The sequence below is a fragment of the Salarias fasciatus genome, chromosome 22 (assembly GCF_902148845.1).
Source record: "Salarias fasciatus chromosome 22, fSalaFa1.1, whole genome shotgun sequence".
In the NCBI taxonomy this organism is placed as follows: domain Eukaryota; kingdom Metazoa; phylum Chordata; class Actinopteri; order Blenniiformes; family Blenniidae; genus Salarias; species Salarias fasciatus.
In genome coordinates this window covers 21,025,607-21,097,695 of record NC_043765.1, presented here as the reverse complement: position 1 = coordinate 21,097,695, position 72,089 = coordinate 21,025,607, and the positions used below count along the sequence as shown (strand labels likewise).

The window sequence follows — 72,089 nt, the reverse complement described above, 5'->3', positions numbered from 1 at the left end:
AGTGTTTGCTCGTGAAGGGATTATCGGGTTTTTCGCTTTCTGTAATTGGCAATACATAAATAAAACTCAATTGGAAAACGTAATTGGGCCGTTGCTTACATCTTCAGATCAACTCGATGCCGTTTGAGGATCACAGATTCATGTTTTGCATGTGAATCGAGTTCTTTAATAAGTTTCTGCAAAACTTTACAGCGAACAATGGAAACGCACTGCGTCCGTGCATTCGGACTGGCTGTCGACGGCGCCGTGCAATCTGCTCAGTTCGCGGTTCCCCGCGCGCCGGCCAGGCCAGGTGTGGCGGTTGGCAGGGGCGAGCGGAGACAGGTGAGCGAGCTGCTGGCCAGGTGCCCTCCAGAGGCTCGCTAGACTGACCAGATACCAGATGGCTCTGGAGCGCCAGCAGGCCGGCAAGTACACTAATACACACATGTGAGAACACACACACACACACACACACACACACACACACACACAAACACGTACAGTTACTCATGCGAGTGCAACACTCGCCCACATAATATATCCACGCAGAAAACTCAGATGTGTCTAATAAAAATGAGAGCATTAGGAAACACTGAAGTGAGTGTGGAAGCGAAATGCTAGATGTGTGTTTTTTTGCTGTTCTTCTCGCTCAGAGATCGAGGTACGACTGTGAACTATCACCACCTCAGAGCTCACATAAATGTCACTCAGTCTACAGCCGGAGAACGTCAGAGGTCAGCTTTAGAGTTTACGGTCTGTGCTGCTTTAAAGACTCACTATGTGGGTCCGGCTATGAAAACTAGCTCCAATCTAAATGAATGTTCACCTTTTTTTGTTTCACAGCATTACACGAGGTAATAGATACAGCATGTAAAGTCATTCTCATGCCTGATCATCTGATTCATTGCGGCTCCTCAGTTGCTGCATCGCCTTCCACAGCTGTGACGGGCTGTGCTGGACTGAGCGGCTTGTTTGTCTCGAGCTCTGAATGTCAGCCAGACTCGATCGGTCTGGTTTTGTGGGTTTTGGCTCGATTCGGGTCTGATGTGCTCTGGTTCAAATCAGGTCACGTTTGATTTCGTTCATTTCTGACCAATCTGAAGGAAAGCTGTTTGACCCCATTGCTAGCATGGATTCGACGAATCAGCTGATTGAATAGAGGCTTTGAGTCAAAACGCCACAAGCAGCTCTCACAATCCAATAAGTTAATAGTAAATCAGAGTTAAGGTGACATCATATGAAATAAAATTATTTTATTTCTAGTTTCTGAATGAGTCCACTACAGGGTTATTTCAGAGTGGAGTTCTGAAAGTTTAATATATTCCAGCTACACCTGTGCCTTGCTGGTAGGTCCTCCAAACCTGACAAGACCTGAAGGCTTTTGCTGCTAATAACAAAGCAGCCCCTCTATAGGTTAACGCAGTCTTAAGAAACGGTTTAAACTCAGAACAAACGCCATCCGAGCTCTTAGCAGCAGCTACCTTGATGCATTAACGCCAAAGGATCCGAGCTCCTGAATGCAGCTGGTTGTAATATATACATGTGGCACATAGCATTCAGCTTCCATACAGAAACAATGACAGCCGTTTTTTTCCCCGCATTAACCGACGCTTCATAAATCACACTTGTGGGCCCGGCCTGCAGAAGACGGATCGGCCATCTGTAAATATTTATTCAGCATCTCTATAATTAAACAGAGCCAATGCATCATGTTAGGCATACATGTCTGATGATACCGGCTCGCACACAGCGTTGAATAATACAGAGGGGAACAGCTTGGTCAAACATTTGTTGTAGATCCAAGAAAGAGAGTAGTCAGACAGACAGACTGAAAAGAGAGAGTGGGAGAGCGATGGAGTGGCGGAGGACAGATGAGTCCAACATGCCAGACTAGTAAATAGTAGATTGATAAATGCAAGATGTCGTTTCCACGGCGTGATAGTGGAAAAGAAATCAGCAGATGAGATGATAAATCCAAGATGTTACAGGAGAGAACAGCCGAGAGAGAGAGACGAGAGGCCGGAGGAGATGGATCCAGGATGTCAGAGGGAAGACGGAGCGAGCCAGACAGAACGGGAAAAGTTTTCACCACGATGACGATGCAGCCTCCCACTGATACCGATGGAGATTAACCGGGATTCACTCCGCTCTGTGGGGCCGAGGCCAGGAAATGTTTACTGACTTTGCAAAGTCGTTGGGTAAATTTCATTAAATGGAATTTGAAATGAAAAAAAGTTTAGAAATTTAGAAGTGGTTGACAAAAAGAGACGCCAGTTCATTAGATTTCTTCAGTGTTTGGGAATGTTCACTAGTGCTCTCAAAATTTAACGCATTATCAGAAGAAACTGGTGAGAGGATTCATTACAGCAGCATGTAGCATCAGCCTATTTAATGTCCATGAATTAATAAATGCTTAATTTAATTGATAAATTCCACATCACGCAGGCCACATCTCCATCGCTGTTTTATTGATTTTGAAGTATTTAACCTGAGGTGAACATCTTCTGCCTCCATTTGTCGGAGTTTACCGGCGAACGCCTTTCATGTTTCCGTATGCGCGCGGTACATTTATTAGTATGCCGGGTGTGTCTGGATTTGAATTCATGCGGGAGCTGCCATTTCCGTTCTGAGACATTTCGCGCCGATACAGAACAATGCCGCAACCTCTCCCGGTCCCCTGACAACAAACCCCGGACAATCTTCATCCATCTTCCTTCCCCCTCACACCAATCAAATTTGCGTACCAGGGGAGAGCAGAGAGAAGTCCCATGTATATTTCAACGAAATATCTCAGCCAATCTGCAATGCAAAACTCAGAGGAATGTGACATTTAGGATGAAAAATTGATTCCATAAACAAACCGCTCACGAATAAATTGCTTCTAATCAAGGCATCGCTTTGACATGCCTGCAGTGCTTCTTTCACTTTTAAAAGTTTTATTTTTAAATCATTAATACATAGCGTTGGAATAAATTAACTCGATATTGTCTACTGGGAAAACCTCATCAAGAAGTCTGCCATAAATATTCTACTGGCGCGAACTTTGGAGCGATTTTCAGAATAACTGTCAAGTTGATTTGCAGCATATATGGTTTTCTAAAACATAAATCAATGTACAACAAGATTTCATTGCGGTCAGGTTTATAAAATAATAAGTGCCTGAGCTTGAAAGAAAATCCAGACTCGGACAGAGGAATGTAACATGCATTTGTGGGATGAGCAACAGAGCTGAGAATGTGAATTTATCCTGCTCTGCAGATATCAAACAGGTTTTTTTTTTACCTCTCAGTGCAGAGATAATGATCCTATCTCCACAATTTGAATTACTTTCATTTCCTACACACATACTCTTTCTTACATACGCGTAAAAATGTCTTGCCGAACCTTTCACCGAACCACGTTCAAGTCACGACCACAGTTTAACCTTATGACTTCTTCTTACCTATAAATATCATTTATGGTTTGAAGACTTCATTTCCATCCTGCGATGTCTTTATGTGAGTGTGCTAACAGGTTTAGACGCATTTAAGTATCCGCCGTTTAAGTAAAATGCGAGGCACGCACACACGCATGCATGCACACACTCAACCCGGCACACACACACACGCGCACACACACACATTCAACCCACATACACACCATATGCGCCCCCTCAGAGAGATGGATGGCGTGCAATCCCAGCCCTCTCCTGGGCCGGCATCCAGGTGCTCAACAGCTGGGGAAGCCGGGGGAGCGGGGACTGAGTGAGGAGGGACGGGGAGACGCGGGTCCAGGGATGGCTTGATGGAAGTGAGGCCAGCGGATAGAAGGGATGCTCAGGACTAAGCTATAAATTTCCTCAGGGGCGCTCCGGGTGCTTATTTCAGCTCCTTGTCTGTCCAGACAGCAGTGCTAATCTGGGATGTTGCTGTGGTGGTGAGCCCAGTTTCATCACTTACGCTTGGTCACAGTGACTTTTTTTTCTTTTTTTTTTTCACCCCGCTGGGCATAAATTCTGCTCTGTGCCTTCGACTGTCATTCACTACGGACAGGTGGAGTTGAAAGAAAAAAAGCAGTATTGCAATCTGAGCAAGAGAAAGATTTAAAAAAAAAAAGAAAAAGAAGAGGAGACCCCCTAAAGAAACATGTTTCTGCAGATTTACATTCCCGCTTTGATGTGGCAGTGAGGATTGTGAAATATCTATCAGGCGCTCTGAAAAAGATATTCTCATGTTCAATATGGCCAGCAGTTCCTCACTTTCACGTTCTCACATCTCAGACGCCTTGTAGGAAAACAGTCGTGCTGTTTAGACGTAAAACAAATCAACAGTTCAGTCGATCCACAGACGGAAAGTTTCAATATGAAAACACTGCTTAATTTCACAGAATGGAAGAAAACTCATAAATGATCACATATAGCAAAATCACTTAAGGAGGTGAAATAGAAAAACTGATTAGTGATTGTTAATGAGTGGTTTTTGTTATGCAGCCAGCGTTCGCCTCAATTGTTCAGATGTTCTTCCTGGATTCACAGACATTCAAGGTTAAGTTCCATACAGGCCAATCTATCACTGATCAGCCCAACCAGGGGGATAAAACACAATCTCCCGACCATCCATATGTTGCAGGGTTTATACGAGGCTCCACGCTGCGTCTATAGGTGGAGGCTGTGCGATATTTGAATGAGAGCGGATGAATCCAGCGAGTAGGAAGCAGTGGGGCTCGAGATGACGGATGGACTGCGATGCCCCGCTGTGTGTCATGGTAAACTGTTTTTGGATGTGATTTGGCTCAGTGGGTTTGGAGTGGAACAGAATGGAACCGAGGGAGAAAATACTACACGAGGAAACCCTTCCAGACTCGCCGCAAGGATTGCAGCGATATGCAGGAATCGGCTAATGTCAGTGTTTAGCACAGCGAGAGTAAACTTTTCCATTCACAGAAATTCCACACAGAGAGTTTGTATCGATGCGCGAGTTTATCAAATAAAATCTCCAGCGAGTCGGAGCTTGTTTTAACATCCCAAAGTGCTCCTAACTGGACGCACGTGGATCCGCATCTGAAGAGTAATGCTACAAAGTCTAAACGCACCTTTTCAAATGAAATGAACGTCTGACATCAGCTGAGACCACACATGGAAGAAGATCCACACGGACAGGAGGACCATGTGTGTGTGTGTGTGTGTGTGTGTGTGTGTGTGAGAGAGTGTGCTGCATCTCAGTGTGTCATCCATCATGCGGTAAAGCCGCAGTAGGCAGTATACAGTGTGTTTGGCCTCAGCTCCCCGTTCAGCCCTCATTAGCCATCAATCACCTCCCCTCCACCGGCTGCCTGCATGGAAAGAGACCTTCTGACTTCACATCCTGAGCAAGATGTTCAGTTTGGCACTCGAACACCCACACACACACACACGCACACCCACATGCAAGCGGGCGAAAGCACACACTCGCTCGCCCCACGGAGTCAATGTCAAATGCGGCGGTTCAGAGAAACACTTACTCGCTGAGAGGTTCGTCGCTGTCGGAACGCAGAGCCGGTGAAAGGTCTGCCAGTTCTTCAAGTGAAGGAGCTTGTTTATCCTGCACAGTCGAGGAGGTGAGAATGTCACGGCGAGGCTTTATTTACAACTAAAAGGGCAAATATGTCAATTTTTGTGTAACATGAAACTACTTCTAATGCCACCCTCAGATTTTTAACAGGAAGGTGTAACCATGTTCATGGTCCTCTCTCTCTCTCTCTCATAAATTTGTGCATTTGTTAAAACACGACACGTCGTGCACGTTGGGAAAAACACTGCTCTCTCAACAGTGTTGAAATATTGGAGGGATATTAACTCCGCCGTGCTCGGCTCTTCCTGATCGTCGTCTCCACAAGTGGAACGTCTAAACAGCTTTGTTTAGTCTAGTTAAGAAATCCATCATCAGCGCTGGCGAGCTGTTGGTTGGAGACGGACACGGGATCGTGTGTTCACGTTTAAACAACCGACATCAAGGGGCAAGGCATGATGGGATTTATTTGCTGACTGACTCAGATGATATTCTTGGTGCACATAAACTCGCACATCATTCTAATCACTTTATTCAGTCTTCATGTAAACAGGGCAGTCTAATCCCTCGATATAAGATCATCCAGTGGGACTGACAGTAAACTGACAGCGTCAGTGCAGCTGCTGCCGTTTGCCTCTTCGTTTTTATCTTATTAGCTTCAAAATACGCGCTTTAAAAATGTCTCATAACTTCAGAGAAGCTGCGCCTGTCGCCGCATCCCGACATGTCCCCAGTGATTGATATTTGCGGCTTTTCGAGCCGGGCCAATTAGACCGTTTTCATCTGCTCCTCGTGAAGAAAAGTCTGTCTCCAGCAGATTTGTGTTTTGTCTCAAACACAGCATTGCACAAAGTACAAAATAGTTTCCACCAACTGCCACGCAGAACAGAGAGAGCTGTGGTTTCCTCTGTGACATGCGAGAGCGTTTTTCTGAAGCAGCGCGATGATGTTTTGATCGACGCTGCATGCCGGGTGACTCCTCTTTGGTCGTCTCAGTGCATTTATGTGGATTTACAAAAAATCTCAAACCTTTGCAAATGTCACATGGTTTTGTTGAATTTGTGTTAATTTCTGCGACTGCAGCTGAGATTCCCTGAATTGTTGCAGAATCACATCGAACACACGCGCATCATCCACATATGCTGGTATTTGTCTCCACTGAACCAGCATATGTGCATTTCTATTTGTGTGAAACAACTGTGGCTGTTTCAGCGAGAGGACTACTGGATTACAGGATAAGTGTGAGATTGGAGGAGGGAGAATGAGAGTGTAAGAAAAAGGAAAACAGCTTTTTTCCTCTCGTCCGTCAAGTTCTTTTGCTGAGTTTTCACTATCTCCCGGGGGGCATAGGGAAGCATTGTGTATTTTGCTCGCCACTTCGCCTGCTGGGCGGCGTATGGAGGCCATTACTTGACACTGATAGCTGCACAAGGCTTTTGTCCTCGACCTGTATACGCCACAGCTGAAGACGCCGTACTGCAGAGGAGGCATCCCACTACAGCATATCTTCACACAGCGAGACACGGAGCGTTCGCTCTGTAATTGCAAAGCCCGGGTCTGATTTTGTCTGTTATCGAAGTGAAACTCTCCATCCCGTCCCGTCGGACCAACATCTTCGATTGGGTCTGAATCAAAGTCTTCTCCCACCTTACAGGTTTCCAGTAATTTGCCTTCACTGTGTCATAAATCATTTGCAGGGTGTATTTTTAAACAAATACTGCCGATAAAAGAAGTATTTTAGCCTCATATCCTCCCACCCCCCCGCCCCGGTCCTCCTCGCTCCTCCTCTCTCTCTCTTTCCGTTCAGCGGTCCCTCAGCTCCTATCTCCTCCACCAGCTCTGCTCATCCATCTCTCCCCGTCTCTTCTGCTATTTTTCTCTCACTTCTCACTGTTTCCCTGTGTGTGTGTGTCTGAGAGAGGGGAAGAGAGGTAGAAAGATAGAGAGAGAGGGAGAGAGAGAGAGGCCTGACACATGGGCCCAGTTCCTTAATAATGTCATTGGTTGTGAACGCTATTAGCAGATTACCCTTGGCCCAGGGCAGCCCAGCCATGTGCAGGAACTAGATAACCTTGTGTTTGGTAATTTAATATCAACACTTCCCCTCTTTTCTTACCACGCTTTACAACACACAAATACCCTGCTTGTCCCCTCCGGTCCTATTCTTGAAGAGAGAGAGAGAGAGAGAGAGAGAGGGAGAGAGAGAGGGAGAGAGAGAGGATTACAAGATAGTGACTTCTTGAAGATCCCCTTCCTTCACTGAGAAGTGTGGCAAATCGCCCCTTGTCCGCGGATGTGAGAAAATACATAAACAGGCTTATACTGAAAATTCCATCAGATTTAATGCAGTGAATTTAACTCGACGCAACATCAAAGGAGCCGCCCATCTTTTAAAGACCCCTCCAGACGGGCTGGTGTCACTTCCCCCCTCCCTCCGGTTCTTCTCCTCGCGGCCGATCGCAGACCGAACATTCACTACATATCAGCGCGAAGGAAATTTTTCTGTCACACGGTTTGATTCTGTACATGTGGGCAAGAGAGGTAGTGATAGACAGGAATGAGGAGAGAGAGAGAGAGAGAGAGAGAGAGAGAGAGAGAGATCTACCACTTGAAGGAGCCAGCAGTTTATAGAATCAAATCCCACACTCTATCCCCCACAAGCCGAATCACAGTCCTGCATTAGTGGCCATATCACACTCGGTCCTGCGGCTTCTCTTTTCCCCGCCGCCCGTGAGCCAAAGCAGGAGCGAGAGGGGCCAGAGGATGCGGGGCCTATCACTCACCGGCACTCCCTCACGCCGGCATTACCACGCCTTTATCTCATCTCCCGCAGCCCGCCGCGGCCGGCCGCCTCCCGGTCCTCCAGGCTACTTTACTAATAACCTCCTCCTTATCAGTCAGTGTGCACCTCTGCCTGTGATCAAAGAGCCAATTAATGGAGCGGGGAAAGGTGAAGCATTCAAATAATGGAGACAGCTGTTTTTCTCTGTTTGAGAAAATCCATTTTGTATTGTTATCGGCTCCGAGCAGCTCACCCCCCCCCCCCCTCCGCCCCCACCGACCGGCGCTTAATTCAAGTCGCTGTCTGCTTCTGCCTGGCTTGATAAGAGAGAGGAGGGAAAAAGACAGCGAGAGAGAGAGCGAGAGGAAGATTTGGGGGGGAGGAGGGGTGAAGAAAAGAGGCCTGGTCACAATGAACTTTATGTAGAAGAATGTGGCAGGAATATCACGACGGTCCAACTCATCCCCGAGCTTTATCGCTTCCAAAGTGGCTCCGGGCAGAGATAAGGAGCGGCCCGGCTTCCTGAGCCGACGAGCGCTTTTATGGCCTTTGCTGTCAGCCGGTCTGAACGGGAGCAGCTGATTCCTGCTCTTTGAGGGCCAACACAATCTCGCCAGGCAAAAAAAAAAAAAAATCTGAGGTTAGTTAGGGGGTTAATTGTACTGGTGTCAGAGCGGCGCATAAATAGCTCCATCAAAGCCTTGTATCTTAACAGCTTTGTTGTAATGTATCTCTCCTTAATTTTAATGGTTCATTTAGCCCTGTCACTGTGTTTGGTCACATTTTTATGCGTGCGGTAAGGTTCCTGTCAGATGTTTAATCAGTCTGTCAAATGTCTGAGGTGCAGTAACTCACATGCTGGAGTCACTGCGGTAATCGGCCTGATTTATTTCCCATACTGTATTAGTAAAGACAGATATGCCGGAGACGTGTAAATTGAATAGTAATTGCTGCTTATTAGGATACAAATTGGCTACGGCTGGTTTTGATCATAGTTTGACGTCTTTTAAACATTTCAACACTCAGCTGAGGGGATCCGGCACCAAATAAAAAGTCTGTTATGAAGGTTTTCTTCAGCTATCTTTGTTCATTTACTTCATGACGGTGCTTCTTCTAATTATTTTAAAGGTATGATTAAACGCTGATGTGACAGAGAGTGGCTGTGAATGACATTAGGTGGATTACTATGTGGTAGTTGCATTTACAAACAAAAAAGAAATGTCAACAATACAATATTGTAATGGATTTTACTGTAGCTTTAGGCTGACAGAGGAACTTTTCTTTACTCAGGGAAGGGATAATCTATCAGAAAGACGTTGCAATAGTCGAACAATCCCCCTCAGTAAAGGGAGCGGGGGCCGGAGCCTGGAGGCAGGAAGAATAACCGTCACTGTGTTTGTACTTATGAAGAAGCTGTGAATGTACTCAGCAGTCCTTTGTAAGTTTTAGATACATCGGAACAACTGATTTTCCATGTCTTCGCTCTGGATGTCCCCTCTGTGGCACCAACAGCTGGATGAACTGAACAATGTTTGAAAGCGATGTTGGACCGTAACTGAACCTCTGGATCAAACAATCCCAACAGTTATTAAACCGAATATTATTTTCGGTGTGGAGTTTGGTTAATGTTTTCTTTGGGTATTATGTGTCCCAAACAGTCTAAAAATACATGAATGAGAGTACTTGGTGACTCTTAATTTCCTGCAGGAGATAATTTGAGTGTGTGACTGCCTTTCATTGCGACTCCACCCATCGTCGGCTGGGATCAGCTCCATCACCCTGCTGCCGCTCTTATTTGGAGGAAGCGGCCACGTGCGATCGCTGGGATACAAACCGTCGTCCTCTGGGTGATGCACGGCGGTCGTGTTCATTGAGTTACGCCTGGCGAGCTCTCTAATGTTGATTTTAACGTGTTTTATACTCCCTCTTTGAATTTCTCCAGAAGGGTTGGGGATTGCTGGAGGAAAAAAAAACACCCTAAAACGTTGGCACCGCGATGCGTAATGACAACATAACTCCAGCTTCAGCACAGCAAGGAAATTGTTATTCCCACATCGCCATTTAGCACAATGATTTCTCTAGAATGGAAGTCTTAATCCAATCCAATCCTCCGGTTTTAACTCAAGCCATTAGTGCGAAAAGCACCATTACACCCAAACTTTCCCCCCCAAAAAAGATCAGTGAACTGTGCGTGGCTTAATTATTATTGTTTTTCAATACTATTGCTAATCTTTAGTAAAGCAGCAGTAATGAAATAACATAAGTCGGGGCTCTCTGGGCAGGAATTAACATATTTATTACACCGTAAAGAGAACAACAATACCAGAATTATACTGCAAAGTTTCACAGACTGACAGACCATAGTTTACAGCCCAAAAAAAGTGTTAAAATCAAGAAACCAAAAGAAAAGAAAACAAAAACGAAAAAAAAAAAAAAAAATCAACAAGAAACCACAGTTCTGACATAGTAGACTGGAAAGCTCTCTAGAGGACACTGACGCTAAGCGATGCAAAGACCGCCCAGCGTCAGCCTACCACTAACCTGTGGTTTTCATGTCTCAATTAAGTATTGCACAACAACTTCAAATCATTTGAGCTCTTTTTTTTTTCACCATAAATTTTTTTTCTCAAGAGAACCGAAAAAAAACCCCTCCCACCCCCCGAAGTTCAACTCATTCCCCCGGGTTTATAATGCTACGGCCGCTCGCTGTTCACTGTCGGCCCCGACGGCGGTTCCCCAAAGTTTCTCCGTAAGTAGGAAATTCAAATAACATTTCCCCCTATTGTGAAAAAAAAGACAAAAGTAAAAACCAAAACAAAACAGGCATGCCTAAATTCATAGCCTTATTCTTTTTTTTTTTAAGCTTAGTTTTCCACAAGCTTTGCCGTTTGTGTTTTTCCCCCCAGCTGACAAGTTGACAAGCACTTCAGCGTGTCTTCACAACAGAGAAGAAAAGAGCAGAAAAGGGAGGAAGGAACAGGGAAGAAAAAGAGCAAGAGAAACATTTCGTATCTGTGACCGTAACTCGCGTCGCCGAAATAGGAAGCGGCGACACTGTTTCTTTAAAATTAGCACAATTTTTTTTTTTTAAATCTGTTTCAAACAATTCAAACTCTTGATGTACTCTAGAAACGCCACAGGCATAAAGAAACATAACAAAAGTTTTTTTTTTTCTGTTTTTTTTTTTCTCATTTCTATTCATTTATGTTTCTTTTATTCATGAGGTCTGCATTGTTACCAAGAAGTGATATGGTTTTGCAGCTGTATGAGCTTCGACTTTGGGTTTTTATATTTTTCCTGTTCTCTTGTGCCCATTTGGTTTCGACTAGACCAGTATCAGCGCCGCGACTGATGCTCTTATCGTGCTGTAAGAGGTAGAGTGAGACTTGTTTGCCACCGAGGAATTTGTGGCAAAACACACATAGAGGAGGGAAGAAAAGAAAAAAAAAATAGAGCTTTTCAAACTATCATTGAGTGATAATGCGTGTCCTAGTTTTTTTTTGTTTGTTTGTTTTTTAACCCAGATTTTTGCCCTGATAATAATGAACACGTACGTTACTTGTTGTATACCTTTGAACTAGACGAGTGTCAAACAGCTTGGCTGCTTCTTCACAGCTTCTGAGAAGTCGCTTGTAGGGTGTCAGACACCTTTTTGGATTGTTCAACCCTTTAAAGTCAAGAATGCAGGTGTGTGTGTGTGTGTGTGTGTGTGTGACTGCGTGTGTGTGTGTTTTTATTTAGACAAGAAGGGAGCGATGAGGAAGTACGGCCTTTGGGGGCCTCCACTTGTTCCTTGAGGTCAGAATTTGTAACGCGCTTCTGTGTAGCACCAAGGTGTTCGGGGTGAAGAGCCTCTGTGTACGTCAAGGTAAGTGCTCTATTTCTGCAAACGAGAGGTTTGTTTGATTTTCATATAGGTTTACGGCTGACAATTTCATTAAAAAAAAAAAAAAAAAGTAACTGTGAAGCAAATGTAAATGGTACAGTATCGAAAGCCCAGTTTCACATTCACATCTTTGAATCCAAAAAAAAAAACTTAAAGCTGAAATGGACACTTAATCTGACATCTGTGTGTCACCACAAAAAAAAAAAAAATGCACAAAAAAACGAGATCAAAAATCGTCCCCATACTTTAGTTTTGTTGTTCCTGTCACATTAGTTATTATTGCTCCGGTTAGAATGTGATGTTCCGTGAATGGGCTTCGTGTGCCGTCCACGTCCAGGGAGGACGTCAATAAATACGTTTTGTGACGCTAAGATCGGCTCTGCTCGTCAACGTGCGAACAAAACCCGCAGAAATAAATAACCGAATGTTTAAGTGGACAAACCTCTTTTCAAAAATTGTTTAAATCAGGATTTTGGTCCTTGGTGTCAGTCTTTGGCTGTTTTGGTGTTTATTTTTTTTTATTTTTTTTTATCTCTTGTGTTAATACTGTGTGTTACCTGGTGCTTTGCAGTGTTAAAGCTGTCAATCGGAGTCTACACCTCTGCATTTGGAAAGTTAGTTTGTTAGACTTTTTTTTTTTTGTATTTTGTATTTTTTTTTTGGTAGTTTTTCAGTTTTTTCTAAAAAATAACAAATATTTAACAAACGTTCAGTAATGTGCATGCACTGTCTGTAACTATTTAACGGAAAAAAAAAGGCGTTATGGCTGCTTTTTTTTTCGCACATTGAGTAACAAAAAAAAAAGAAAAGAAAAGGAAATGGATTTGGCGATTTTACATTTTTCTAACTCCCTTTATCCAAAATAAATGTAAAAAAAATGTAAAAAAAAAAAAAAAAAAACCCAAACAGATAATGTTAATACTACATAGGAAATGGTTGATGAATTATGGCTCTATACCAACAACACAAGAATGCCGAAAAGAAGCATGCCGAAATAACCTCTGTGACAGTGCAAATACATTTATGTATGTCCCTTGTACAAAACATTTAGGTTAGCATTCCGCGCAACATGCTAGCTCTCAGAAAAGATCTAGTTTGGACTCAAATAGCAGCTCTGAGATATAGCTTGTGTCTTTTCTTGAGGACGAAGGGAAGTCGAACTTAGAGAACTACGAGGAATCTACCACCGACACAGAATAGAAAAAGCAGCTCGGAAAAAAAAAAAAAAAGATAACACTTCTTTCTCTTTTTTTTTTTATCTCTTTTTGCACCAGCTAAGAGAGTTATGAAGGACTTGGAGTTGTGACCGGTTGGAGTACTATGCATTGTCACAATTGTCCAACACATATACAATAAATAACCATCGGTGACACCACAGGACAGAAGTCTTAAACACCATGACACCTACAGAAAGCAAAGAGGAGCGTGAGGAAATGTGAAAATGTCTTTCGGAGTGGAGACCGGATGGGAGCGTCTGGGGCGGGTCTCGGGTTTCCAGCCGCCGCCGCCGCTGCCGCCGTCCTGCCGGTGGGCCCGATGACTTCACTTCCTGTTTTGAGAGCGTCCGTGACCCACCGAGCAATCGCGTTCAGTACATCCCCCACATGTGCAGCGGGCAAAGTTTTGTATCTTATCCAAGAATTCTGCCTTTTTACATCCTTTTCGGGGAGACGGGTTTGTATTTCCCAGCCCACTGACCTGGATATCATTACAAGTGAGAGGGAAACAACACTGGCTGAACAGCTGGCTCCGCTCGCAATCTGCTGCACATCTGCCCATTTCACGGCGGTCTGCGGGCCAGAGATTCGGTCCTCCTCTCCTCTCCGGGCAGAAAACTTGTTTAGTCATCCGTCTGCGTGTCTTTCAGCGCATGTGGACCTAGCAAACGAGCGCTGGTATCGCCGGTCTTCCTGCTAGCTTGTTGTGTTCCTTGGTATGTTGTTTGGTAAAATGTCTGAGGTTGGCTCGTCTCACGTCCCACGCGCAGGAAGGAAATTAGCAATAATTCAAGGATGGAAAAAAAACAAACAAAAAAAGATTCCAAAAGAGGAGGTCAGATATACTTGTCTTGAGTTGACGGAAATCTCTGATCAGTCTTTTCATATTTACAGGAGAAAAATAAGATAAACTACAATGACAACAACGTTAACAACAACAGGTACAACGACAAACGAACAACGAGAATAGCAAGTGTAACAATAAAAGGATGTCAATATTTAAATTCATTCATTCAAAACAAAGAATATCTTTGTGTTTCCTTAAAGTCATGGCAAGTCAATATGACCTGAATATGGACCTCCTCCTCTCTCTATGACTACGCTGCAAGATAGACAGAAGCATTGCCGACTCCTCCCGTCGTCACGGCGTCTCTGCGAGGCAATGTAGACAGTCAGTCGAGTTCCGGCCGCCACGCTCGGGACGCCGTTGCCTGCGACCTCCGCGGGGGGTTGGGGGGGGAGTGTCTTAGCGCTGTGTGCCGTCGAGGGCGGAGGAGGACGGGGTGCTGGGGGTGGACGAGCGCGGCGTGGCGGCGGGCGGGGTGGCGGCCGGACTCCCGGTCCCGCTGCTCGGGGTGCAGGCGGAGGAGCTGATGGGGGCGGGGGTCTCCGACCCCGGGACGCCCCCCTGCTGCTGGCCGGCCTGCTGCTGCTGCTGCTGGGCCTGGAGCGTCTGGCCGCAGACGTGGTGGTGCTTCTCCCAGTCCTTGTGCTGGCAGAAGGAGCCGCAGTAACGCGCCGTGTTGCAGCCGCTGCACGTCTCGCTGGCTTTGCGGCCGCAGTTCCAGCAGCTCTGGAGGACGGACGGAGAGACGGATACAACGTCAGTCACCACGACAACAATGTCCAGACGCAAGCTGACCACTCCGGGTGAGGAAAACCAAACTGCTTATAAAAGCCTGGTTAGGAGCTTTAAACTATCGCTGTGTTTACACACCCAGCAGATCCGCTGCAGATCAAGATTAAGAAAATCGCGCCCCAGACTGCACATCACGGAACAATCCTCTGCTTTCACACTTAGCACTTAAGTTGAAAAACAAACCACAGACAGATCAAAAACCCATCTCTTATTACACTTAGGGCCTCTTATATATCTTGGAAACCGCAGGGAGAGCATGTCAGAGCCGCTGCATATCCACAGGAAACGGGAGAACAAAGTTATAAACAGCCGTTGAAAGTCCTCCTCGGGGGCGCTTCTCTCTCATAAACACTGCTCCTGCAATTAATGTCAGACGTGAGACATATTTCCCTTTCACTTAACTGATTAAACGCTGAGGTCTCCAATGGTGTTTAGGAAATGAAAACCCCTTTTCCGTGTTTGCTCACAGCTCAACTGCTGACTTCCCTCCATATTGTAGCTACTCGGTTGGAAAATAGAAAGGAGGAGCGTGAGGGTTACACGCGCTTGATCGTCGTCGTTTTGCATTTTTATTTTACTTCCTCCTGATGGAACGTTATCGCGAATAATCAGCAAGAAACCCACGACGCAGCGGAAGATAACAGAAACTTCCTTGACGTCGCTCGCGCCGTGCGGAAGCCACCCGAACAGCTGGCGTCAAGAGCATAATGACAGTGGAGGCAGGGAGAAAACGCCGCGGCACGGCCGACAAACACGATAATCACCGCCTTGATGTCTGAAGCCGCTCGCTCCTACCTCGCTGGAGTCCTCCTGCTGGTTGATTATGGAGAGCGCGTCCTCGGCCGCCTGGCGCTTGGCCTCGGCCACCGTGCGCTCCATCTTGGCTCGCTCGCTGCTGATCATTTCGTGAGCCTTGCGCTCGGCCTCCGACACGGCTTTCTGCAGCTCCGACATGGCCTGCCGCTTCACCTCATTCACGGCCTCTTCTGGAAAGAGTGTGGAGACAGAGGAAGTCAAGCCTCCCGAACCTGCAATGCAGCGTGTGTTAAATACCTGATCGGAAGGCAAGTCATCGACATTGAAATTTCAGAACAGGTTTTACATACAGGCAACATTTCTCAAAGAAATGCAAAACATTTATTCAATACAATATGAAGAATCACAGTTTTACAAATTTCTTTATACAAACAGCTCAATTAAAGAGCAATAAGTGATAAGTGTTTAACCCTTTATCGACCTTAAGTGTTAACTTTTTACTAAACTGACTCGATTACAGACAAAAAAAAAAAAAAACAGTTTGTTTTGAGATATGTGCTACTTTGTAGTTTTTCTTATAATAGCTTTTGGCCCTTTTGCTTGAACAAAGCACCTCCCGTGCTGTAAGTACACCTGATTAATGCATTGATCTTATTTAAATGTGCATCAAGTTGTCCAAGGAACAACAGCAATGGACGAATGTGCATAGTTTCAAACATACAATAAGTTGATGGTTTCATGTACTATTTCTGTAAATATTAAATTGTATGTTCCAAATAATGAGCAACTGAGAAATAACCGTTGATCAGCTGATCTTCATTCAGCTATTCAGACTCGTATTTATCAAGCCTGTCTGTACCTGCTTGTAATTGCCACAACCGTGAGTGAAACTGTCACATATTTATTCCGTTAGATCCTCTGACAGGGCGGCGTGTGATGTTTTAATGGAAAGCGATCGCATTTGAAGACGAGCAAATGCACAAAAAAAAAAGAAGAAGAAGAAATCTTTAATTTGAAAAACATATCCTCAAGAAAACCGCATGAGCCAATTAATCCCAGGTAATCACTCATAAATGTGCTTTTGAGCTGAAGCAATGTGTTATTTTATACTTGTTTTGTGGAGTGAATAACCTTGCCGTGTGGGTGTTAAGTGGTGGAATTCCAACCGAACGTCAAAGCAAAAGGAGGGCTTTTTGTTTGCTCCCATCAAGCCTGTAACTTGACTAATTGTGTATGCAAATCAGGCAATTTATATTTAAATTATGCATTTCCATTGTGATCCCAGAGGCCCATGCGGCGAGGGGAAGTGGGAAACCGGTAGGACACCGCGCAAGGTGCTTGAATATTTATCACCAACTGTAAACATTTTGCCCATTTCAAACAGATGTATTCACGGCTGCACTCCATTGTGTTAAAAATCCTATTTTGCAATCCTCCCTGGGTCAAATTTAAATCAGCCTCTTCTCAGCCGGAGTATAAGCGACTGAAGTGAAAAGGATAAGGGAAATACCGAGAAGAATGCAGACAGAATGGAAAAAAAAAAAAAAAAAAAATAGCAGGCCTCATTTATCTGACAGACAAAAGATAAATACAGCTTTATGTCTGACAAATATGCTCTATATTGCTCCGTTCCCTTCGTACACATTACACTTGTATTACAAATGTTAAATCTGTTTTCAGTATCGGACTCAACGTGCGCGTTTACAAAGACGGAGACATTTTCCCTCAGTCGTGATTGAGCTAAATTTTTAAACTCGGGTGGTTTTGTCTTTAAACTACTGTGCCGTCTGAAGTCATGGAAATTGCTCTGGTGCCTTGTGATATACGCCTTGTGCATGGAATTGTGATTACACACCAAATGCCTTAGATGGAAGATCGATCAAAGCTGGCGAGGGGAAGGAGAGTACCGGGGAGCGGGCCGAGTCCCGACGGTGATACTCAATTCAATTTAAATGCATATTACTTGTTCTGAGTATCTCACACATCATGCTTGGTCAAGCAAGGGGACAATTTCTTTTCTCCAAGGGGTTTAAAAGGCAGATATACTGTATCGCTGACGGTGAATATAAAGTGGATTCCTCAAGCACTGAACCCACCGTGCATTCTTCTTCTTCTTCTTCTTCTTTTTTTTTTAACATTCAGAGGTAATGGTGAACGCAGCTGCAGTTGTGAGTTTAAAGAATGCAAAAAATGTTACGGCATCTGCTGCTTTTAACTGTGTTGGCTAAACAATAAATTAATGTCAACACTCAATCTTAGTTGGCTCTTGGAAAAAAAAAAAAAAATTCTGTCCATAGTTTTGTCAAGAATAATAGCTGAGATGTCTGTCATTGAGGGAACCGGAGAAATCCACAAAGCAAAGTGATACCGAGTCTTGCTACTGTGCGCTCGACGGCACAGCCACTGGAGCAGCTGTAAAAGCTACTCATGTGTCTTATTTGACTGGTGCAATAAAAAACGGTAAGATCTGACCTCGTATTTGGAGCGTGCACGGCGCGGTGGGAAAACTTTATGTTTTTAACATCCCACTGTATCAGATATACATGATTTTATAGGAGCAGCTCGGGTTTTAAAAACAAGTCTGGGTATGAGGCTTCAGACTACCTGAGGACAGCGGGGAAGCTTGTGTGTGTGTGTGTGTGTGTGTGTGTGTTTGAACAGATATCAGTTTACTCTTGTGGGTATCCTATCTATTTACACACTAACATTTTGATCGCTTGTCATCCACAACAGTTTTCGGGGGTCAAGACTTTGTCTCAAGGTCCTTTAAAGTTTTTATTAGATTCTGATTCAGATAACAGGCTTAGATTTAGACAAGTAGTGTTTATGGTTTAGCTGAATGTGAGCCTGCAGAAATAAACACATGTTGTGAGTGTGAATGTCTTCCTTACCAGCTTTTTTCCAGATTTCTTCCGGTACATAGCCAGATACAGGCCGGTGTAGCAGCTCCCTGTGAATTTCTAAAAAAGACACAAACGTACAATGATGACATATCACATATCGGCAGAAATGACAGTTTGTCTTTACAACTTAAACACCAGGTTTTTATTCAATAAACTGGTCACATGTGAAAGAGTTAGGCCTTGGTGGGCAACTATCACTCACTTAGAGGTATTTATGTGTGTCATCATATTGAAATAAAAAAAAAAGAGAGCCCAATATTGAACCCTGAAGGACTCCATGTTTAATTAAAACCCTCTTTTTCCTTTAAATCAAGCTTCAGAAAACGAATCATCATACTCTAGATATAACATAGATGAAGATATTCCAGGCTTTTTTTTAATTTGAGCTACCTGATGTTGTGTTTTCCTGTGCGGCGGGACTCTGCTGCCTCGACTGCCCGCTTGCGGCGCCCTTCTTCAACTCTTCGGCGTCGCTGTATCGCCGGATCCAGTAGTTGAGCTCCTCGCGGTCGGCCTCCTGGCACCGCCGCAGCACCGTCAGCGAGCGCCTCGTCTTCTCCACCATGTCCATGATGCAGTTCAGCAGCTGGAGGTGACAGGGACGCAGACACAGCGCTGAGTTTACACATGGACGGGCTGATTGAAATTCAGAAAGGGTGCAGTGAGGAGGGTGGGTTTCAAATTAAAGGTAGCATCTGTTGTGTTGTTTTTGTGTCACATCATTACGTTCATTGGTAAGGAGGACGAATATACAATAAGCAGATATTTTAGAGTCACAGTTTTCCTATAAAATGTTGATTCAGCTTAACGGGTGTCGTTTCGCACCATTACTAATATCAACATGTTGAGAAAGAATTACAAATGTGATATAAAGAGACTCTGTGGAAGAAGGTCAACACACAAATAACAGTTTAGCAGTACGCACACGCATGCACCATGCGGAAAATGTCCTTTATCGTTAATCTAAAATGAAACAGAGGCTTATAGATAACGGGGAAGAAAACACAGATGAGCAGTGTTACTTACAAAGACAGAGTTTTAGAGTATAGTAATAAAAAAATGTTATTACTTTTCTTACATGGTCAAGGTGCTTCCACTCCTCAGCCCATTCTCTGTCTGTCAGCCGGTGGTCAATCACTTCCTCCTGCCTGCTCCCTGAATGCATCCCTGTGAAGATAGGTGGACAGAAAGACGGAGAGACAGACAGAAAAATAGATGGACACGAGGAGAGATAAACAAAGAACACGTCAGTTTGACCCCGAGGATCAGTCGATATGAAATTTCTCCATCACTCCGCTCGCTCGCCCTTCCTTTCATTCATCCTTCATTTGCTCCCTGTTTGACACCCTCTCTCTCCATCCATTTCTCTCTCCTCCTCCTTCTCCTCGCCGTCTCCATATCTCTCTGGCGGCCCGGGGGCAGGACTCAAATGGCTGAGCTACGAGTCCAGTAAACATCCATCACGGGCGAGACGTGCTAAATGTCTCCCCTATTTTTAGACCAGCACCGCAGTCTTTATTACGGCTGCTTGGAGGCGCGCTCTATGCAGAAAAATCTATCTAATATAACAACGGCGTGCCTAATGCGTCTCTGTGGACTTCAGCTTTTGGTTTCTGCCCTCTGAGGCTCGGCTGCTCCGTCAGCTGGACCTGCTTCAACAGGCCGAAGCGGAAACCGAACCGCCGCTGCTTTAATTACTCGTTTTAATGGTTTCTCCCACGCGCTCACCGATGGGCCTGGCCCTCTCCCGGATCTCCCGGTGGTTGGAGGCCGGGTGCCGGTAGGTGTCGCGGTAGTGGTGGGCGATGGCCATGTCGTCCAGCCGGTAGTGCTGCGGGGGCAGCGGCCCCGGGTGCGGCAGGCCGTTGGGCTGGTAGGAGAGCCCGTTGGACGGGCTGAAGCGCTGGGCGGGGCTGATGGTGCAGGGCCGCTTGCTGGGGTGGACGTCCGTGTGCAGGGCGCCGTCTCGCTCGAAGCCGTTCTCTTTGGTTCTGGGCGAAGAAGAACGCGGACACGTGAGTTTCAACTGTTTATATTTGGTATCATCTTCCACAGATCGCACTGTTTGAATTCACACAAAATTATCCCACATTTAGTGACAGAAATTAAATCTAAATACTGCTTCAGCTTTTCAGGATGAAGATATCCTTTCCGCGGTGACATTCAAAGCAGATAACAAAAGAACCCTTGCAGCACAATAGAGCAAGTGAAAAGGATAAATAACAGAATGCAAGACCCGAGAAAGCAGGTGAAAATCAGTGTGATGTTTACATAACACTTATTTGGTAAAAGTAAGTCACGCTAAATTTGGCGGCGGATTCAATCATCGCCACGTGCTGCTGAAACAGTCTGTGTACGATCCTCTACTTGACGGAGTAAGAACCACGAAAGGCCTTTTTTTTTCTCTCTCTCGCTCTGTCCTGAAATCATCTTGGAATTCCTCTTTTTGAAAACACGCCCATCCGCCTCGTACACATACGCAACTAAAACCAGACACTTGGACATGTGTGTGTGTGTGTGTGTGTGTGTGTGTGTGTGTGTGTGTGTGCACACAAATCACCGCCACATGCGAACGCTCCCACTCGCACAAGTAGTTTCCAGGGGATCAGGTGGATTTTTGTTAGTCTGCTTCTGAAGATTAATGTGGCCAGGTGTGCATGTGTGTGTGTGTGTGTGTGTGTGTGTGTGTGTGCTAGCACATGCGTGCATGTGTGTTCTCAGTGATGTCAGTTCACAGTAAAAACTTGCCAACCTTCCCTGCTATCTGCAGTCCTTTAGTCCCCCCCTTTCTCCAATCTCTCTCTCTCTCTCTCTCTCTTCCTCTCTCTCTCGCCGGTGAACAGATTGAACTTCTTAATGAGCTGTTTTTATGGGCTCCTAATGCTCATCCACAGCTCTCCATATGCTCTTTCCTTCCACTCGTCTATCTCTCTGTCTCCCTCGGCTCATCCACCCACCCCCGCCCCGCCGCTCATATTTCCCCAGCCTCTCTGCCGCAACAATGTTTATATCTATAGGCACTGGAGTATACGCGTGCACACACGTCCGCCGTCACCTACGCGGAGGACTGATGCGTTTGCACATAATTAGCTTCATACGTGCTGTACAGTTTACAATATTAACATTTTCACAAACACATTTACTGGATGTGCGCTTCCTGTGTCGTTATAAAAACAAACATGTGGATATAGTCGTCCTAATTCATGAACTTTAAGAGTAGATACCAGGAGATTTTTAGTTAATATCTAATAATTCGTAATAGAATAAGTTCTTTTTCGCACGTGCATGTTATATTTGATGGCCATGTTGTAAATCTGCATGCGCTGATGGTGCATTGTAATTAGGGATTCCGATTCAAATTCCAATATTCGGACACCGGCTCCAATAAGTGGGAATGCAGAGCAGAGGTAAGCAGAAACCAGAGGTGCTTAGCCAGCCATATTGGTGCTGGAGCCTCATCTGTATGTGTTATCAGACCATCTCCCTAGACACACACGCGCACACACACGTACACACACACACACGCGCGTGCACACAAACAAGCGCGTGCAGACGCAAACACCATGAAGTCCACTCACGCTTTTACACCGGGTGGAGAATAACGCGCACACGTTCACACAAAGGCGCCGCATTTTCCCACTGAATACAGATGCCTACTTACTTTTTTCCTCTCTCCACCAATTCCCTCCCACATTTACACACACACACACACACCTTTCCCCCCCCTAAGCTCGCTCCCCGATGCACCAGACGGCCTACAAATATGCAGGTATTACAGAAAAAGTCCGCCTCTCTGACTGTTGGGGGAAAAGAAAGGTGAGAATTATTAATATCACATTCAGCATTTTCGCCCCTCAGCAAATATAAAAAGTACATTTTCCTCTCCCTTGCTTGTATTAAAAATTTTTTAAGGCCCATGGGACTTACTTTTATTTCAAAAGACAATCATGCATGCTGTACTGAGCACAACACGAACGCACAAGGAAATTCAAACATTTGCAAATTTTTTGGAAAAGCGCAAAATGATCTTAAAAGTTGGCATGTTTGTGCACTTAAGAGCAATAAATATTCCCCTTTTCTGATTTTATAATTTTGCTGCAGCTCTGCCACAGTCACTTAAAATGATTTTACTGGCTTGGAAATAACTACGGCTGTACACGTGGACAGGCACACAGGCTTGTGTCTGTTTTATTTTCTTATTCAAAGAGTGGAATATGGGTTTTTACGGGGCAGTGTGTTCCTGGACGGAACGTCTCCGAGCTGGCCCATTAGAGCAGGGAACATCGAGTCACTGCTGAAGTCTCTCACAACAAATGGATGTAATTTGAATGTGGGTAAAAGCACACATGTGGAAGAATAACACACAGTCTTTTCCATACCCAGGAAGCAGGTGTGTGTGTGTGTGTGTGTGTGTGTGTGTGTGTGTGTTGGTGCAGCCAGGTCTACTCTCTCCCATCCCTTCCTCTCCTCGGTTCTGGCCCATTAGGAGCAGGAGCCAGGAGCTGAGACGTCTAACGGAGCGCATCACGAGGCCCGGTGGCGCTCTGACTGACACTTCCCATACATACATTTAAACATGACACTATTGCCTTGCGTTGGCTCAGCTCGGGCCTGTGGAGCGGTGCAGCGGGCTCATGGGGCTGCCGGCACCCTCAAAGGGATTTATGCATGAGATCAAACAATAGAGAAGGTGGGGGGGGGGAAGTCTCGGCTTCTTCCATGTGCGGAGGCGATAAATTCATAAACTCCATCTGAACGCCGCGATCGGGCAGGAAGTCCACCTGTAAACCCAAGAATCAGCAAATCCCTGATTAGCATGAGCGTTTCTCTGATGAACTCACCTGTCCGGCGTCCTTCTCTTGCCGTTCTCGTTGACGTCCAGCAGGAGCTCAGAGGAGTCGACCGGGGAGGTGGTGCTGGTGTCCAGGAGCAGCTGCTCGTGCTGGGCCAGGTACTGCGCCGGGTTCTGCTTGGCCAGCCGGGCGCAGTGCAGCAGCTCCCTCTGAAGCAGCGGCAGGTTGGCCTGCGCAAGGAAACAGCACAGAATCTCTTGAGAAACTTCTTCACACTGCGGCATTCGCTGCCGGGACGAGAAGTGAAAAAAAAAAAAAAAAATACAAAAGATATGAGAGTTTTTAAATGAGTTTTTCAGTCGGAGGCAGCTTGCTGTGCGTTATCGTTTGGCTAATTTGGGAAACAGTGACATGAATCTGTCAAAATTCAAGCTGAGCCGTACACTAAAATCCCTTGCATCTCCAAGTGAAAGCATCATAGCAAAGTTTAGTTGGAAGAAAGAACATAAAAACGGTGGTTGTGCCGTGCACAAAAATCTGATTTGGTTGTTGAAAGAGGAAATATACATGATAACATTTAACAAAGATAAATTCAGCCAAACTCAGGCTCTCAAAATATAAAAATGAATATCATTAAGACTCCTTATTTGTAAGGAAAATAACAGAGTCGCAACACGTAAAACGTTACTGCCCGTCAGGAGGAACAGAAAATCCCAAGGTCACCTATAAAAACGTAACATTACAGGTTTCCTCTCTCTTTTTATTTTCAAAAACACAAATTTCAGGCAACAAGAGATCCATTCCTCCCCAGCCATCAAACGCCATCTTCGCTCATTACCGCTGAACCGCTGCTGCTTTCTGTGACCCCGAAGTGCATTAACACCCATAAAGTTTCTCTGTGGCATGTACATCCTTTTTTTTTTTCTTTTTTTTTTTTTTCTTTTTTAAAGAAAAGCAGCTATTTTCAATCTCTTTGACAAACTGTAACAAGGGGGTCTGCGTTCTGGTGCGGACTTACAGCGCCATGCAGGTATGTGAGCATTGACTTCAAAGGCATCTGATGGGGCGCGTTTTTGGAGCAAGAAGATGAAAGTGTTGCGTCAGGCGGGCTCAGAATGAGAGAGGGGGCTATTTTGGCGAGGTACATCACAGGAGTCTTTGGAGAGGCCATCTTTGCAAGTTTTTGGTCTGTTAATCTTTGTTTTGTCCTCGAAACTATAATCTCCCTTAAAGTCCCCTGCTTGTTTTCCCCTCTTTCATTTCTTCCAGTTTTTTTTCTTTTTTTATAATCTCTCACGCTTTCATTCGTTGCTTTATTCTTTTTCCCAGCCTTGCCCTACATGAGGTGATACGTTTTCCTCCGGTTTTTGATAATTTGATCCCGTCTCTGCCAGGTGCGTACAGAGAGAGCACCCAGCAGCACCCCGCTGTGATTTGTTTAGTGGTTTTAATGTTATAATCATATGAAAATCTCTCTCCAGTAATTGACTGCAGTTAAAGAAATGCCAAGCGCCGGCCTTCCCTCTACCTGCCCGAGTTAATGGCGCGTTAATACTTTATGATCGTAATTACCCCCCTGAAAAAAAAGAGCATAAAATAGATTGCTTTGACCCCGCTGAACTCATCTTATATTAATTAGAGGTCACCCTAATTGCCGGAGAGATGTGGGATGCATTAACAAAAAAGACTGAGTCAAGAAATGCCGACCACTGACTAGAATGGATCATTTTTCATCTGCTAAATCATGCTGATTCGCTTCCGTGCAGTTAACAAACATCTGCACTTACACCCCCCTCCTCCCTTAATTTCGAGTAATGTTCAGCAGACACAGCTACAGTTTCCTCAGAAGATTTATAGTCTCAAGACTGGATTTGTCACAGTGTCAAACGGTGCCAAAAAACTATTCATAACAAGCCTCGTTCCAGATATGCTGAACTCACATCGGCTCTCTGGTGCTGTGTAATTTACTGCTGGAGGAGAACGGAGACTTTTTTTTTTTTTTTTTTTTTTTTTTGCACGTATGCGTTGACCTCTGTTGGTGATTGCCACTCATGACTCTCTCTCCCTCTCTCTCTCTCTCTCCTCTCACTTGAGGCAGTCCACCAGAAAAACAAAACACTTTCCAGCAAAGACAAGGGTAAACTCGCGGGTTTAAAAAAACAGAAGAACACTGCAGGCTCGTCGGGCGTCGAACCAACGCATCGCGTCACTGGCACTGTGTGGTTTCTGATTGCCTCCTTCCAGTAAAGCGTCCCAACCGATCTGTGGTTCAGTATTAAGAAGAAACGGGGAGAGGAGTTGAGTGGGTTTGGAAAAGGGGGGGGGGGGGAGTTCGAGGGCTCGACTCGCTGTAACATTAGCGTAATGAAAAAAAAAAAAAAAAAAGCCAGAGTCCTGACTGGCATTGTTGCAGCTGTGCTCCGACGCACCTATAAAAGCTCCCCCACACCTCCGACTGCTCCCTGCTACCATATGGTAGCTGGCATTAAAGCCCCCGCAGTGGGAAGGCACTAAAATTAGACTGGGGAGAGAGAGAGAGGCAGAGGCAGGGGGAAGGAGCAACGGAGGAAGAAGAAGAAGAGGAAGAGGAGTTGCATCTTTGATTCCACAGCTATCCCAGTGATACACTAACCATCTGGTGAGGAGAAGGAAAGGGAAGGAGGGACCGCAGGATGGATGGATGGATGGATGGATGGATGGATGGCAAACAGTAGATATGAGAGGGGATGAGGACAGAGGAGGGAGCAAATGAGAAGCTGAATGACAAGAAGGAAGGATGAATAATACTCAAAGGTAAAAAGGCAACAAGGAAAGAGAGAGAGAGAGAGAGAGAGAGAGAGAGAGAGAGAGAGAGAGAGAGAGAGAGAGAGAGAGAGAGAGAGAGAGAGGACAGAATGACCCTGTTTGTACTGTTAACACTGAGTGATGGTGCTTCAAGTGTGGCTGAGTTCTGCTGCCCATAATGTGTCGCTTTACACACACACACACACACACACACACACACACACACACACACACACACACACACACACACACACACACACACACACACACACACACACACACACACACACACACACTCTGGGGAGGCGTGTTGATTGGTTTATTTTCATGAATTAAACGCACCCATCTGTCACTCAGGTTCCAACAGAGCATCCGTCCAGTTTTTGTGTCGCTTTATCCAACTCAGCACCTTTAAAGGGTAAACGCAGCTGACATGAATCCATATTTTTGGAGGGTAAACCTAAAGTTCTTGGAGAACATGCAAACTCCTCACAGAATAACCTCCGGCGTCAGACCAGGGGTCGTCTTTCTGGAGGAGCGCTAACCACTACACCTCTGTGCAGCCACTGATAGATTGGGGGGGGGGGGGGGGAAGAAAATAAGAAAAAAGACAACAACAACTACAAAAAAGGTGTGTGACAGCGTCTGCAGAGGTGTGTAATAAAAACAAATGGCTCCACTGTTAAATGTTACGCCCGCCCCTGCTATCCATCCCTCAGAAGCACACTTATATTGATCCCAGCTTCACCCAGAACCCATAACATGATCTGAACTACTTCTGCGCTGCACATCCCTCAATATAAAGCCCAGCCCCATTTGTCATCTTCGACCGCCAAAACAAATCAGGCGGCGGGCGCCGGTCCCTCCTCCGGACCGCGCTCGCCTCTACGAGCCTCAGGAGGTCCAGAATGTGCGCCTATCTGACAGCGAAATGCACATAAATGACCACCGTTCCATCTATATACAGACAAAAGAAATCCCATTGCTCTTCATCCAGATCTGCCAGCTGGGAATAGAGACGGAAGGTGTGCAGTTTTGACTAAAATAAATAAAAAGCGAGCGGTCGACCGCTCGCTTTTTATTTATTTAAGTCAAAACTGCACACCTTCCAGCAAGGGCGAGCCGGGATGCTTCAGAGAGCGTCCTTTTTCTCTGGTAATACGCAGCGCTAATGGATGGAAATAGGAAATACTTGCTGAGAATGTGGCGTATGGCGATGAAGAATCAATGTCAAAACGAGGAGGAGGAGGAGGAGGAGGAGGAGGAGGAGGAAGGAAAACATGAAAGGAGACGTGGTCCTCGGGCCAAAACCACATCATTGCGCTCCCTTCCAGCACACATTCAGCAAGTTCAATTCTAATATCGTACAGAAAACAAATATGGTTTGAGCGAAGCTGCCAGCTTCGGGTTGAAGGCGGCGACGTCAGCCTCCGCTCTGAAAACGACTTACGCGCCATTTAATTTGGAGGCAAGAGAGGAAGAAACACAAAAAAAAAAAAACACACACACAAAAAAGCCGAAGATTTGAGTGACAGCATCTCCTTTAGTGGCAGTGAAGAAAGAAACAAGGTAGAGATAGATGTAAGAGAGCGATGGAGTTGTAAAGAGGGAAGAAAACAAGGATAGAAACTGCGGACATAAGCATGCAACATCTGGATCTGGCACGGCGAAATGCTTTCCAGATCTGGGCCCGATCGGCGCAGTCAGGGAGCCCGTTTGCGGTAATTGTATATTCAAATTATCTACCTTCAGAAATGGGATGACAAAAGGTCGCAGGGGGAAGTTGGTGGCTTCTTGGAGCTTGGAGTGAAATTCCTCGATGGTTAGCGTGGAATTCTGGAGGAGAGGGACAGAAAGAAAACACATGAAGCCATGTGGAAGGCATTAAGCGATAATATTACTTATTGGAAGCCGGGCTATATCCTGGCCCGGAGTGAGTGTTTTGGGGCTGGTAATGGGGAGCATATGGGCAGGCCGCCGCGAAACGAGGGAAAGACACACATCTCCTCCAATTAACAAAACAAACACACACGCAGAGTCGCAGCATCACAAAATACGTTCAATGTTAAGAGAGAGAACAGTTTAGGGCTCAGTACTTCTCACGTCCGTCCATCTCATATCAGATTTGATGAGAACGCCGCTCTGCACAGGTCAGGCGTGCGCCCACTTTGTAGTTCAATGTCTCATATCAAAGAAAGAAAGAAAGAAAAGTCTGATTTATGTAAACAACCCTTAAGTGCAACTCCCCGTCTGGCTTTTCAGGCTATTTCCACATTAGCACAGGTCTGCCTCTTCATTATCATTACCAGGAGCTGAACATCAGTATGCATATTCTATATGGGAAACGTATCCACCGCATGAATAAAGATGAGTTAATTTATTCGCTGCGTTCCCCAATTTGTGTCCGACAAAATAATACACATCGCGCAGTTTCGCTCTGGATGCTGTGAAATCAAGCTTCTTGCAGCCAACATCACAGGGGACGTGTTCATTCTCCCTCTTAATTGCTTTTTTTTTTCTCCCCCTTTCTTTTTTTTGTATCCATTACTTGAACATTCACTTGGATGTTGACACAAAACCTCTCTGTTGTATACGTCGACATGCCCGGCATCCCCGTCCTTATCGACGCGGTGCACCAGCCTATCGCGTCGGCGCCATAATGCTCCACACCTGCGCTGCCTCCCTCCATCAGCGCCGGCAGAGTAACTGTCTGCCTCTTTTCACACGCCAGATAAGAGCGAGGTGACCGAAATACATTACGGTGGCACGAGGCGGGATGGGAATACGAGCCGGGAACGGGGAGGCGGTGGTCCGTTCAGTGGGTGTTTGTGTCTTTTCTGCGTTGAGTTCGTGTTTGGAGCTGCCATCCACATTTAAAGCCTGCAAGTTATGACAAGCCGGCAGAGGCACTAACGCTTAAAAGGGAGGTAAATTTACACATGTATGTCAGTACATACATCAACCTGTAGAACCTCGTGTAATAAAGCGCCAAAGCTTTATTAATGCTCATTTTACACTGGGATTGTCGAAGAGATTTAATTTTATCTATACGCTCACAGTGGCGTTAAGTAGTACACATACAAATAAACAAGAAAGGGAGAATAATCAGGCGAGACGAGAGAGATCGTGAAAAAAAAAAAAAGCGAGGCAGATATTATTTTTCCTCCCCTCTCTCTCAGCGTTATTTCCCAGACCTGAATTTTGTTACATTCAGTCTTACATCTGTTCGCCCAGATTGCGTCGGGGCTGTTCTTGACAGCTAGTGAAGCCTCCCGAGTCTCCCGCTCTCCCTCTCCCCGGCACGCAACTAGCTAATTAACGGTGTCACTCTTTTCAATAAGGCAGGGGGAGGGACGGAGCGAGGCGGCGAGCGGGAGAGAGAGGGATGATGGGTAGGGGGAGGCGAGAGCGAGACGGTGGGAAGGTATGCACGCCAAAAGGACACAGGAGAGGCATGTGCGTATGCAGACGGTGAGAAAAACAAACATGGCGGAGCCAAAAGGAGGTTATGCTCTGTGTGGCTAATTAAAAAAAAAAAAAAAAAACCCTCCCTCCGCCTCCTCTTCCTCTCTGCACAACATTCAATCACTATTTCTGTATTCCCCTGCTCGTTAAGCTCAGATTTTTCTCTGATCACGCAGACGTGTGATAAATCTTCAGATTTGCACAAGCAGTTTATTCCCTGCATGCTTTTAGTGGTGCAGCCTCAACAAAACCACGTCGGTTCAGGTGAGCAGCTCATCCGTCTTCACAAACCTCACTCGCTTTTAAGTTTGATTTGTATTTTTTAAACTCAGAAATAATAAATCTTGTGAAGAAAACACATTTTTTTCTTCCAATCTCTGTATTTTTACATTTATATGTTAAAAAAATGTCACAATTAGCTTTTTATTTTATTTTATTATTAGCATTAGCACCAAGTAGAGCAAAGTGATTTAAGCATTTGTTCCTGTGGTGGTAAAAACGTTTCTGGTTTCCAGAACCTCTTTCATGTGGCGCTTTTGAGAACCAGGAGCAAATGCTAACAATCATTCTCGGATATCCCATTAACTCAGCCCCCTCGGAGGCCTTTGACCCTTTTTACGGCTTCTGTACACGGCGGCTACTTACCACCAGTCCCAGCACTAACGTGCGAACTCGCTCTCCGATTTCAGGTGAGATGTCGTTCCCGAACTGCTGCAGGGTCGTGAGGAAGCGCTTCAGCTTGCTGAGCTGCCGGGCGCCGCAGGCCGGCGGCAGCTGCTGGTTGGCCAGGGAGGATGAGGACGACGAGCTGGGGCCGTTGCTGTAGCCGTTCGGCGGGGACGGGGCGCCGTTGAGCGCCGTCGGGGAATGGCTGCTGCCGTTCGTAACTACGCAGGACGGGGGACACAACAGACAGGTTTTTCAGCAAACGCAGACAAAAAAAAAAAAAAAAAGCCTGAAATCACTGGAAGTGGAAGCAGAGGAAGCGACACACAGCAGTTTTTTGGAGATTTAACCACTGATTTGAAGTGATGCACATTCCCCAGAAAACATTCGCCGTCCTCAACATTTGTTTCCAATCACTGTGGCTCCTTTGATGCTCGGCAGCATCCTCTCATAAAAAGCATATTCCTGTATTTGGAGACACGTTGGCTTCTCAGTTTAACCTCTTTCCTGCAGTCTAAACAAGCGGGGACAGTACCACCCCCCCCCCGTCGCGCCGGAGCACAGGAGCAACGTGTGCGTGTGTGTGTGTGTGTGTAGGGGGAGGCGGCGTACAAAGAGATACAAGGCAGCGTAAAGCTCTCTCTCTAATGAGATTAGGTTTTGACTAACTCCGCTCACTCCCCCTCTGGCCGCCGTCCAAAGCCGCCACTGTAAAGAGAGGAGCGAGAGAGAGAGAGAGAGAGAGAGAGAGAGAGAGAGAGAGAGAGAGAGAGAGAGAGAGAGAGAGAGAGAGAGAGAGAGAGAGAGAGAGAGAGACGAGATACTCAAACTGCATCTGGTAACAATTACGTCGGGTGGAAATCAAAGCATACTGCTTTGTTTAAACCTTCGGCATGCGTAATGAGAGAGCCGGGCCTTTCCTCCTCACTGCACGGGAGCCCCGACGTTAATTGTGGAGCGTGAGCGAAAGAGAGAGAGAGAGAGACACAGAGACACAGAGAGAGAAAGACAGATACAAGGGAGAGGAAAAAAGAAAAGAGAAAGTGTGTGGTTGAAAGAGAAGAAAATAATGCCTGTGTTGCAGAGAGCGGCACTACCAACACAGACTTGAGTGCTCGCAGCATTTTGTGCCACGGGGCCTCGGATTCTTTGATTCTAGTGCTCTTCATGCAAGTGGTTAAGTATGCACTCCTGACTGAATACCAGGCTGTAATTTGCTCGTCACAAGCAAAGTGCACGTCATGGCAAAGCTCCAAGAGTTTGTAAGCGGGGGCGTCAGTCAACTTGTTCGGGGGGGAGGGGGAGGGGGGGGGGGGGGGGGGGGGGAGTTGTTGGGGATCGACTGCAATTTATGAGTTCAATGCAATTTGTTTAAATCGAACGCGTCCCTCCCTTTCAGCCATAAGCGGCGTGATCTTGAAATGACAATAGAAATGTTCCGGCGCTGCGGCGTGGAAACGCGGCGCGCGGCGCTCGTTTCTGAACAACAGAAACACTTAAATGTAAATTGAACAGGTCAGACTTCATGAATGTCGAGTCAGTAAACTTGACAGGAATGATTCAGTCTGGATCAGTGTCCTTGAAAAGTGTAACTTCCCTTCATTTTTTTTTTTTTGCACTTGCTGTTGTTTCAGAACATTATGCAGTCGTTTCCGTGTTCTGGCCCATCGCGGACTAAATTGCTCTGTATGTGGCTTTAAAACCACTGCCAAAGGTAATTATCACGGAAGTGTACCACTCCATCAGCTAAATCAAATCCTAAAACACCTATTATGTATTTACGTGTTTTGGAGAAGACTGCTGCAAACATTTCTCCGTCTTCCCTCGCAGTAAAAGGTTTCTGCTCCGGAGTCATACGTCTATATCCTTTCATTCACTGTGAACCGAGCGATGATTGCAGCCAGTCAGAGGTTTGCAATGGAAATGGCTTTGTTTACTGACAAGGAAAAACACCACTGTGCCTTTTTTCAACTAGCTTGGCGTCTCCATGACAGTAAGAAACCTGGTGCCGGATGTGAGCGGAGCTGTTAAAATCTCCAGGTAATGTGCGCCTTTGCTGCTTCTGGCAGACAGGAGGGGAAAAAAAAAAATTAGAAAAGATTGCGATGCACTTACGCGTGGTGGGTGTGTAGGAGCTGTTACGAGGCGCTCCTTGTGTACTGGGTGGGGGCGGCATGGTAGGGGGGGTCAACCTGGACTGTGTCTTGACGTCCGCAGGTGAGTCGGGCATGGTGGAGCGCTTCCCAGTGCGATCTGAGGACAGAAGGAGGGATTTAGGATAAGAACGCAGCCGAAACACTCAACTCTCAACACAGACGATCAAACATCTGGACTCCCCCCAGTAACTGTGTGAATACGTCCATAAACAGCAGCAGGATTAGATGTGACGAGGAGCACAGCGCAGATCTGGAGATAAACGGGTCTCCACACGATGCACACGCGGCACATCTTCGGCTCCCGTTCACCGGGGAGCGCCAACAACATCTGACACACTCTCTCCGTGACCGCCAGTGTCTTCTGCTGACTCAGGGCTTGGACAGTGGGATTCAATCTGCTGCTGGAAGCAACATTTCTGAGCTGGAGACAAGGCGTTGTAGCACTGCAGTTAAGCTTTTCATTTTTTTTCCACTCCGGAATACAGTCAGAGAAAGACCCGTTCGCATCTGGCATTAAGTTTCCAGTGATCAGGGCAAAAGTGGCGAGCCAAAAAAAAAAAACCCCTCCAAAATATGCATATGTCACAGTCACACAGTCTTCCCAACTATGTCTGCAACAGGCCGAGAGAGAAACAGAAGCAGCTACCCTCTGTGACAATAGGAGCTGTGAGGTGAGGTGAGGCGAGGACACAGTGTCCATGTCATTTTTCCCAAGAATCCCAGGAGTGAGGATGTCAAACTCGTTTTAATTCAGCAGTCACATTCAGCCCAACCGGATCCTACTGGGACTGGAGCAGTTAGATGACAGCCTGATAATCGAGAATATCAAAACAAAAACGGCTTGCAGGTCTTATGTTTGATGCTTCTGCTCAGAGCAGTTTTCTAATGTTTGCTTTTTAACCTTATAAACCTACAAAATATTATACTGCACGGTGCTTCATTCTGTTTGTGTGTTTAAATGCAATATGCAGGGTACAGAATACATTACTGCCAGCCTTATTCTGCGCCATAGTGTTAAGTTGAATTTTAAAGGGAAGAGAAGTACCGATGTGAGAGACAGGACGGCCTAAGCCTGTTAGCAAGGCCCCAGCCTCAGCAGCACTCTGCCGTGCCGCAGCCGAGGTGCGCTGTGACTAAGTATTTTAGTCACGCCGGCTTGGCTCCGGCAGGCAGGCGAGTGAAAGATGGAGATGTCAGTGAAATTCCAAACAGCACTTCATGGCTCCACTTCCCAGCGAATGTTTGGCCAGTTGTGTTTACTCTGCATGTTGACCCTCTGAGAATTAGGCAGAGGGATTATGATGTAACTGAATGAAACAATTCAAGATTTTAACTAGATACAAATATGAACCAAAAACATCCCGGAATTTCAAGGGCAGTTGGGGAGCAGTGATGAAGAGCTCCTCCAGGCTTCAGAGGGTTGCTGTGGTTTCTGTGCGGTGACACACAAGGGAAGGGGGGGATTAAATTCCTTAAGCGGTCTTAAAAGGAACAAGCAAAAGTCTGAAATAAAAACCGTCCGAACTGCTTTGAGATGCTTCTTATGTCTTTTCCTGAATGAAAAACAAAAACAGACGTCAGGCTGTGATCCACATAAGAGCCGACCCTCTCCTAAACACCAGGCCACTGCTGAAGCTCCAGAACGGGTAGAAGGACCGAAAACCAAAGCACAGCAGAGTATAAAATATTTCACGCTATCTGGGAAGTCGAAAGTTCATCTGCGACTAAGTAACACCACTGAAAAGAAAATTGTGGATCCAAACGTGTTGTTGACTCATACAGTAACAGCTCTGGGCTGGCAGTGGAGCTCTGGATTCAAATGAAAGGCAGCGGTATGAATGGATACAGTGAGATTAGTAGAAAAAAGAAAGAGTGATTAGGAAAGCAGAGAGAGGAGGAACCGCGGCTACAGAAGAGTCCATATGAAGAGAAGACGGAAAGAGAGCGAGTGGAGTGACAAACCAAAATCTTTCTTCTGACTGTTCTTCACAATCGGTGACTGTCTCCGTCTTTCTCTCGCTGCCTCTGTTCCTCCACACACACACACACACAACCCCACTCTCCACCCTGCCAACCTGGCCAGACTGAGAAAGGTTTACTACTCTAATTTCACCGCAGTATAAAAAAAAAAAAATGTCTGGACTATTTATTTTATAAACTCGGGACATAGCAGAACAGCTCGTGGAAACATATAGTCTTACCTCCGGCTGCCAGCTATCACATCCTGCATGCCGGCCTAAAATATGATCTATGAAAATACAAGGTCATTAAAAGAGACAGGCGGCTGACAGGACTCGAGGTAATTCATCATTTTCCAGTCAAACACAAAAGCCTCACATGTGTGCGCCCTAAATGAAATAAAGCCATGTCTCACATGGTTGTGCTTATACGCCGCGTCGACGGGTGTCTGAGCTCAGCCCCTCCGCTGGGCTGGATATTGACTTTTCTAATTGTGAAGTACATTTTGAGTAGACCTTTAATTGTTAGATGGAAAGTAGAAAATATACTGTAAAGACAAATTGACTCATCTCACATAATGTCACTCCCTCTCTTCAGGTAAGGTCTGGGGGATGCCTTTTCCCACCATGTGAAACAACGAATTGTAGTTTGCTAAGCAGACATATTCTTGAATTTGCTCTATTTTAATGAATTAGAGAGAAAAATATGGCGTTCCAGATATTAAAAAAAGAAAAACCACAAATTACCACCAAGAGGCATGTGAAGTGAGAGTTGGGAGGGACCGTGTCGGGGGTCAAAATGTGGTCTAAGCTGTGTTCAGGGGGCTCGTCCGCCCTCGCTCTGAGAACCGTCGGGTTACCGGCTGGTAATTGGGGGAATAACACCTGGGTCAGTGGTGTGACTGGACTGCAGTTGGAGGAGATGAGTGAAACAGACCCTGAAAGCATTTGAAACACATCTGCAGTCCCTCCGGTGAAGAAGATGAAGGATAAAGAATGAATTAGTGTGAAATCCATGCACACAAACACACACTGTCAAGGAGGAGAAAACATGTCTGTGCATGTTCAAACACACACACACACACACACACACACACACGCGGGATTTATAAACAACATTGTCTCTGTTTCTGATTTGAACGAGAGCACTGCAAAGCAGAGGAGAATAATAAAATCAATGGCTTCATACCAACCAACGAGCGCTGCATCCAGCTATTCACTCCGCAATCGCAACGCCACTCAAATCAATGGTAATCCTCCCTCTACAAGGCAATTTACCCAGCTTTTGGAGCATTAAAAATACATTTCTCAACTCAAGCACGTTATTGAAAACAATTCTCGGCACACGCCTGCGCGCCATCCATTTTCATCAGCGAATGCGGCATGTATACTTAAAGCCATAAACATATGTGCAAGCAAACAATCAGTCAAGCACTTGTTTGATGGCGGAGCGAGACTGAACAGTGTGGAGTACTTGCTCGCTCATGCATTATTCAGTTAAAAAAAAAAAAAAAAAAAAAAAAGCAAACTTAAACAACCTTGAAAAGTTGTGCATCTACTCCCGTCTCATACGTCTGTTAAAAGTTAATAGCTGAATGCGGGTGGACTGTCCATTTATCATCGCCGCTGGCTGCGTATCGCAGGGCATGACGCAGATCTGCGGTCAGTCGACGGCATTCCAGGACCGGACGGGTATTGATGTGCGGAGCTTTAATGGAAAGAGCCGATGAGTGCTTTGACTTTGCCTAACTCGCTTTACGACTTCTCAGAAGTGCTATTGTCCAGGAATTAATGGATTGAGGAGGATGTGAACAGTAGCTGAAGCGGCAGCAGTTTGCTATAAAAGAAGAGAAGAGTCCCCTTAATGCGTGTTGATTCATTCGTGCACTCTGCGGAAGCCGAGGTGCCAAAACTATTGATCGCGCCTACGGGCGACGGCGATTAACGTCTCACGGCAGCCACTTGATGCGTGGTTATACGCAAAGTGTCGCAAAAGGAGCTCTCAGAGCGCATATTTGTAGTGCAGGTGGCCCAGATGGATTTGGAGCCCGTGAGGACATCAGGGATGTCGCGGTGACTCATTAAACGGAGATCGTTGCTCGGCTCACAGCGGATATGTCAAAGCTAATTATGCTGCAATCCGACTGGATGATGAGCTCTCACACGGAGCGAAATCATATTTGCAAAGTCTACATAAAGTTATAATTGCACTGATAGCAGAGATATTGTTGAAGTGTTATATTATAGCACGAAAATACCAAATTGGATTTCATCACACTTCCTCACACTCAGAAAAACAAACCGTTCGTCGACTGGAATAAAACCAATTAGATTTATCCTTCTGACTCAAACAGCAAAGTGCCCAAAACCACCAATAAACTATTAGAGAATAAAACATGAGAGCGATGCTAACCTGTCACTAATCTCTCCAAAACACCTCCGTAAAGGCCCCCTGCTGAAATAACAAAGCAAAAGTTGCCCGGCTCTGATCCGTAACTTCTTTAATCGATCCTAGAAATGAGGCAGAACCCTGGACAACTACCTGCCAATCACCGAGATGTCTTCACCCTTGCATCAGCCGCGTGCATCGTCCGTGATTACGTTATCCTCAGTGTTTGCAAAATCTCCCTCTTTCTTTTTTTCTTCCTTTCTTCGTCTTTCTCCCCCTCTCTCCCGCTCGCACCCTCTTTCAGCCGAGCTCAAAGAAAGGAGATTTTTATCCCCCCGCTGACTTGTGATACATGCCTTTTCTAAGGTTACATGCAAGTTACATCACTCGCCTAAAACAAGGTTGTTGCAATGAGCGATATCTAGGAGGAATGCGGTCCCTAAGAAGCAGTTCAGCATGTTACATAGAGGACTCCGCTAACCCACAACTCAAGGCGAAAAATACAATGTGAAATCAAAACCTTATGCGTTTCATCATCGCGCACAAAAGCTTGGGGGTCATTCCATATTCAAATCACCTCGTAAAACGAGGACAACATTGCCTAACCTTGATATTTTAGATTACTCATAGAGCCCACAATGACTTCAAAGTCTATCATCGGGAGATAGTCGAACAATCTCCATTACACACTTCATAAGTTAGAATTGCCTCTGTGCTCATGTGTGTGTTTGCGCGCGTGCGACGCGCCGCGATCGTACCGTCGGAGGCCCAGAAAATGATGTGATAACAGTGGCAGTAATACGCCACTTGAGAGTGCTTCACACAGGCAAATCCCATTCTTCAAAACGACAATGGATTTCAATCACGCTGGGCTGAATTTTCGAGAGGTGGCGGCTGTGACATAAACAATTTGCCGTGCGCCCGGCGCTTGTGAGAGCGCAAGATTGTATTAGTCAGTCATGAGATACCATCATTATGGAGTTAAATGGGAAAAAGTGCATATAGACTGATCCACTTCGGCACAATGGAGAGCGTGAGATCCGGCGCCGCATAATGCTGTTGATGCACACGTTGATATGTAAGTGCCGAGGAGGAAACTGTGCGGCATCAAAACCGCGGGGAGCCTGTCGATTGAGCGTTAATGTCCGCAGCACGCCAACGTCCGTGCAGGACGGAGCCTCCAGGTGTGCAGCGGAAACACACACACTTGCACACACACTGAGCTCACAGTAATGTGTGAAGAGAGGGAGCAGGGCAGATAGGTAATGGAAGAGATGGAGCGATACTGAGATGGTGTGATAGCGGCTGGTGGTGATTGGTGTGTGTGTGTGTGTGTGTGTGTGTGTGTGTGTGTGTGTGTGTGTGTGTGTGTGTGTGTGTGTGTGTGTGTGTGTGTGTGTGTGCCGGGTACAGATGTGGAGAGAGAGAGACCCGGGAAGAGAGAGACACAGGAGAGAGATTACAATGGCGGGGATGAAGGGACAGATGTGTTAAAGAACACCGCTGAGGGACAGGAGGGACGATTGAGATTCAGACGGAGTGCAGAGAGGAACAAGAGAAATCTATCCGTATGCAAGAGGGACAACACACACACACACGCACACACATGCCTACACACACACACACACACACACACACACACACACACACACACACACAGATGGAGTCGTATGCAGAGCATGCCCCATCAAACTCCACCCGGTTGTCAAGAAGATGTATGGATGCAACGCCCTACCGCAAGCCCACAAACACACAAATACACACACACACACACACATACACACTCCAATGTGATTTCCATTATTCCATTTATTCCATCCCCAGCAGATGCAGACGACTACACCAACATCCACGTGTTAATTTCCTCCCTTCTCTCATCACCATCCAGTTCTACATTCCTCATTTTCCTTATTTTCTCTCCTCTCTTTGGTCTCATCTCCCCTGCACTCTTGTGGTCTATCATGTTTATGACCGGAGACAATATTTCTCTACATACCTTTTTGACCATTCGCTGTATTTACGTTTCTTTATTTAGAACAGGACGGGATGTGATTTCACCTGCCTGCCCAACATGCATTTTCTGCAAATCAAAATATGTTCACAGCCCTTTACAATAGTGACATTGTTGAGTAGCTTTTATGTCCAATCTGGTACTAAATGGAATGAATCATAGGTTTTGCTTGCATGTGGCGGATTTTCTTTCTGGTAAATATCAGATCAACCAGTGCTGCTGTAAAGATTATTGCTGTAATATAAGATAAGAACTGGAATGTAGCACAATGTGCATTGCAGAGTCTCACACATACATGTGTGTGACACATCACTGATCGCTGCAGTGAAACAGTGGTGGGAGAAAGCAGCCTCAGAGTTTTACAAACAGATATGCTCCCAATCACTGCTGACAGTCTTTCACATCACCCACCCCGTATCTGCATTTTTTTCTCTCTCTCTCGGTGTAACATAAGGAGATTTCTCAATTGCACACAAAGGTCTGAACACCATCTGTTCCATCACACAAACATTAACACACGCGCACATGCACATATGCACACTAAAACAAAAATACATGAACTATACTCAGACATCCTACAAAACCACCTCTGCATAAACGCACAATATTACACAGCGGAAAATAAAACACATGTGGTATATACCATTAGGAGCCTCTCTCACTTAGTTAAAAAAAAACCCAACAGATTTATAGTAATGTCTGTTTTACCCATCTGTTGAAATGCAGTCTCTCTTGCAGAAAAGGAGAGAGAGAGAGAGAGAGAGAGAGAGAGAGAGAGAGAGAGAGAGAGAGAGAGAGAGAGAGAGACAGAGGAAGTAAGTGTTAAGGAACAATAAAAATGATTCACGGTGCCCGTTATGCATCCTCTCAGATCGAGTCTGCTCCTGCCACATCTTGTTGCCAGGCAAAATTGAAGTACAGGGTCTTGTAAAAGTGAAAAAAAAAAAAAAAAAAAAAAAAAAAAGCAACATGAACGGGTGGTAGAAAATACTGGAGCAAACAAACAAACAAACGAGGCTGAATGAGATGAAAGAGGAAGGTCAGAGAGAGGTAAAGGTAAAGAAAGCACAAGGTGCAGAGAAGTTTCCCATCAATGTGTGTGTGTGTTTCTCTGTGAGTGTGTGTGTGCCACTGCAGAAACATTACTAGGATCTGACTTTTTTTTTTCCCCAAAGCAGGGCTTAACATTATTTAGCAAACTGTATCAAAAGCGCTGTTTATTTATAAAAAAGCTGGTCTGTCATTTTCATTAACTACATGATGTCAAAATAATGGCATAAATGTTAGCTTTAGAGGGAAAAATAGAGTGATATGATTCAGACGTAAGCCTCAGAGAGCCATGTTTAGCCATTTGATGGAAGCCAGCCTACTGAAAATTGCTTTCTGTATACAGTTTGGTTCATTTCTGATGCCATGCTGACACAGAGCAAAGTGAGCCCAAATGGGTCTGGGAGTTTTCCCAGACAAGATCCTGCGCCAGCGGAGGACTCACACCATATTCTCCACACAAATCCTAATGCCAGTGACACATGGTTTTATTTTCTTAAGCTTCACATACATCCAGTTCACTTCTTTTTTTGCCTTTCACGTGTGTGTGTGTGTGTGTGTGTGTGTGTGTGTGTGTGTGTTTTATACAAAACTGTATAATTCAAATATGCTATGGCGTATCTTTAACTCCACTATACAGAACTGAACAATTCATTGCAAATGATGTATTTTTGTCTTTAAGTGTCTATAAACAACACTTTTCTGCTTGTGTGGTGCAGTCAGTTTGTTAAAGACACACACAAACACACACACACACACACACCCTCAGTGAACTGCGTGACCTCAGCTTTGTAGCTCAGCTACAATTCAAAACCTCTGAGACCTCTACTCCATCCGCACACACACACACATACAAACACACAGACACACATGCATGCCCAAGTGGCAATTTGTGTATTTCTTGTCTTGTTCTGTTCCTTCAAGCTACAGAAAGCTCTTATTTGTGCCTGTGTGTGTCCGCGCTAAAAGGTATCATATCCTTGTCCTCAGGAGCAAAATCAATTTTTAACAGACAGTAAAGGCCCTTGTGTTTTACATGACAGTTATCTTTTACTGTGCGGGGAGAGACAGCGGCTCGGAGCGAGGGTTGGGGCGGAGTGATATACGGCGTGGGCAGCGATCGTGTGTGACGACGGGTAGATGTGGAAACCAGAGTTCTGGAGAGAAGACATCCCGGAAAATGAGAGGCGAGACGCTAAAAATAAAAGCTACATTAGGCACCTATGTGAGACAGACACAGATGCAAGCGGCAGAGTGCAGAAGGAGAGAGGGCAGAGGCTAACTGGGGGGGGGGGGGCGGCAGGGGAGGAAACAAGCTCATCCACCTAGAGTTTTAAAAATATCACATGACGACTGCCATGTGTTGGAAATTACTGCCGTTTAACTATCTTCCCCAAAACCGCTTCGGAAAAAAAAAAATGTCTGCAATTTATGAAATGTGTTCCAGGGGAAGGCTAAACAGAACCAGACTCACAAGACAGCAAAGAAAAGAAACCTTCCCTTCACCCCTCAGCGCCTCATCTCTCTCTGAAAACCGCTGCTCCCCGTTCTCTTTAGGTGCTCTCCTCTCTGCCCCCCCCACCCCCCACCCCCCACCCCCCCACCCCCACCGCTGCCCTGCAGGGGAAGATGTTTAAAAACAGGGTCTTAGTCACATCTGGCGAGCAGGGAGACGGAGGGCGGCGGTTGGCGAGACCTCAGCTCAGGTCACTTCCAGGCGTGCACGTCTGCGAGCGTGCGTGACACGCTGACCGCGGGTTTGCTAATGGCTCTGATTGGCTGAGAGCGGGCGGCGGCCGGAGGCGACGGCAGCTCAGGAATGGCCTTTACTGGCACACAGAAAACACACTCCTCCACCCCGACTCATTCCAGGTCGGCCATGTGTCTTTGTCTCCTTTCATCTAACCATTACACACTTCCTCTCTCTCTCTCTCTCTCTCGCTCTTTTCTCTCATCATTTCACCTCTCGCTGTCTCACCTCAGCGTCAGCCATCAGTGCACCGACAAACACGACAAGGAAGGGGCTTAAAATATATACATACGACCTGTTTCAACTATAGATCTGCATTTTGAGAATAAGAATAAGAATGCTGGAGATGCTATCACTGGCTATCTTGCAGGACGCTATGTCACACTAGAGAGTACAGCTGTTTAATTAACATCTTTAGTTTTAGTAGTTGAGCTGCACAGTTAGAATTGCACATTATAAAAGTTGCACAGTATGAAATTACATCATGAAAAGTCATCCGGGGCTGACCGGCGGTGTAAGTCTGGAGCAGTCTTGCCTAACCAGTTGAAGTCTGGGATCGGGGTTGATTCTCTCTGCAGTTTACATCTTCTTGTTTGTTTCTTCCAGGCACCATGGTTTCATCTCACAGCTCCCACTCATTAAAAACAGCATCTAAGGCTGATCGATGACCCTAAAACTCCAGTCGATGTGTAATTTGAGCGTGTCCATATCTGCCTCTCTGTTTTTGCGGTATAGTAGAGTCAGAGCATTCTAATGATAATAAAAAATAAATCAGGTTATTAATAATAGCAGCCACTGTACATGTGTGACAGTGGCTTCGTTCTCCAGCACATGTTGCAGTCTTTGTTCTGCAGGCGGCGCCTCAGATCGCCCCCCCTCCCGGCGTCCGCCTCCCTCTGTCCATCAAACAACTGCAGCGTTTCAACCGGCGCAACTCTGAACCCTGTGCCCACACCCACTGCTGATACTACTAATAGCATCATCACGACAGTCCAATTCTTTTGTTTTTCTGTGGAGCAAACACACACAGACACACACACACACACACACACACACACACACACACGTTCGCACACACGCAGACACACAGCCTCGCCGCTCTCCAGTGCTACAGATGGATGCCACCACTCTCTCTGGAGCGTTGCCAGCGCCAGCAAGTGAACAGCTTGCCTGGCACAGCTCTCTGTGTGTCTGTGTGTGATGGTGTGTGTGTGTGTGCGTGTGCGTGTGTGTGTGTACGTGCCTGCAGAAACAGTAGCGAAATAGCCCAGCACAGATGGGTGGCCAAATTCCCCAACCCCTCCACCCCCACACCTCCCCACCCCCTGCCTACACACAAGAACACACACACACACACACACACACACACACACACACACACACACACACACAAACACACACACACACACACACCGACGCATGCATACACATATGCTCCAAAAAAGACACACACACACACACACACACATACAGACTCGGTTCTGCTTAAGTGTTCCCGACCTGGCACACGTTGCCGCTTGCACAGCTGCTTCCTCAGAGGCACGCACACGCACACACACATACACACACACACACACACACACACACACACACACACACACTTAAACACAGGGTATACACACAACTGAGGGCTGGAGTTACAAGCACACACACACACACACACACACACACACATACATCTGTGCTTAGTTTACTCTTCCTGTTTATGGCATGCGAAATATAAAGTCCACCAACTCCTGCATCATCAGAGCCCACACACAGACACACACACAGACACACACACACACACACACACACACACACACACACAGGCATTCCTGTGCATCTGCTGCACAGAGATACATAAGCGCTCACACTAATAGGGTCCTTTATCCTTGGTAGCTATTCAGCGTTGTATGTTTCTGCTTGTTTTCTCTCCCGCACACGAGAATAAAAACATCAAGGCGTTCGGCTGGAAAGCCTCCAGTGCCTGGCAACCTGCCAGCAAAAGGCCTATAGATCAGCGCGATCATAGCTGTGTGTTAAGACACATCACTGTTTCGTGATTTGACAATGAAATTAAGACATGAAAGCTCTTGCTGGAACAATAGAATCAACAGAATTAATTGCAATGCAGCTGTGTGCCACTGAAACCACTTGAAATGCTCGAGGTGTGATGTAAAGTCTCGTGACAGGCAATCTGACGCCGCTCCGTGTCTTGACTTTGCGGTTTTCTTTTCTTTTTTTTTTTTTTTCTTCGCTGCAGCTGTGGATTTGCAACGTGCCGCTCCAGTTGGAACTGGGAGACTTGGTATCCACTCCGGGTCAAACGGCGCCCTCTCAGGATCAAACGGAGGCAGAGAAAGTTTACCCATGGAGAAAGTCGGTGGCCAGAGAGTCTGCCAGTCAGTCAATGAGCTCGGGCGTCTGGCAGCAGGTACTCTCGCCCCGGCGCATCGGGGGAAGCGTGGTGGCTGGCCGTGCCAACTGTGCACGGGGCGGCCGTGCCAACTCCGCCAGCCTTGCAGTGTCTGTTTGCCAGTGCCATCTGGGAGGAACAGCTCTGCGCACATACAGTACCTCTCCTCAGCTCAGAGGGCACGCACACACACACACACACATACACACACACACACAAGGGCAAACATGCACGCCGCATACATGCAAGCATCCACAAATATGCATGGCATGAACGCCGCGCACACACATAAAGACACGCGCGCGCCCGAGCGTGCGTGCGTGCGCGCGTATGCGTGCACAGCCGGCCGCTGACAGCTCGCCATCTGCGCGCTGCCTCCGACTTCTCCCTCTGCTTCATTCTCTGCCCTTGTTTTTGCTTTTCATAAACGCCCGGCCTCTTCCCTCCTATCCTCTCGCTCCCCTCTTATCGCGTCTAATCTCATCGGGTGAGTTTCCCAGCCCACGGATCCCGCCGTTATGTCACGACCACTTGTCCGTCGACACTCCACACCATTTTTTTTTTTTTTTTGTGATAAATATATAGACTGTATATCGTGGTATTCTAACACGTGTCATTACTTGACGGTCCATTTTCAGGTTACCTGGAATTGAACAAGACACACAGTCCTCTGAGGCTTCTCTAAACCTATTTTCCTCTTTCAGCCGCTCGCTCCCTGTCAGACGTACAGATGAGATGAGGGGCCAGGAGCGGCGCCCCGAAGCACTTTACTGATATAGAAACAAATGTATATGTAGTCAATCCGGGCTTGGTCATGCAGACGTGACACGAGCTGCCCTTGAATGCATCACATGAGAACTCCCAAAGCCAAGAGAAACACGGAACAAATGAAGTGAATATGAGGTTACGGAGGGAAGAATACCCGCCTCGGCCGTATTACACTGTGTTCCTCTTCAGGAGAGAGGGGATGGAAATGAGAATAAAAGAGAGAAAGCCAATGCGGGGAGAGGAATGGAGCGCTGTTTAAATTGATAAAAGTAAAAAGGGAGAGAGGAAAGGAAACAAAAAAGGAGGCGGAGAAGGTAATATGAGTACAGAGCCGTGGAATTCACATCAAAGAAAAGCTAAAACAGGTCACTGTCTTTATAGGAGTCTTTCTTTGGGTGAAGCTCTCTTTCTCTCATATGTTTCTCATTTGAAGCCTCTGAACCTCTGAAGGCCAAGACAAGACATTCACATGTCGCTTCGGCACTTTTCCATCCTATTGTTCACATAGATTTTAGCCAGTTCTCTAATTTATTGGGAAAATACACGTTTCTCCACTCGTTCCGTGTGAAACCGCGGAGCTGTTCCTTTTGCTCCCGTACGAAACACCAGCTGTGAGATTTTCCATCACAAATCTTCCCTCCCTTTCTCCTTCATTTATTTCCCGCTCGCTGGGTACCACTACCTGCAATAATTGATTGATTCTCTCACCCTCCATTCTTTACCCCCCCCCCCCCACCCCCTTTTTCCTCCTCATTCACTCATCTCCCGCCCCCTCCTCCCTCTGGCAATGGCCTCACACCATCAGAAAGATCTATGACTGAACGCTATCCCACTCCTTTTCTTCTTCCTCTCTGCAGCCTCCCTCTCATTCACTGGCCGCCCTCCTCCTCCTCCTCCTCCTCCTCCCGTCTTCCTGCCCTCTCTTCACGACTTCCAGCCATTTTCGTCGCTCCTCAGCCTCCGAGTCCCCGTCTCCATCCAGCCCGCCTCCCCCCAGAAACACGCCGCACGCTCCGGATGAAGTAGCCTCATTACAAACAAGGAAAATCCATTTGGATCAGCCGTCTGCAGCTCCGCCGACCCCCTCTGAACTCTCCTGAGTAGAAATGGCCCACATCTCTCCTCTATTCTCCTTCTCCCTCTTGGATTCCCCTCCTCTCTAATTATTTCTCTCTTTCTCTTATCTGTTTCCTGAGCCCAACACTTTGCTCTCTTTCTTTTACCTTCATGTTTGCTGTGTTATTACAACCCAGATTAGAGTCTAGAAAAGACAATATCTGAATTGGTTTCATTAGCAGCATTCACTCCTGCATAGAAAACACATGTAAAGTCCAACAGCAACAGCGAGATAACAGATAATAAACTGTTATTCTAAGACTGCGTTTATCTGCTTGGATACAACTTCTTTACACAAGTAAGAGAGCATTCATGTAAACATGCAAAAATTAAAAATACATTAATGATTTTAAGGTTACATTTAGATTTTTTCAGTTTTATGCCACAGGTACGGATTCAAGTGATAACAGTTTTAAATCAGAAACACCATAAACGGTGTGATAATAATGTAATTGATGTTACTGGAGCTCACTACAATGCATCACTTTCTGCAGGGTCATTATGGGTAATGGATAATAAATCCCATCATGCACCAAAGAGGTCAAGAGAAGTCATACGTTTGAGAAATGTGCAGATATTTACGTTCAAATGTAGGAAGCAGTCGTAAAAAATGCCCGATCTCCTTATGTTTAAATACATCGTCATGTGACGCATCAGACAGTCGATATATCAAAACACAAAGTTTTTACTTTTGCACTTAAGTCATTTTTATGCTAATGTTTTCTCTATAGTGATTTGAAGAAATGCAGATTCACACAAAGAAATACATTCACAACATAAATGGAGAAAAACCAGTCAGCTCTCTGCAAGTTTCCTGGATCTGACTCAAATGTTGACGCAATTAATGTGAGAAGAAGAAAACAACGAGACATTTAAAAGCATATATGCATCTTGATAAATGTCTATCACAAAAGTTACAGCATTACAATAATTACAAAGTACCGCAGATTAAACTGGAGCTCTCCTTTAATAGGGCAACATACATTTCTGCGTTATTTTCCTCTTCTAGACATCCTGCAGACGGTGAGCAAAGTTCTTTATTTGGTTGTGTCCATCTGATAAAAGTGCATTTGTTCTCCTCTGCTCTCTGCTGATTCCTGGAGAAAATATTTGGTCTCTTTAGATACTAAACGGGTCGATGTGTTTACCAGCCAGCTGCGATTTTGTCTGATGTTTGAGGTTGGGCTGATCGTGTGAACGCTTTCAGAGGCTTTTCAAAGAAATCGGCCGCCTCTTGCGGTTGGATTTGTCACTAATGACAACAGTCTGAAGTGAATAAACCAAGCTGTGGGCCGTGAAGCCAAAACTGTCTTGTAAAATATGCTGAAACATTGGCTGATACTCGGAGATTTCTCTAGAATTCACTGGGATCAATACTGTGATGCTGAAGGCAGATATCACTTGGCGTTAACCCTTTATTTGATAACTTGTGCATCATTTCACCATTTAATCCAACCTAATCCAGTGTAGTTTGGTCACTGTTAAGATGTTATTTTGTAGTATTTCATATAATGTACAAACACCACAGTGTTTATGATGTATATGATTCTAAAATATGAATAATTGTGCAAAACTGTTCTCGATCATTAGTATTTTACACAGATAACTACCGAAAGAGACAGTTTCTGTTTTCAAAGTTTTACCCAACGAGTCTAGGAAGTGAAATTTGTCTATTTGTGTAAAAAAAGCAACAAATTGGACTGTCTTTGCTGCATACCTCATCTTTAAAGGTCCCTAAACTGTGAAAAAAATGCCCGAGTGTCCTTAGTTTTATACCACTTTGGAACAAAATTGATCATAAATTTGGAGGTAATTGTGTATCTTGATACTATACTGTTATAAAGTATAGAAATAGCTTTGCACGTTACGGTTAAAAATGTTCACTTACACATAGTTTAGTGCTTTCCTCATAAAAAGAATAAAACTGGGCATCAATGTCATAATGAACTATAAAAAGAAAATAAATCACGATTAGCCAGAGTGGCTGAAACACCAGGACTTTACAGGAAGCTTTTACTGTTTTTATTTAGTGACCTCAAATGTATCGTGCTCGTCCATATAGTTAAACTAATGGACAGATCAATCCTCGGCTGTGTTTATACGCCGTTAGAAAAATGAATCACAGCACCGCTTCCTGTCATTTCGCCCATTCTCCTCTTCATTCCTTCTCCTCGCTTCTTCCACCAAAGCGTCTGCTTCTCTTGCCTCTCTCTCGCTCTGTCTTTTCTAAAAGCTTTTCTTTTTCCTTTCACCCCTCAGTCCTCCCTCCAGTGCTCTCGCTTCCTCTCTCCTTCTGCTCTGCCATCATCACAACATCTGATTAACATATGTCTGGGCTTTTCGCTCCCTGTCAGCTCGCAGGCATCTGCACACATGCGAGCCCACATGGGCGCGCATGTTCACACAGTCTCGTGCACTGCATTCCAGGTTGAGGAGTGTGAGAAGGCGGAAAAAAAAAGAAAAGAAAAAAAAAAGCCATAAAAATCCCCCCCGATCCTCCACAACGGCGAGGATGAAAGACAAAAGCACCTTAACAGCAGCGCGAGACAACAAGCCCAGAGAGCTGCTTCAAATGACGGTAATGGAGAAGAGAGAGAGAGAGCAGAAGAAACATAATAAGACGCAGTGAGAGAGACGGATGAAAGAGAGAACGTGTGTGTGTGTGTGTGTGTGTGTGTGTGTGTGTGTGTGTGTGTGTGATGATAAACAACAGCAACAGCTCAGCAGCTCCCCCGAGACTTGTAGCCCCCAAAATTACTCAGGTTCACATAAATGCGATCTCACTCTCTGGGCTGGGATTTCTCCTCATAAGCAGACAATGATACAATGGATTTAGCTTATTCAATAAACATTCGGTGCTCACTTCATATTTCACTTCCCAGTCATTTGCAATCAGAGATCTGTTATTGAATATATTTACCGGCGCTGCCGGGAAAACCCGCCGTGTTAACCGGCACCGACCCGAGCCGTTCAGCTCTTCACCTGATAAAGATTTATTGGCTCGCAGCGCCGCGGAAAATCAGCTCGTGTGTGTGTGGAGCTGCGGTGTGGCGGGATGCTGAAGCCTCTTTTTCGAATCATTTGTTCTCGCTCTTCTGTCCCAGATTGCCTGGAATCAGTCCCACTGTCACCATCTCATCCACAACAAAAACATGTAATGACAGCAACAGACGTAGGCAAGCAAACAAATACTTTAGCGAGAGGCTCGCCAAAACACATAATCCGACTGACAGCGACAACGGCTGAGCAAAACTCTGCAGCCAAATAGTGATGATTGTTTGCATTGGTCTACATTTTGTAATACCTATAATTTCAGCGGTTTGTTATCATGCCATTCCTTGCCTTTTTGAACACTTGTAAAAAAAAAAAAAAGGGACAAATGCATCTGAGGCACCGGCGCCGCAAACAGCACATTTACAACTGTATGGGATATGAGTCGTGCTGAGTTAAATTACTCTGTCTGTGCGCCAGCGCGTCTATGAGTGAGCATCAAGGGCTTACTTTATTCAGGAACTGAACAAGCCAACTTGTCAAGAAGCCGCAACGCTGTGGCCTTTAGTAATCGTGCAACACACCACACATGGCTCCCCCTATTTTATTTCGGGAGCCCTTGAGCACCTCTTCGCCGACACCCCCTATAGACGGGCGTTTAAAGACTGGCTCTCAATATCGGGGTTAATATATGTGCTTAAATTCAAAACAGACGAATAAAAGGCTTCCTTCATACAGGCACATTAACAAACTGAATGCTCAGACAATGCTGATGGGGGATAAACGTCTTGCTGAGGAGATTTCAATGGAGCGTCAAGGCTGTTTTGTGTCGGACAGAGCCGTCCTGTGTGTGTATCACTCCCGGTGTGTGTATGCGGGGAAGGCGGGACGCCCAGAAGAAAGAATGGGAGTGACTTTTTTTTGTGGACGACTTGGTAAACTCAATGGGGCTTTGGAGGGCCAACTCAATGATGAGTCAATGAGGTGCACTTGTATAGACGGGGTGATGGAGTGAGACACACACACACACTGTTAAATGCCCTCCCTTTCTCTCTCTCTCTCTCTCTCTCTCACACACACACACACACACACACATATGCTGAAGTCCCACGGGACATCCTCTGGCCACTTGACATGTGCTGGTTTTAATGGCCCAGTGCGCGTGAGAGAGCCGAGGCGAGAAGCAGCTATATGCAAAAAGCAAGGAGGCGCAGAAACCTGAATAAACAGGGCTGCGTTCGCACCGGCGTGGCCGCACGCCCATACACCACTGTTCCCCTCTCTATCTTCTTTGCAGACTAACCCCTTGCTTTTGTGCTGTCTGAATGTGATGTACGTGTGTGTGTGTGTGTGTGTGTGTGTGCAGGCTACAGAATACACAGAACCGCACACAGTTTACACCCCAGTGGAGACCATTAGTGATTCTCTGCCAGACACACATAGAAGACATAGTCTGAAAGAGACACAGGCAAAGAGGCAAAAGTGTAGAGAGGAGCGGGTAGAGGGAGGGGGAGGGGGAGGGGGTGGCGGCGTGGGGAGGACGGGGGAGACGGAATCAAGAGAAGAAGGATGAGACAGTCGGTGACAGACTGGCACACTCATACACAGACACAAACACAGATGGGAAGATTAATGAACAGATATTCTGGCAGCGCTACATAATGCTGAGAGCAGGGGAAAGGGAACATCAGGGCAAACGTCGGTACCTATCCTCCCCGCCACCGACCGGCGATGGCCTCAGCTCCAGTGCAATCTGATGTAACTCGCCAGAAACAGTCTCCATGCTGCATATCAAACATCGGCGTACCTCAGTCATCAAACTGACGAAGCAGACTATGTGAAATCCGTCCAGAGAGTTTTCCCTTTAAGGTGGACGGTTAGCGTTATCTAACAAACTCCAGCACCGTGCAGGCCTTTAATTAACGGTATATCAGCAACCGTGTGTCGTCCCAATTACTGAACAATAGAAGAGGAGAGAAGAGAAGAATCTGTGGCTAAATGAAATTCAGTCACAAGGTAGAAGGCGGAAAGATGGATGAAGAGAAATGAGGAGGAGAGTGAAAAAGACGTGAAGGAGGGGAGGATGAAGGAAGGTGACCAGCATGTCTGGAGGTGCACTGGGCCAGAGCAGGCGCTCCACTGGGCCGCACTCAGCTGCACTCTGCCTCCCGGTAACACACACACACACACAGACACACACACACACATCGCCTCCGAGTGTGTCAGTATGCGTGTGTGCACGGCTGCATGTGAACAACAGCTCTGGAGGAAGGGAGGTTACATATCAACCTGGCCTTTGTGTGTGTGTGTGTGTGTGTGTGTGTGTGTGTTGATGGGAGTGAGAGAAAGCAGAGGGGACCTGCAGCAGAAAGAGAGCAAGTGAAAGTGAGTGTAGCCGAAAAGGTGCAATCAGCAGAGAAGAAGAAGAGAGAGAGAGAGAGAGAGAGAGAGAGAGAGAGAGAGAAAAAAGGCGAGCAAGAGACTCCCTGTGTGTGCGGCAGGTCCCCAGCCATCTGGACACTCTCCTCCCTCCCCCCTCCATTCTCCACCTCCCTCCTTTTCCTCTCCTCTTCCCTGCCGACTGGTGTTCTATTCATGGCGGACCCATTTCACCTTTCAGTGTGTTACGCCCGCTCGCCACAATACATGCTAATGAGGTAGAACAAATGACTTTTTTGCTGCGGGTGCATGGAAGTGTGAGGGCCTCTGTGTGCGTGTGTGTATGTGTGTGTGTGTGTGTGTGTGTGTGTGTGTGTGTGTGTGTGTGTGTGTGTGTGGGTGGATGTGCTGCTCAATCCTTCCTATCTGAGCCCGTCGCACTCAAACAACTTGCCTAACTGTCTCAGGAGTTGTTAACGCTTCCGCACAAAACCATTTTTTGTTTTATCACCCGAAAGCACAAAATAACTGACACACGATCCGATGCTCCTCGCACAGATGCTCGATTCCCGGAGCACCGAAAACACACAGCATATCCAGTAACCGCAGAGTGCGCCTCAAGCATCTGTAGCGAATAAACCATATGTAGACAATAGGACACCAACCACGTTTGATTCCAGCATGGGCAGCCTTAATCAGCCCTATAAATCCTCACACACAGCCACCTTTTTATTTATCCAGCACTGAGCGACTTGGCCCGGCTCCAATCTGATCGGCTCAGCGATGATGAAGTGGAGAGAAGACAGAGGAGAGAGAGAGAGAGAGAGAGAGAGAGAGAGTGCACATTTACAGTTCCCTGTAACACAGATGACATTGGATGAATGCAGCACTTGATTTGTCGCAACGGCGCACGAGACACCAGAGAGAGGAGCGGTGACAGGAAGAAAAAAGTGAAGAAAGGAAGAAAGAAAGAAAGAAAAAAAACAAAACAAGCGAGCAGTCAAGAAAAGGGAGTGCCAGGGCGCCGAGAGATTGAGGGGCAATACAGAAGAGGAGAGGAAGGCAGATTGAAGAGAATACACGAGAACAACAAAACAAGGGGAAACAGAAGTGTGTAGCGTTACAGACAGACTGACAAGCAGCTTGTTTCCTTCAAGTCTCTTTTGACTGGTCGTCAGCATTCCCCTCTCCCCGTATCACTAGGTGGCGCTAATGATACATCTGTACACCTGCCAAGTCTCCCCGCGCCTTTCCTCCTCCCCCCTCTCTCCCTTTCCCAGAGTGAATCATTGTGACGGCCGGGTTCGGCAGTCATAATTAACCGAGTGCAGCGGCTCGTGTTGCACTTCATGAAGCGCGCCGCGGCGAGCCGGGCTCAGAGTGGACCGATCATGGTCGGAGCTGCCATCAGGCGTTGATGGTCACGGCTGTGAGAGTGCGCCGCTGCACAATGCGAGTGTGTGCTCCTGAGCGCGGCCACCTGAAGCATGTGTGTGCTCTGGCCTTTGGCGACTTCATTGACAGAGATAATAGGAGGCGAGTGTACTTACATTAGAGCCAGAGCGGATTTTAAAGCTGATCAAATCAGTAAAGAAAACTTATACAAAATACTGCTGAACAGTATTTTGGTACAAATTGTATCAGTATTAATCATTTGAACACCGAAAGCTTGGAATTAATCGACCCCATTCCTCCGATCAAAGCCACATTTCTCCCCGAGCAAGACAGGCCGCTCACACGGATGTGGCTGTTTCCACAAAAATAGCCCTGAAATCAGTTTCGCGGCGGTTACGCAGGACTAATGGAAACGGTGCCACAGTTCCTTCAACTACGACAGCAACAGGAATCAGGCCGTTCCTGGCTCCCCTCCCGGTCCTGGGGGCCGAGGACCCAGCCCAAGTCGCCACACAATGGGCCAGCAGAATGAGAGGAACCGCCGGCCGTCCAGAGATAGCCCCGCTGGTCAGGAACCAGAAAGGGAACCAGAAGGAATCTGAGGGAAGGGGGGGTGGTGGGCGGGGGGGGGAGAGGATGGGAGCCCAGAGGATGGGAACCCAGGCGGCCAGGGAGAGCAGGGCGTGGATGGCTGGCTGCTCGGGATCAGGATGTGAGTGGAGGGGACGGTGTTTGTGTCTTTGTGGAAGGCAGTATTGAGCCGTTCAGATAAATGTCGTGTTCCCATGCAAAAGAAAAAAAAAGCGTCCCAGCTTGTACACACACACACACACACATACACACACACACAAACACAAGAATCCATTGAGTTGTCCCCGCTCTCCGGGGTCAGGATGTTTTGCTTGTTTTCAGGTAATTAAAGCTGGAACGGCGACTGCGGGCCGGTGGGCGGATGGAGGACAGTTGATAGAGGAGGGAAGCAGGACCGGGGGGCGGCCGTGGGACCGGCGGCCTTGGACCTGACCCCGCTGTCCTGGCTCCGGCTCCGGGTGAGCCCACTCTCCTATCTGGCTTCCTCAGACGCTGCCGGGGGCATCAGACAGTGAGTCTGTCCAGAGTCGCTCTGCTTTCTCAAACTAATGATGGGAGTTCACTGACAAGAAGCGAAATTCGCTCGGAGTGAGCGAGAGGTCACACGGCGGCTCGGTCCTCCTGACCAGACCTGCTCTCCGTCTCTATTTTGGGTTTTTGTCCAATGAAATGTCCTTACATACACATGGTTCCCGCTGTTTCCATGACAACAAGAGCAGCAGATAAGCTCACCCAACTGTCAAAGGACACGCATGCATGCGCACATATGAATATACACTTCCAGCGAGGAGACAAATAAATACTGCTTTTTTTTTTCTTCCTTAGGCTGTTATTGCTGATTTAACAAAGAAAGGAAGACGGAGAATAAATGAGAAGAAGACGGAAGGAAAGGGAGAAAAAAACACAGGAGATTTATTGGTTGAATTCGACTTCAAAACTTCAACATATATCCAATAAACAGTGGGCGAACTGTGGCTTTTCAAGATACAACAATAACTCTGTCAGCTTATATATGCTTCCTCTTTATTAGGACTGACTTTAAAAAAACTAAACCTCATCGGTTTTTTTTTGCTTCTGTTCTTCACCTTTCTTGCCCTGAAGCAGACATGCCATACGTCCAGCTGGTGGAATAAAACTTTATGTTGCCGACTCTGTTTTTAGCATAAGTGCACGGTTTTTGAGGAGCATCCTCACTTGTCTGTGTGAGTGTGTGTGTGTGTGTGTGTGTGTGTTTTTGCACAGCTCATTCCATCTGTGCATACAAATCGCACAAGTGCTGGAGGTGCTACCTGAGCCATGACAAGATCTAAAATGTTGCCACTTCTGCTTCTGTCGTTTCTGACAAACGATAAAGTCCAGTTCTGTCTCGTCATGCTCCTTACTGGTGTGTACGTTCGGGAAAATTAATACAATGACAATTTCCTTCAGTACAAAGAGCTGTCTTATGGTCTGTAAATTCATGAATTTAGTTATCACACACTGTCACTTTGGTATTCCAGATTGTGATTTAATTTGCCAGGAGAGGCTGAAAACACGCATTTCAAATGAGGAGAAGCAATAAATCCAAAATTGCCTCCCTCGCTGCACACACGCAGGAGCTGTTAGCCTTCAGTTGCTCATTGTATCAGGAAGAAAGAACGATGTATGTCCCGTCTTTGAAATGCAAGCGGCCGCACACCGACAATCACCTGGAAAGCAAGAACTTCTTTGAGCCACAGGCGCATTCTGTCACATTTTACAAGCCGTCTCTCACATACCATTGAAAGAAGCATTTTTTTTTTCTACTTCCCTCTTCCAACCTTGTAATCCCCAGTCGCACTATAATTTTCTATTACATTGCAGCGGCCATATATAGTATACATGGTGGCTCACGAGTGGCTGTGGTTAAGAATTACTGAGTGAACTCCTTGACAGGGACTAGTTAAATATAGGCAGGCAGACTTCACATGTTGCACTACTGACTGGCTAAATGTAGAAAAGAGAATAGGGTCTAAAAAGCAAATTAGAGGTGAATGGAAGCCTGTTTCAAGCTATTTGGAGGCATATAAATGTTGCTTCACATCACACACACACAGGGTGTGTATTCCTGCCTCTTGGTCTGTTGTGTGTGGCTCCTCCACCGCCTCCGGACTCTGTGGCCTCTGGCAGTGGTCCGCAGCTCTTTAGAATGCCTCACAAATGTGTCCCACCAGCTTTTCTCTGTTTCCCACTCCTCTCTGACTTTAGGGGCTCCTTCTCACACTGTCACAGGCAAACAGGCTGCCGTCAGAGCCGCAGAGGCCCCACTCACTCCGTTCTAACAGCACGGTTTTCAATCTGAAACACAACAGCGCTGCTTTGGTTTGTTTCCACTGATCTAACCGAGAGATGTTACCTAAAGTCTGCCGGTTTATTTTCTCAGCAGAGTCCAAATTTGTACCGTCAAATCCGAAGCAGACCTTGAACGCCTAATACTCAATTCATTTCATGGTTTTCAAATGGAAAGCTTTTTTTTTTTTATCATTATTTTAGACGAACAAACAGTCATGGTAAAAAAAAGGGAATAGTTTGTTTTTGTTTTTTTTTGTTCCAGCAATGACTTTGGCCAAGTCTGCCTTTCGTTCCCTTGCATGATGGATATCTTATTTTCTCTATCTCCTCTCCCCATTTCACCTTGCTCCGCTTGTCACCGCTCACCTTTCTCTCCCCCCAATCCCTGCTTCACTTCCCCACCCCTTTTGTAATCACAGCCTAATCCTCCGCAATCAATTCCCCATGAAGATACCACCCACCCCCCCCCAACAACACGCACGTCCACGTGCACGTTCAATGTTCCCAGCAAGCACACACACACATATACACACGCACACAGCCCTCAGCGGTCTTCCCTGGACGTGCTTTTTGGGGGCTGTGGCTGTTGAATGAGACAATACTGTGAACAAGCACCCTGAACTGAAACCACTTTAAGTTAATAAAATATTCAAAGACTTCATTTTAAAATATGGAGGACTTCTGCGAACAAAGAACAGGTAAATATTTATTAGGGAGTTGTCCTGAATTATGCAGACAGGCTGACTACATTTGGCTACAAGTGTAATCCTTTTTATATGATAATGGTAAATAAATAAGTGGCCAGAATAAACATGTCAGTGTGTGAGTGTGTGAGTGTGTGTGCGTGTGCGTCCTCCACCCTTGATCAGCTGGTGACTTGATTGTGTTATTGCCCTACAGGGCAGCAGCCCGGGGCAGTGCACCACTAATGCATTAGGCTCTTTAGCATTTGGGGGCATCTGTCATGTGTGGCTACACGGATTTATGCGACTGCATCTTGTTGCCCGGGGCAAAGAGGCAAATACAAAGACTCTCATTTCATATAAATACATATAGATGATGATGATGATAATGAAGGCGGTCGTGTTCAGTTCTGTCGTTCCTCTCTCATTTAGCAGCCTATGTTAAAATTTGTTTATTACAGCTGAAATCAAGCAAAGCCCTTCCCAGCTTCCTGTTTGGAGAAGCTTTCCACTTTGATGAAGTGTTAAAAAGCCGCATGCTGTGGCTCCTCACTGCATCTGAAGCAGCCTTTTTAACGTTATTGTTCCTTTTTTATGAAATTCTTTGGGCTGTGTTGTGTTGTGCTCTGCTACAGAAACAACACTGATTTAATAGAGCATAATTGGCATTAACAATGAGCCCAGCATGCCTTTGTTAAGTAACTAAATGACAAAGAGTAAGGCGAGGGTGTGGGCTGGAATATGATTTTGTGCACGATGTGTTTCCTGCCTGAAACGGCAGTAAAAATCTGTTCCGATGGCTTGAGTGGATATCTGCGCTCATTAAGGGTGCGCCCTGCGTTTAGCCTGGTGCTGAACTGCTGTTCATTATCACACAATATCATGACTAAAAAAAAAAAAAAAAAAGAAAAGAAAGAAAAACTGTTCACCTCATCAAACACACACCTTACACGGCACATTCAATATGCTTCCATTTTGGATTGACAACCCTGCCATATGGCGCCGAGCCTTTTTTGTTTGCATATTCAACTGTTTGTGAGCATGTGAGAGACCAATTTGGTGAGTGCCCACCTGCGCATTTGTATATGTGTGCGTGTGCGCATATGATGCTCAGGTATGAGGGCGATTATATTCGCCAACATAAAGTTGCAGCTGCGCCTCGGTGCGCGATCCCCTGCACAGCTGTGGATTATTATGAGGACACTTTGATATGGCCAAACAGGAAAAAGCAAATTAAGATCTCAGCTTTTTGCTGTTCTGCTAATGGGTGCAGCATAATGTTTGAGTGAATTCATTCTCGAGCGAAGCTCCCACAGAGGGAGAGGTGCTGCGGCGTGTCTCGTCTATCACCCCGAGGAGAAGCTTTATGCTTTCCCACTCCTGAATGTCTCACGGAGGTGCAGACAGAGACCCAAGGGTACGACTCCGAACGCTGAGGAGGAGCGGGCTTTCCTCTCACTAAAGCATCCTCAACCTCACATCTAGGCTGTAATTTGTTCCCTCACAGGGGAGATATAAAACCAGAGCCCCAAATTCTTTGCAGTTATGGAAAAAGAGTGGTAGAGCGAACAAAATATAAAAAAAAAAAAAAAGAAGAAGAAGAAGAAAAAGCCAAAATGCTTTATCTCCGCCTCTAACTGAAAGTTATTACATTTTCTGAATGGTATGACTTTCTAATGGCTAGCACATGTGAATATGTGTGCGCAGAGAGAGAGCAGTAGTTGAGGTTAAGTTAATAGCACAAGCAGAGGGAGGACTGGGAACCCTTGGCTTATAAAGGATACTTGTTTCCCCGCCGCACCGAAAACCAGATGTTGATAAAGAGACATAGGGGGAGGAGGGAAAACAGATGGGCAAGAAATTACCATCACATGGGCCAAACATCTTGAAACATCTGCAAAAAAATTTCGGACCTTACAAGGGGAGATGGATTTATGCTCCGACTCTCGCTTGGATTTTCATTGCTCCGTGAGAGCCCCTCTCCCTCCTGTGCGCCGTACCTACTCTCAAAGTAACCGGGACTTAAGAGTTACGCTCGCAATCTGGAGCTGCTTAGCTTGTGGAAAGAAGAAGAAGAAGAAGAAAAAAAAAGCTTGGATTCCTCCACAAACGGCTTTATCGCAGAGAGAAGACAAACACGCCCGTGCGCTGTAGGAGCCATAAAAACTTCAGAGTCCGCGCAAGTCAACAACCCCGCAGCCGTACTCGATGTGAAACACTATAAATGTCAAGGTACACCGCAATACAGACACATGTGTGCAGACATCCCGCTCATGTGAGGCCGAAAAAACATCATTCATGCTGTATCATATTTCTAAAAGTGGAGTTTCGGTTACCATGGAGACCCATCATCTTCGCTACTACGAAATGTGCAGCTGAAGGAAGGATGTCCATATGGCGAGAGTACGACAGAGGGGAAGAACAGATGCTTTGATTAAAGGGCTGTCGATTGCAAATCCATAAGAGCAGCTGGGGTCATGAATGCATAGGAAATGACTGTGAGCCAGATGGACACATGAACACGCGATGGATGGATGGATGGATGGATGGATGGATGGATGGATGGATGGATGGATGGATGGAAGGATGGATGGATGGATGGATGGATGGACAGAGAGATCCAGCTTCAATGCAGCACATTGTTAATGTAGCCATTTTCATGTCTGCATTTTCAGAAAAACTACATTTTTTTCAACCAATTTTGACAAATAAATAAAAAAAAAGTGATGGTATGAGTGTTTGTTTCTACTTGTAAAGAGAAATACCATCAAATATCAATTCTGTTGACATAAAATGGGATGTAGTTTTGTTGCTGTTGCATGATGAACAAATGCCACTTACAAAGGTCTCCAGAAATGATCTGGAAGGTGGATGAACATAAGGCGGCCCCAGTGGGAAGAGAAAAGCTGAAGACACGATGCAATACGAGTTAAACAAAATGAGGCTTTTACTTGGCCCCCATTTTTCTCAGAAAACGGACTGGTTCCTTTCATTCCTTTATGTAATCCCCACTGTCCCCCTTACCCGCTTTCCATCTTTTTCCTCTGAACCAATCTCTAAAATAGGCCTTTCTCGGAATAATTGACACACTGCGTTTATCATTCGAGGCACCTGCTGTCGGTTTGACAACAAGACAATCAGATGGCGTGAACGACTGTCGTCCCATTGTCCCGGCTTTATGTTTGTCTGTGACACTAACTGACAACAGCTGGAAGCCCTCTCTCCTTACAATACCCATCATGCAAAGCAAAATCCAGCCACAAAAGAAGAGGGTTCCATTATTTGGCTGTAGTGGTGTGATTTTAACCAGCAAGGAAAGGAAATAATGATGAAGTGGTGTCTGCTGACGGGAGATAAAAGGCTTGGAGCGACTGGAAGTCCTAAAACAGCAGAAGATGTGTCTGTTCTGCAGCGCTGAGCTGCGGCATATTATGGATATATTTTTACTTTTTTTTTTTTTAAACGTGGACGCGTTAGCGCTGCATCTGCTCTGGTGTGCAAACTGGAGACGATATATGAATGCATGAACCATCTCCAGACATGCACAGCCTCCCGCATCCCAATCTCTCTCTCTCTCTCTCTCTCTCTCTCTCTCTCTCTCTCTCTCTCTCTCTCCATCGCTCTTCTTCTTCTCCTTCTCTCTCAAGACGTAATTGACTGAGCACGTCAATACTCGCAGGGAAAAAAACAGAGGGTCCACTGTCTGCATCTATTGATCCGCACTTCTCTCTTTCTCCCCGTGTGTCTCTCTCTCTCGCTGTCTGCTGATCTTAATTACACTTCTTTTTACCAGGCCGGCTCGGGCTGCACTCCAGTGGCTGCCCTTTTCATAAAGTCTACTGTCCAGATCCATACATCAAAATTAATGAGAGAGAACCGGGCTGTAAATCAAAAATCCGGGCTGATAAGCAGGGGCGGTGGTCGTAACTCATGTGGTTTTAGTTTGAAAAAGCCAAAAAAAAAAAAAAAAGCAAAAAGGCATTCACAAAGCGAAAGGAAATAAAGAAAATGATTTTCACATGTTCATGCAGGTCAGTGTTAACAATGTGGAGCTTTTATGGAGGAAGAAACCTCAGTTTGGGTAATTAAAATCGTCAAAGCGTGACAGGGCTGAGGCGAGGTTTCTCCCGACCTCTCCTCTCTCTTTCTTTCTTATCTGCTTCCTCTTCGCTTGTGTCTCTCTTTGTCAATTTGTCTGATTTTCTGCCTGCCTGTTTGTTTGTTTTAGGAGCCGTCTCTCTCTCTCTCTCTCTCTCTCTCTCTCGCCCCGTCGCGCAGGCACGTGCATACACACCAGCACAAAAATGACTTTTATGGTCTGATTTTATGGACTGGCCGGTCCATTCTTCCACGATTGTCCTCTCGTGAACCAGGCCGGGGGGGGGGGGGGGGGGGGGGGGGGGGGGGGGGGGGGGGGGCGCTCCTAATCGCACGGATTCACAGCTCACACCTCCCATCAATCAAGCCCTCTGTGTGTCCTCCACTGTGTGTTCACGTTCCCACCTTCCAACATCTCAAACCCCCCACTGAATACCAAAACAGAAGCTATTAGAGATGGCGGTGCAATAATCCCTTTCCACATGTGGCTGCACACACACGCACACACACAAACACACACAATGCATCCATTTCCCTTGATTCTCGCAACAATATTCACACACAAATACACATATGCAACCACACAAACACCTCTTGCTTTGCCACCCCTGGATGCCTCTCCTTCCTCTTTCTAATCTTTAAATGCAAATTGGGTGACAGGTGAATATTGAGGAGGTGAGCGATAATGGGCAACATCTTCACTCGGTCGCATTATCGCTGCTCCACATCACAAAGAAGTACCTATTCAATAACATTACCTTCGCCAGAGAGCTGTGTGTGTGTGTGTGTGTGCGCGTGCCTGTGTGTGTCTATCTGCGTGTGTGTGTGTCCACCTGTATTCAATAGATATACCATACAGACACCTGCATTTGCACTTATATCAAAAGCACACACACAGACATACACACACACACACACAAAAACACACACATACAATCACATCCAGCGGCTTATCTTTTGGAATAAGAAAAGGGGCTTGTCAGGATGGCACATTGTATGTGTGTTTGCGAGCGCAGAGCGTATGTGTGAGAGAGGGGAAGGCAATGTGCATTAGGGCGATTACAATATCAGCCGACTCCAGATGGAGGCAGGAAAATAAACAGTGGAAGAGAGAGAGAGAGAGAGGGAGAGGGAGAGAGAGAGAGCGAGGGGACAGACATCATGAGAAGGAGTTTAACAGAGAGATTTCGTGTGTGTGTGTGTGTGTGTGTGTGTGTGTGTGTGTGTGTGTGTGTGTGTGTGTGTGTGTGTGTGTGTGCGTGTGTGGCAGCCTGCCTGTGAGCGATACAGTTAGAGAAAGTAAAGTTAATTAGCGACTCAGTCCCAGTCTATATACAGAGGACTGAGTGAGCAGTGAGCTGAGACGCTGCGCGTGATCCCTGCACGTCTTTCAGTTCGTATTTTAGCCCCCCCCCCAAAAAAAAAAAAAAAAAAAAAACAACTGCATCACGTAACATTGGACCAAACAACCTGAGAACCTCGCTCTCCCCAGCTGTGCTGCGATGCTGTTTTTTGCTACAGTTCAGGACGGGAAGAAGAACAAGCTGGACCTGGTGGCGTTCAGGAACCAGTCTGGTGTAAATCTGATTGCTTATTTGTTTCCTAAGCGGCGGCTGGAGCCGTAAAACGTACCATGAAACATGATGCATTGTCAGACTCTGCCCTGCTGGCCTCGTCTTCACTTGCCCAATAAGTCTCGTGTTATCTGGAGTAAAAACACGAACGAGGCCAATAAAATCAGTTTGTGGTGCTCACTGTTGACTCTGACATTAAATAAGGCCTGTAAAGGCCAGCTCACCGCCACAGTAAAACAAAGACCTCTTGCTTTTGTGATCATGGGAGGGAACATACAAACACACACACATGCACTCACAGATCCACACATGCTTTCATTTCCACACACACACACACACACACACCTACCTGCAAGACCCTTTTATACCACTGCTGCTCTTTCATGGGTGATGAAATTCAATAAGCAGTGAAGAGAGAACTGCCCTCTCACTGATAACCATCAATGGGCTTATCGATCGACAACGCCGCGTGCCTGTGCATGTGTGGGCGCACGCACGGACACACATTCACACACACACACACACATACACAACATGATTTCACTCATAATTCACCCTCAGACTTGGTAACAGATGTCTCTGAATAATCTATACGTCTTGACGCGGCGCACAGCGCGCTGGTTTTAATATCGAGTTCATCTGCTGACATTTGGCTCCCGGTGGCGCCGCTTCAGGTCGCACCTCTGCAGCAGCTCCACCTCGCCAACACACTCAGACAACCACAGCTCCTGCGCACCAGCCGGATAACAATGAACCTTCAAGACTGACCTCGCAGTTATGAATTTCCCTGGTGGTCAAATAACAAAAGAAGGCCGAACAATAAACCAAGAACCAAGAAGGACAAAAGACACAAACTGCAGTGAAAGCACAGATTCAAGATCTTGGGTTTAATGTGACCAAACCAGTTAAATGTCTGCTTCCTGATGATCATCCTCAACCGATGCAACGTAAAGCAAACCTGGACCGCATCCAGATGTGTTTGTGTCACATTATAAAGGAGCATTTTAAATCACTGAAGCCACAACGTGACTCAAATTTCAGCCCTGAACCATGAGGTGGCTAACACATACATTTAACGTGTAAAGCACATAGTGTGTGTGCGCTGTTGCACATTGTGTAAGCACGCAGGTGACGTTTCCTAGTCTTTTTCCCAGCACCACTTGTTCCGCCTGCCAAGCCAAAAGGAAGACACCAGTGTGTGTTTGTGCCTCTGTGCCCGTGTGTGTGTGAGGGTGAGAAGAAAATGGCTGCCATCATTTTTTTTTTTTTTTTTTGCAGGGCCATTCCTGTGTGTGAGCAGCGGCCTGATGCGTTTGACCCCACAGCCCGAGAGCCGGGAGGGGGGTGGAGGAAGAAGAGGATGAAGGAGAGAGAGAGAGAGAGAGAGAGAGAGAGAGAGAGAGAGAGAGAGAGAGAGAGAGAGAGAGAGAGAGAGAGAGAGAGAGAGAGAGGGAGGGATAACAGGTGTGAGGCAGGCTGGTGGCGGGGCAGATGGCCCCTGGAAGTCACTCGCTGCTGATGCTGCTGCGGAGCCCGGACCGGTGGAGGGCTAGCGGCCATCGTTAATACAAGCCTGTTTATACAGTGCACGTGCACTCGCTCACGTGCACTCGCATGCACACAAAAAAAAACCGCAGTGATAACCTGCAAACAGCACTTATCATTTACTCTCCCCTCATCAGCAGCTTTGTTTACCTTTCATTTACTCCTTCTCTGCGCCTGCCTCTCTCTCTTTATCTCTGTAAACACACACACTCCAGGTAATGGTCTTTTCAGTCAAGTCACTACTTTAATGGAAGCCCCAGTACTAAAAGATGGGGGGAAAACAACAGATGACAATTATTGACGACCAGGATAACACAGTCCCTCAGTTTGGCCACTGCAGGGAATTATACTGATATTTAATGATAAATGAAAGCCCAATAATGTCAAATGTGATATCTAATCTTCATTTTGATCATTTATATTATGAAAAAAACATTCATATGTATTATGAAAGGCCAGTAAAACTATCAACCTGGATTAAGAGAAGACAGATTTTATTCAAATATCATCTTGAAATCATCTGCATTCTGTTTCAGTCCCACTTTTTTTTTTTTTTTTCATAAACAAATGTGCTCTTACTCAAATCCATTTAACTCATCCACTTTTGCAGTGGGTCAGGGTTTTGACAAGAGTTAACAATCACTCTCCCGGATGCCCACAGAGCTTCGCATGGGGCTGTTTGGCATGCGTAAAAAAAAAACATGTCCAAAGCCCAGTGGTTTTCCAGGAGATATTCTCCTCTCTCTTTAATCTGAGGCGTGAGAACAGTCGGCGTCGACAGCAGGTTGTGCCACAGCAGCCTCCCTCCCTAACCCGCACGTCTGCCTCTTTCCCAGTCGGGGTAAGATTCCCACTGGAGTAAAATATAGACCGAAGCCTTTAATTTCAATCCTACGCCACTCCATTAAAAAAAGAAGAAGAAGAAAAAAAAAGAAGAGAAGGAAGAATTCATTTTTTTTTCTTTTTCTTTTCTATTTTAATGTGATGACAGAGTCTCAGGAGGGAGGAGGGACCTTCACATGGCTCTGAGGAGATGCGTTTGACAGTTGTGTCAGAGGATGCGTTCAAACGCAAACTCCTGAAATGCAAAAGTCTGTCCAGGCGCTCAGCAGCAGAGGCGGCTGGACACCCAAGTTCCTGCTTTTCCAAACATGTTTGCACGAATAGCTGCAATTTTCATTGAAAAATATTGAGAAAACATTCTCGTTTCCACAGCAGCGATGCATCTGTGCATAAAAAACACCAAACTCAATTAAAAGAGATGCCAAGACTTCATTGGAGAGCCAAAGTTTCCCACTGCCCGCGAGACCAGACAACTGCCCATCCGAGGTGCAAACTCAGAGTCAGAGATCTGCTGTGGAGACAGCTTTCTGGACTTTGACAAACTGAAACTTATGAGAAAAAAAAAATCACCAATAATGCGCTTTTGTTGTAAACTGGACTCATCCAGACACAATAACAGGCAAAGGGCAATTAAAATGACATTAAATGTATCAAAACTAATATTATTCCGGATTACAGCTCCGCTGCTTTCTCCAACATGATTGTAACCAGTAAAATCACCTTTACGCACAGGACGGACGCATTGTTCGCCTGTGCAGTAGGTTTTCCCATCAGAGCACATCTGACATTCAGATGAATATTAACTCCTCATACATTTTCTTTAAATACCAGAGTCACACACATCCCTATTTACCACTGAACATTGTGTGGAGTGCCGCACAATCCTGCTTATTCACAACCAAAATAACCCAAATAAATTACGAAATAAAAAAAAATGTTGATATCCACAGTGAGTCATCCGCTATTTGGTTTTTTTCTTCATAATCTGGTGTCTCTGCAAGGCGCAAACCACCTCAGCAAGGCGCGATCGAGGAAATAAAATCATGACACGGGGAGAGAAAGAGTACTCACACTGAAAAGAGGCAGAAATTCCCACCATGCGGTACGTCGATGTGAGAGGGATAAATAATTTCCAGTCCTTCGGACTCCGCGCTCGGTCCCCCTTTCGGTGATCCGCCTCGGTGGAGAAGACAAGAGAACTAGAGAGTCCGGCCGGCTCCGGCCATGGACTCCCAGCTGCTCACAGCTGCGGTCAAACTCCGGGAGAAGCGAGGAGAGAGGGGGTCGGTCGGCGGGGACGGTCGGGCTGGGAGCGCCGGGAGTCGGAGCGGGGATGATGGGAGAGAGACAGAGAGAGAGAGAGATGCGCACGGAGGATGCCAAACGGCGCAGCGGCACGCTCTCGCTTCCTGTCCTTCTTTCTTTCTTTCTTTCTTTTTTTTTTAAAACGTCTTCGCACTTTCCTGCAAAAAAAAATCCCTTCAGCTTCGGACAATATCTGTCTTTCTTTTTTTCTTTTTTAAATATAAGGGGAGAAGGATGTGGGGGGGAGAAACTGCACGCGCGCACCCTCGGTGTGGGGCTCCTGGTATTCTGCGTCTCCGCTGGCGTGAGGAAGAGGAGTAGCGGCTCTCTGCCTCCAGTCGGCGGTGCGCAGCAGAGCCAGGTGGCGAGGGGCGGGACTGAGGAGGAGGAGGAGGAGGAGAGGGGGAGGAGGAGGAGGAGGAGGCGACTGGGCACCAGCCAGCATCTGTGTCCTAAAACAGGTTGGAAAAAGGCAAGGTCAGGTCAAGTCAAAGTGTTTGCTTCTTCTTCTTCTGTCACTTTCAGGAAATATGGGCCAATTAACGACTGTCACAATGTTTCAGGCTTGTTCCAGAACGATATTTAGGGTGGGAAATTATTTATAGGACTGCTGTGCATGCGCTCCAATCAAGAAGAACCTCTTCCATTGCTGCTCGCTATTGATCAAGATCTTGTCTGATAAAGGTGATTCAAACGTCAGAGAAAAAAAAAAACAAACCACTGCAACCTTCCAGTTGGATTTCAACCTTCATGTGTACCATATTTCTTAGGTCAGACATATGAAACGCACATAGTTTGTGGCAAAACTGAAACCATTTCAACCATGCAATTAAATCCCCGAAGCTTCCACATACAGTATGGGAACACATCGATGACACCCACTGAAAGATTAATATCTAAAACAAGAAAACATGACAGTGGGTACAAACCTATTCTTATGTTTTTGAAGATTTGTTAGGAAACTATTAATGTGTGTATTGTCATATAATGATCATTCCATTGTGTGTAATTCTTCACCAATAGTTTGATAACACGCAGGTGCAGCAGTGTAGTGTCATGGAATCAGCCAGCTGAACGCTTAAGGAGCACACACACACACACACACACACTTGCGCACGCGCGCGCGTGCACTCTGCATCTCTATCTCTTCTCAGCTGAAAAAGGCGCAGGCAGGCTGGCCTGCAGTAACCTAAGGCAAACACTTTCCCCGGACCATCTGGAAATCATCTCGCCTGCAGAGTCAGTGAAAGCACAGAGCAGAAGCTACATTTACAAGTCGGCGATAACAACCGGTCCACTTGAACTGCATGGCTGAACAAGTCATGCATCACTGCCTGTTCATAACATCTCATAAAACATTAGACTGTGTTCATTTCTCTTTTACCCTTTCATATCAGAGCTCAGTTCCTGGTTGCGTTCATGGCGTCAGCACCAAAAGCTGAACTTCACTAAACGGTAAGACTCGCAACACTCTGATATCATATTTCAGCCTGTGATAGTTCCATGTCGAATGACTTCATCCTGTAGAGACGCCGAACACGAAGCGTAACTCAATCAGTCGGCCCTCTTTGGAGGGCGCATTAAACATTTCTTTCATATGGAGCTTAATCCTTAAGGAAAGTGAAAATTATCACTTTTCCACTTTCAGAATGTTGTTACCACCAACATGGAGCTCATTGTTCCCTCAATGCAGTCTCTGTGTGGAAAAGATGATGCCATTAATGGCAACTGTTTGCAATTTCTCTCTGGTGCATTTCTTTCTTTTTCATCTCCCTCTGTCTGCCTCACATCTCTCCCTCCTGATCTGCGCCGCTTTAGTGGTGGGTTACAGTGTGTTCTCTGCTGTAATATGGGGAGAAACATTCTCCGGCGTTTGGACTCTTCCTACGTTTTCCTTTCAGAATCCTTTTGTCGGCGTCTGATTGAGGCGGCGGGGTATGCGACGGGTTTGGTAATAATGAAAGAAGGCCAGCGACGGTGAGGAAAGGAGTGAATACTGCACCGCAAGAAAAGAGAAGAAGAGAATGAGTCATCATCCATAATGAAAATGAAAATGGAAAAAAGGAGGAAACGATGAGAGGACTTTGAATCAGACACATTAGGCCTCTGGAAGTGAGCGGTCTGACGTGGTCGGGTGGAGCGGCGGCGGTGTGGGGATGCTGTCACTCCTCGCCTGTTTGTGTCCTCCGCTCCGCTCCCATACAGCAACTCCTCTCATGACAATCACAACGAAACATCTTGACAGCCGGAGGCACAAGGATAGGCGCTGAGGAAACCTGCAAGGGAAAAGAGAATAGGGCAATGATCCGTGTGTGTTTGTGTGTGTGTGTGTCCTGTGATAATGGTGTGTGAGAGCAGGAAACACACAGTGCCTGTTTTTGCTGCAGGGGTTCCTGGAAGTTAGCCGCCCAGTACGATCGGCGGCGCACACACACACACACACACACACACACACACACACACACACACACACACACACACACACACACACACACACACACACACACACACATGCGCGCACACACAGGATACCTCGCCTCTGAAAGGGAAAAACATGCTGCGTCTGATACATGTGGACACAGACAAGCAGACTTCCTGCATTTTCCCACCTACTGGGCGGCCACCTGTAACTCAGTCACACACTTCCACTGTTGCACGTGCACACACAAACACGCCGACACACACATCTTACTTGTTGGTCTCTCGTTCTCTCGTTCCTCCGTATGTGTAGCCCTGAAATGGCTTATAAACCCCTTAAAAACAATAAGAGTGTGTGTGTGTGTGTGTGTGTGTGTTTGAACCCCACGAAGAGGTTAAAACAAAGACACACACTCGCGCATCGAACGACAAAACGTAACTTGAAAGTTGACAGTCAACAAACGCCACTCCGATCCCTGTAATTATGTGCCATTCAGCCGGCGTTGCCTGAGGCCAAGCAGCCGCCGACACCGCCAACATGGATGTTGACAACAGGAAGGAGAGAAGAGGAAGAGAAACAACAAGGCATCTGAGCCGGTGTATCACATTTCTGACCTATTTAAAAATTAGCATAAAGACCTCAGAAAGTAAGGAAGAACAATGAAATTTAAGCATTTTTAATTAAAACTAATTAACCAAGAACAGTGGAGTGATGGTAAATAGTTTTCTGTTTGAGGGGATGAAAAGAGGACTCTGAGAGAGAGTTCATTAATGAACATACAGGGCAGTGAGTCCAAATATATATCTATAAAAAAGTAAAAAATAGTAACATGGAGTATTAAAGGTTTGACTTTTTCAGTTGAGAGCTAACTATTTGGCCTGTGCAGAATTTTAAGGCGTGTTATCATTCGATGGGAGTGACACGATGGGCAGAAATGGGTTTTTATGTTTTAATGAGGGAGGACGATCCGTCTGGTATCCTCATATACTCTTATACAGTGATTCAACAGATCAAACATGGATGATTCAAGAGGGGAACGGCAGCAGCTTTTGTTTTTGGCTCTGTGCTGAGCTCAGCCTTAATGCTCTCACAGCGACCTGCAGCTCTTCAGCCTCCTTGTAGCTTTCGCAAAATTACATCTAAACAAAGCGTTACTTTAAAAAATTAAATGCACAGCGTATCAGTCCCAGTCCTCACTGAGCTTTGGTGATTGTGGGCACATTTTCAAGTGATTCGAGGATCTTTCTTTGTATGTTAAGTCAAGGCAAATCATCTCCTGGATAAATGCATTTTAAGCTTGTAATCATTCTTCTGTCTGCACTTTGACCCTCAGTTTGAGTTCATGGGAGGAAAAAATAGTAATCTCATCATGAACAACTGAAGATACAGAAGAAAGTTGTGAAGAGAATGAAAGGATTCATATGGAAAGTTTGAGTCGTGCATCCTGCATGGGGGGAGGCAGAAAATGCCAATGCATTGAAAAATAAACACCTCAGTGTGCTGCATGATAGGACCGAAGTTAAGTGGTAAAATGTGGAAGAACAGGCAGGTCTGATCAGGAGGAAGAGGAGGATGGATGGATGTGCCAAAAGTAATCATTTTCAAACAGGAGATGACTGCAGGAAAAAATGAAGGAATTTACATTTACTATAAGATAATCAAAATAAATACAAAATAAGCGCATCTACTAATAATTTCCAGTGTATTCCTTTTTAATTTATTTTTCCCTCTCTTCCTCCTGACCCTGACCGAGCCTCACCTGTCCCGCGATGATAAAAGTGTTGGCTCACCTGTTGCCAGAATCCTCCTTGTTTCATGTCAGGAATGTTTACCAAGACCGCGTTTTGTAAAAGTCACATTTTTTGGAACCAACAGCATTCGTTTCCATTTAGTTTTCAATTGAAAAATTCCTCTACAGATTGAATTGTTGTGAAAAACTCATTAACAAGTGAAAACTGAGGTAAATTCTTTCTTTTTTTTTTTCTTTTTTTTTTGAGGTTCAAATCCAAGGTAACAACAACTTTTTGGAGTCGCCCTCATGAATAGTATAAGAGAAATATAAAGAAAAGTACCATTGATGGAGGCATGAAATACCAATGTGTCAAGGGAAAAAGCCTGGCTTTTATTGAATGCCCTCACAAGGATAATTGGTTGAAAGGTGCACACTGAATGAATCAGGGATTTCGTTAACTGCCTCAGAATTAATACCTGAAACATTTCGGGGGACTTTTTTTTTTCTGCAGCCAGAACTACTGCAGTCACATGGCATGACTCTTTGCTTCCATGACCAAGACGCCAGGGAGATTTCATGCACACTAAAACTGAATTAAAAACAATTAACTCGCACAATTACCGACTAAGTACGAACTCGTGACATGCCCCGCACTTTATCCTCAAACTCCCTGATTGGAAAAAAAAAAAAGTGGGAAGACATCACATTAAAAGTAACTAATTTAAGAAAAGCAGTAAGATCGTCTTTTATTGAGATGGAAATTGCTGGAGAGAGGGAAGAGAGACGGTGCTGCATAATGGAATAGCAGCTGCAGTGCAGCATCTTCTGCAGGTACAGTGGTCGGGAGGGATCTGGCTCACTCGCGGGGGTATTACGGAATTCAGCGCACCTTCTGGCTCGTCGAGGAGCTGAGGAGGGGAAAGGAGCGGGCAACCTGCGGCGGCTCTGCTCCACGAGAACCAAAGAGATCGTCTCCAACTTCTGCAGAAGGTTTTCCTTTAAATGCACTTTTAATTCGGGCAGCAGATCGTGTTGATATAGAACCGACTCAGTGAGGAAAAAGAAGATCGGTAGTTGTGTAAATTAGTGTATTTCATTTAGATATACAAAATTATTCTCGTATAAAAGATAAGAAATCAAAACAAACAAAAATAATTCTATACATCAACACCAAAGCGGCAGTTATGTATGTCTACCGCTTCTACAGGAGCCTGCAGCGTATCCCACAATGCTTTGAGGTGCTGTGGTTCTCTGCGTATTTAATCTAAACACGTGAGGAGAGCCCATCTCTTTGCCATCTCCTCTTCACTTCTCCCTCTGATTCTAGGAAAGAAAAAAAAAAAGTTGACAGACACAAGGCTCGAAACGTTCCGGTTGCTTTTCTCGCCAGTCGATCCAATCCAATCTTTTCTTTTTCACGTTAGCCAAACCCTCTGAAAGTCGACACCTGGTTTTACACCGGGGGGAGATGGAGGGAATCAATTTGCCCGGAGAGGGCCGTGTTTTCACAACTGGAAGTGTACTCAGTCGACGAGCCCTTCACTGCTCACGCTGGGAGGTTATTCCGGCAAATTAAAAAGCCAGATATGCTTCAGTCATCCTTGAGGTTTTGTAAAGGATACGGTGAACAGGGGTTTGCATTAACAGCTTTTAGACGCAGAAAGACTGAATAAATTGAAGAAAGCCTCTCACCTTAGTTTTTGATCCGGCCATCTCTACCTTCACTAACTTTTCATCCCGCTCAGGGTCCGTAACAGTGGGAACCACTGCACCGCTGTTTGGCCATTTTCTTTCTCCCAGCCAGATGGAATTTCTTTATAAAATGTAATCTAGATGCGTTCATGTCTGCATTGTATGTTTACTTCTTTTGACAGCTAACCCGCCGCCATGCAGAGGAATCCTATTCATCGAACCACTTTCCAGCTTAAACTGTAATTAACCAACTAGCATGGTGGCTTCTTTGTCTTAAGGAGACAGAAGAGCGAGCTTGACTTCTTCACCAGCTCACGGTTGCGTTCTCACAGTTTATTCTCAATGCAATAATTCACAAGGACGCGCTCAGTGTCTTCAGATGGAAGAGGCTCATAATGGGAAACGCTGCACTTATCAATGACGATGTGATTGTAAACACATCCTTCTATACATACTTTTCTTAATCATTCTGTAGAGATACCACTTTAATTATTTACTTTGTGCTACATTTTTGTTGTTGTTGTTGTTGTTTTCCTGCCTA

At 45.9% G+C, this 72,089-nt stretch overlaps 1 protein-coding gene across 4 annotated transcripts; it reads right to left on the bottom strand.

Moving 5' to 3' along the window:
• Positions 1–13,761: 13,761 nt before the first annotated feature.
• Positions 13,762–65,902, bottom strand: runx1t1 (RUNX1 partner transcriptional co-repressor 1). 4 transcript variants are annotated; one of them, XM_030120097.1, is made up of 11 exons: positions 65,472–65,902; positions 32,514–32,651; positions 30,378–30,619; positions 28,014–28,103; positions 23,532–23,713; positions 20,419–20,681; positions 19,760–19,857; positions 19,081–19,276; positions 18,679–18,747; positions 15,827–16,059; positions 13,762–14,965 (listed from the first exon to the last, which is right to left on the bottom strand). In XM_030120097.1, the coding sequence occupies exons 1-11, from the start codon at positions 65,497–65,499 to the stop codon at positions 14,639–14,641; spliced, it is 1,866 nt and encodes a 621-aa protein (XP_029975957.1). In that variant the 5' UTR covers positions 65,500–65,902; the 3' UTR covers positions 13,762–14,638. The 4 variants fall into 4 exon arrangements, with proteins under 4 accessions (XP_029975957.1, XP_029975958.1, XP_029975959.1 ...); XM_030120098.1 differs by having other exon boundaries at positions 19,769–19,857; positions 65,472–65,901; XM_030120099.1 differs by having other exon boundaries at positions 15,827–16,017; positions 65,472–65,899.
• Positions 65,903–72,089: the final 6,187 nt, after the last annotated feature.

What these genes read in the sequence shown, in the direction of transcription:
- runx1t1 (XM_030120097.1), bottom strand. Translation starts at nt 65,499, where the DNA reads ATGGTGGGAATTTCTGCCTCTTTTCAGT. An exon ending in AAGAGAAGGACGCCGGACAG is followed by an intron (nt 20,682 to 23,531) that starts GTGAGTTCATCA and finishes TTCTTCGCCCAG; the next exon opens with AACCAAAGAGAACGGCTTCG. An exon ending in ACAGGAAAACACAACATCAG is followed by an intron (nt 18,748 to 19,080) that starts GTAGCTCAAATT and finishes TGTCTTTTTTAG; the next exon opens with AAATTCACAGGGAGCTGCTA.